Source organism: Thamnophis elegans, chromosome 2, assembly GCF_009769535.1.
Source record: "Thamnophis elegans isolate rThaEle1 chromosome 2, rThaEle1.pri, whole genome shotgun sequence".
Classification (NCBI taxonomy): domain Eukaryota; kingdom Metazoa; phylum Chordata; class Lepidosauria; order Squamata; family Colubridae; genus Thamnophis; species Thamnophis elegans.
Window position 1 is genome coordinate 154,684,086 of NC_045542.1, and position 71,618 is coordinate 154,755,703.

General features: G+C 42.4%; 4 protein-coding genes across 5 annotated transcripts; all 4 read right to left on the minus strand.

The window, feature by feature from the left end:
* Window positions 1–4,641: 4,641 nt before the first annotated feature.
* LOC116504254 (zinc finger protein 239-like) lies at window positions 4,642–12,013 on the minus strand. Its single transcript, XM_032211172.1, has 3 exons — window positions 11,960–12,013; window positions 8,991–9,075; window positions 4,642–5,564 (listed from the first exon to the last, which is right to left on the minus strand). Exons 2-3 carry the CDS (start codon window positions 9,022–9,024, stop codon window positions 4,771–4,773), a joined length of 828 nt encoding a protein of 275 aa, XP_032067063.1. The 5' UTR covers window positions 9,025–9,075; window positions 11,960–12,013; the 3' UTR covers window positions 4,642–4,770.
* Window positions 12,014–18,917: 6,904 nt separating this feature from the next.
* Window positions 18,918–19,337, minus strand: LOC116524097 (zinc finger protein 239-like). Its single transcript, XM_032239182.1, has one exon. The coding sequence runs from the start codon at window positions 19,335–19,337 to the stop codon at window positions 18,918–18,920; it is 420 nt and encodes a 139-aa protein (XP_032095073.1).
* Window positions 19,338–26,765: 7,428 nt separating this feature from the next.
* LOC116504250 (zinc finger and SCAN domain-containing protein 2-like) lies at window positions 26,766–37,624 on the minus strand. Of its 2 annotated transcripts, XM_032211165.1 has the most exons (3): window positions 37,548–37,624; window positions 34,173–35,673; window positions 26,766–28,430 (listed from the first exon to the last, which is right to left on the minus strand). In XM_032211165.1, the coding sequence occupies exons 2-3, from the start codon at window positions 35,190–35,192 to the stop codon at window positions 27,213–27,215; spliced, it is 2,238 nt and encodes a 745-aa protein (XP_032067056.1). In that variant the 5' UTR covers window positions 35,193–35,673; window positions 37,548–37,624; the 3' UTR covers window positions 26,766–27,212. The 2 variants fall into 2 exon arrangements, with proteins under 2 accessions (XP_032067056.1, XP_032067055.1); XM_032211164.1 differs by lacking the exons at window positions 34,173–35,673; window positions 37,548–37,624 and adding an exon at window positions 29,777–29,875 and having other exon boundaries at window positions 26,766–29,004.
* A 2,851-nt stretch (window positions 37,625–40,475) lies between these two features.
* LOC116504262 (zinc finger protein 850-like) lies at window positions 40,476–56,123 on the minus strand. Its single transcript, XM_032211191.1, has 3 exons — window positions 56,040–56,123; window positions 53,599–54,808; window positions 40,476–42,039 (listed from the first exon to the last, which is right to left on the minus strand). The coding sequence occupies exons 2-3, from the start codon at window positions 54,392–54,394 to the stop codon at window positions 40,700–40,702; spliced, it is 2,136 nt and encodes a 711-aa protein (XP_032067082.1). The 5' UTR covers window positions 54,395–54,808; window positions 56,040–56,123; the 3' UTR covers window positions 40,476–40,699.
* Between the last annotated feature and the right edge of the window lie 15,495 nt (window positions 56,124–71,618).

Below are 71,618 nucleotides of genomic sequence, written 5' to 3' on the forward strand. Positions count from 1 at the left end.
CAACCTGAGATTGAAGAAGACACATACCACCCACAGTGGTCCAGTACTCTTCGACATCTTCATCAATGATTTGGATGAGGGAATAAATGGGGAACTCATCAAATTTGCAGATGACACCAAGCTGGCAGGAATAGCCAACACTTCAGAAGATAGACTTAAGATACAGAAGGATCTTGACAAACTTGAATATTGGGCACTGTCTAATAAAATGAAATTCAATGGTGAAAAGAGTAAGGTTCTACATTTAGGCAAGAAAAACGAAATGCACAGGTATAGGTGGTACCTTCCTCAATAGTAGTAACTGTGAGAGGGATCTTGGAGTCCTAGTGGACAACCATTTAAATATGAGCCAGCAGTGTGCAGCAGCTGCCAAAAAAGCCAACACAGTTCTAGGCTACATAAACAGAGGGATAGAATAAAGATCATGTGAAGTGTTAATACCACTTTATAATGCCTTGGTAAGGCCACACTTGGAATACTGCATTCAGTTCTGGTCGCCACAATGTAGAAAAGATGCAGAGACTCTAGAAGGAGTGCAGAGAAGAGCAACAAAGATGATTAGGTGACTGGAGAAATTTCCTGACAGTTAGAACAATTAATCAGTGGAATAGCTTCCCTCCAAAAGCTGTGAATGCCCCAACACTGGAAGTCTTTAAGAAAATGTTGGATAGCCACTTGTCTGAAATGGTATAGGGTTTCCTGCCTAGGCAGGGGGTTGGACTAAAGGACCTCCAAGGTCCCTTCCAACTCTGCTATTGTATTATTGTATTTAAAAAACCAAGAAAGTCCAGTTGCCTTTTGGAAAAAGCACCTTTGGGGTTACAGAAAAGAAACGAAACATTATGGCAAAAAAAAGAACCACACATAACTTGCAGCTTGCATTCTTTTATTTTACATCCGGCCTCACACCCATCCTGCAAGGTAGACAGTTTCATACATGGGCAATCCAGGCTGCCTTGCATATTGCAAAGATACAGTGGGCATAACCTGAACCCAGAACCCCCATACCCCATGACAAGTCTCTATGCATTGGGACACCGGACATTAGAAAATTAAGGGCTATTGTCCCTGGCTTGATTATCTATTTTTGAAGGCCAAATCTGGCAGTCCTAAGAAAAGAGCAATAAAGTTACTCCAAAAACTGAGCTTTAGTCAAAAAATAAGGATCCCAAATTAGATAGGACCTCTTAAGAGTGATAGCAGAAAAGACTTAAGCAATTTGATTCTGAACATAACTATTTGGTGAGAATAGTTGGTTCATTTGCATTCTCTGAGACACAAATATAAGTTACATTGCCCTCAAATATATATGTAAACAAATACAAAAGATAGATCCAGCCTTGGGCCTTCGTTTCTCGTGGCTTATGAAGCAAATTTTAATCTATGAATCTTATAGGCATGTCAGGAAATGACCACTAGTGTTTTTGATCAAGGCAGCCAAGATGAGTAAGGACATAACCAACACTCCCTGCTGTAGCTTTTCATTTTAAAATTAACCTGCTCACCCGTAAGGATCAGGAATTCCTTCCAGGAAAACAAGTTGGGATGACTGAGGAAAGATGGGTCATCCCACCCTCCCTTTGTCACTTAACTTTTCATGCTAGCCACAAAGGGAATGCATTCTCTGTGATCAACATGGAAATACAATAGGCCAGCAAAACTTGGTAACCAGAGAAGGATGGCACGGCTGCTTTATACAGCAATAAATCAGATGCGGATATTTCTCAGCGCATGTTTCAAGGAGCTTCTCTTCTATGTGGCTGGAATGGAAATCCTAGTTCTATCAGGTTCAGTATTTTTTCTAATCACATTGATCCAACCTAGAACTAAGGAGGAATATGCTGACAGTTAGAAGCATTGATCGGTGGAACAACTTCCCTCCAGAAGTTGTGGATGCTCCATCATTGGAGTTTTTTAAGAAGAGACTGGTCAACCATTGGTCTGAAATGGTCTAGGGCAGGGCTGTCAAACCCACGGCCTGCAGGCTGGGTGCTTCACGCGCTGGCCACACCCGTGTCCGGTTTTGTGAAGGGGAGGGGGGGGAAGTCATGATATGTCACATGACACCGCCGTAATGATGCAAGTTTGACACCCCTGGTTAGTCTAGGAGACCTCCAAGGTACCATTCCAACTCTGTTATTCTGTTTCATGAATGTACGAGATATCTGCTCAAACTAATCCTAAAATGGAAAAAAGAAATATCCAGGATGGAGAATCTTTCCTTATCAATAGAAAATGCAAAGCTGCCAGAGATAAATGACAGAAAAAAGATTATTTTGTCCTCTCCAAAACTCCTCCCCACCCTTCCCTACCCCTGGCAAATTTCAGAATCGCAAGCAACCTGGCTGGCAATTGGATTTAAAGTCTAGCACCTTTAATAGGATGACATATTTCCACCCCCACAAGTGTCTAATTCAGGAAATACAGTATTGTATATGTCACCTTCCACTTAGTTCTCCAAAAGTCAGTATGGTACATCTGTAACACATGGAAAAAGGAAAGATCTGTTACCAAGGCGATACAGGTAGTCCCCAGTTCAAAGTCACAATGGCACTGAAAAAAGTGACTTATGATCATTTTTCACACTTACAACCACTGCATCATGGGCACATAATCAACATCCAGAGCAGTGGTGGGTTTCAAAAAAATTTCGAACCTACACTCTGGGTGTGGCCTCCTTTGTGGAAGTGGCTTGCCGGCCATGTGACCTGGTGGGAGTGGCTTGCCGGCCATGTGTTCTCTCTCTCTCTCTTTCCTTCCTTTTGTCTCTCTCTCCCTTTTTCCTTTTTTTTCTTTCATCTCTCTCTCACTTTTTCTTTCTTTTTTATTTATTTTATTTATTTATTTCTTCCTTTCTTTCTCTTTCTCGCTCTGTGTGAGTCTGTGTGTGTGTGTGTGTGTGTGTGTGTGTGTCAGTGGTGGGTTTCAAAAATTTTTGGAACCTCTTCTGTAGGTGTGGCCTGCTTTCCAGGTCCACTGGTGGAACCTCTTCTAACCGGTTCGGTAGATTTGACGAACCAGTTCTATCGAACCCACCTCTGATCCAGACACTTGGCAACTGACTCATATTTATGACGGTCACAATGTCCCGGGATCATGTGATCCCCTTTTGCGACCTTCTGACAAGCAGAAGACATAGGGGGGAGCCAGAGTTACTTAACCACTGGGTTAATAACTTAACAACTGAAAGATTATGGCAAGAAAGTGTGTAAAAAAAAGGGAGGGAGGCAAAATTCACTTAACAAATGCCTCATTTAACAACAGAAACATTGGGCTCGATTGTGGTCGTAAGGCGAGGACTACCTGTAAACAGCCCAAAGAAAGAAGTTTACAAAACTGTCTCAGACGGGCAACCCCCGCAAATTCTCAAGAAGACAAAGAGGAGATGGGGAAGTGCATTCATACATAATATAGTACATGTTATTACAGCTACTATTACACTACTAAGTAGTGTTAGGTATACATAGTGTCTGTTTCTTGGTCTGATCTACCTAGTAAGGCTGACAACATCCAACCTGAGTTTGCCATTTCCCATGAGGGTGGGGCAGGTTTATCGTTTCCTTCCCTATACAATGTGGCATTTTGATTACCGTGTTTCCCCAAAATTACGACATGTCCTGATAATAAGGCCATGCCATATTTTTCCTGTGGGCAAAAATATACGCCTTCCCCCAATAATAAGCCCCCCGGACAACCCCCCCTCCAACCAGGCAGAGCGCCACTCACCAACCTAGAGATATCCTGAAGGTGCAAAGCTGCAGGAGCCGGGGGAGGGGGGGCAAAGGCGCTCACATTGCTTGACGCCTCTGGGATACCGCTAGGTTGGTGGGTGGCGCTGTGCTCAGCTGGAGCGGGGGGTTGCCGGGCAGCTGCTCTCACGAGCAGCCACCCGGCAACGCCCCTTTCCAGCCGGGCAGAGCGCCACTCACCGACTCCGTAATATCCCAAAGGCACTAAGCCGCGTGGCGCTCTGCCCAGCTGGAAAGAGAGGTAGGGGCGTTGCCCGGCGGCTGCTCATGAGCATGGTCACCTCATGGCGGCTCTGTTGCACTGCTGTGACAGTGCAGCACAGCCGTTTGCCCCTGAGGCTATGCCCTGCTCTTCGGGCGCCCACTCATAAGAGAGCAGCCACCTGGCAACCCCAAACCAATACCCCCCCCCCCCGATAAGGCTCAAGCAAAATTTGGGGGATCAAAAGAAAATAAGACCCTGTCTTATTTTTGGGGAAACACAGTAATAATCAACTAAACCGTCTCTTCCAGATGTCTCTTTCCCCATGGACATTATTTCATGGATTATTTCAATGGTCAAACCCTGAAAACTCCATCACCACATCTCAAACACCTTCCACTTTCGGTTCTGTTCGCAAAGCCACAAGAAAAGAGTGTTTGGCCATATAGCTGAGACTATAGTCACAAATTCTACAGGGTTTTGTTTATCTATCTACCAATATTTCCCCTCTCTACTGTTCAAATACAGCTCTATTCTGTTTGAACCCCATCCTCTGTTATTAGTCGTGCAGTTGTGTCTGACCCATCGCGATCCCATGGACAATGTCCTCTACCATCCTCTGGAATCCATTTAAGCTCACGCCAAGTGCTTTGGTGACTCCATCCAGCCACCTCATTCTCTGTCGTCCCTTTCTTCTTTTGCCCTCCATCTTTCACAGCATTAGGCTCTTCTCCAGTGAGTCCTTCCAGTGAGTCCTCCTGGGAGTCCATCCTCAGTTACTTATGTCAAATAAAACTTGGCTTAGAAAATGCAAGCGATTTATAAGCTCTCTCCAACGTGGCCTCTCTCACGTACAGGCAGCTTGGAATCCGGATTCAAGCCGGGCTGAGAATAATTCAAGAAGCCGGGCCGTGTATGGATTCTCTCGTGCTTCAGAAGGCCTGAACTTTGCTTGAATTTTTTCCCACACTGGGAACATTTGTAGGGTTTCTGCCCCGTGTGGTTTCTCTTATGCCTCGTGAGGCTGGACTTGTTAGTGAAAGTGTTCCCACAGTCTGAACATCGGTAAGGTTTTTCCCCAGTGTGGATCCTCTCGTGTTTCACCAGATTTGAGCTCTGGGAAAAGCGTTTCCCACAGATGGAACAACTATACGGGGTCTCCCCCGTATGAGTCCTCCCGTGGACTAGAAGACTGGAGCTCTGCTTGAAGCTTTTGCCGCAGTCTGAGCATATGTAAGGCCTCAGGCCGGTGTGATTCCTCATGTGCCTGATTAAACTCGAGCTCTGGCTGAAACGCTTCCCGCAGTTTAAGCAACCGAAGGGCTTCTCTCCAGTGTGTTTCCTCTTGTGTCTGGTCAGGCTGGATTTGTTACTGAAGCTGTTCCCACATTCTGAGCATCTGTAGGGTTTTTCTCCCGTGTGAGTCCGGTCATGGGTGAGGAGAGCTGATCGTTTCTTGAAGCCCTTCCCGCAATCAGCACACTTGTATCGTTTCTCAGTTCCCTTGGGCCTCTCGTGATCAATGAGGCCCGACGCATCACCAAAACCTTTGCCGTACATCGGACGGTAATGGGGATCCTCTCCCGGGTAGATTCTTTCGTCCTCCTCACCTTCTGGAAGAGAGAATTGGGGTATCAGTCTTTATGTAGACCTGGAGTTAATTAGAGGTAGTCCTCGACTTACAACCATTTGTTTGGTGACAGTCCACAGTTACAATGGCACTTTAAAAAATGACATCTTGACTGTTTTTCACATTTACGACTGTTGCAGTATCCCCATGGTCACGTGATCAAAATTTGGACACTGAGCAATGGACTCATATTTGTATTTATGACTGTTGCAGTGTCCCAGGGTCATGAGTAGGATGGATAAAAATTGATTTTTTTAAAAATTGGATTTTTTTTAATTTAAATTGGATTTTTTAAATTTAAATTGGATTTTTTAAATTAAATTGGATTTTTTAATTAAATTGCATTTTTTATTTAAATTGGATTTTTTAAATTAAATTGATTTTTTTAATTTAAATTGGATTTTTTAAATTGGATTTTTTTATTTAAATTGGATTTTTAAATTTAAATTGGATTTTTTATTTAAATTGGGTTTTTTATTTAAATTAGATTTTTTTTATTTAAATTGGATTTTTTAAATTTAAATTGGATTTTTTAAATTTAAATTGGATTTTTTAAATTTAAATTGGATTTTTTAAATTTAAATTGGATTTTTAAATTTAAATTGGATTTCTTAACATTTAAATTGGATTTTTTAAAATTAAATTGGATTTTTTTAAAATCAAATTTATTTTAATACGATGCCTTTGGAGTAAAAATCTATCAAAAATAGTTTTCTATTTAAGATATATTAATAATTTAGTTTATTCAGCATGAATAGCAATAGCAATAGCAGTTAGACTTATATACAACTTCATAGGGCTTTCAGCCCTCTCTAAGCGGTTTACAGAGTCAGCATATTACCCCCAACAACAATCCGGGTCCTCATTTCACCCACCTCGGAAGGATGGAAGGCTGAGTCAACCCTGAGCCGGTGAGATTTGAACCACTGAACTGCAGATAGCAGTCAGCTGAAGTGGCCTGCAGTACTGCACTCTACCCACTGCGCCACCTCGGCTCTCAGGGAGAGAGATGACAGTTGCTCTTTCAAAATTATGATTAAAATCAAGTTGAATTAAATCAAGCCTTTTTTACTAGTGATTTAAATCGTGATTTAAATCCACTTGATTTAAATCAAATCCACCCTGGTCATGAGATTCCCTTTTGCAATCTTCTGACAAGCAAAGTCAACGGAGGAGCAGAATTCACTGTACAATTGTGTTACTAACTTAACAACTGCAGAGATTCACTTAACGACTCTGGCAAGAAAGGTCATAAAATGAGGCAAAACTCACTTAACAACTGTCTCGCTTAGCAATAGAAATTTTGGGCTTCATTGTGATCATAAAGTCGAGGAGGACTACCTGTACCAATAAAAGCTGCCGTCCCTAAAATGAAACTTTTCTTTTTAACAACAGTAAAGTAAGAGTTGTTAAAGAAGGACATGAAGGACGCCAGGAAAACTATCACAAAATTCGAAAACTGCCTATGCCTTTGGCTGAGAATAGTCAGCTTTTTTAAAATTGCCAAAATCTTGTGACATGACCATACTTCAAAAAGAGTTGACGAATACAGATCGTCCTCGACTTACAACAGTTCATTTAGTGACTGTTCAAAGTTTACAATGGCAATGGAAAAAGTGACATGATCATTTTTCACTTATGACTGTTGCAGCATCCCCATGGCCACACAATTAAGATTCAAATGCTTGGTAACTGGCTCATATTTAGGACCGTTGCACTGTTCTAGGGTCATGTGACACCCCCCCCCCCTTTTGCGACCTTCCGACAGGCAAAGTCAAAGGGGAAGCCAGATTCACTTAACAACAGTGTTACTAATTTAACAACTGCAGTGATTCACTTAACAAATGTGGCAAGAAAGGACATAAAATGGGGCAGGACTCCACAAATGTTTCACTTAGCAAGTAAAAATTTTGGGTTCAACTGCGGTCGCAAGTCGAGGACTACCTATACAATTTTACATCTCAAAAAACAGCTTGAATGTATGGTGTACAAGGACAACAATGAACATAAGCATACTTGATGGATGATTGTCAGGATTATGCATAATTGAAAGTAGTGATGTATAAACATAAACAGTTGGAAAATTCTTTTACACTGTAAAAATATTCCAAATGAGATAAGTGATTACATAAAGGTATATTGTTATTAAATAGACAATCAAGAATGCAAGAGAATTAGGTTTGTTGAAAAGAAAGAAATATTAATTGTAATTGAATATATGTTGAACAATGAAAGTGAAGTATCTAGTAATATTAGACGGAAAATCTGTGATTGTATATGTAATTGAAAATATGCATGCACAAACGCTTTTAACCAAATGACATGCTGTATGTAATGGATGAGATTTTTTTTATGTTGTCTTTTATGCTTAAAATTTTTTTAAAATCTTTTTTAAAAAACATCTTAAAAGCCAATCCCATCCCTCAAACAAAAAAAAACTTAAGGCACAGATCGTCCTTCATTTACAATCCAATGCAGCATATGCCCATCACAAACATAAGCCACGACAAGTTGTAAAAACGGGTTGGTCATGTGACCGACTTGGTGACTTGATGTAGCGGCTGTTTAAAAGCAAATCGTCGCAGCCATTAAATGAATCTGCAATCCCTAAGCAAACCAATGTGTTCGCTGAAAATCAGAAGTGCCAGTTTGAGACAAAAAGTCACAACACGCAGTCACGTGACCCTGGATGCAGCAAACCGATTGTAAATGTGTGCCTGTTGTCTAGTAGTTTAGTCACTTGGCCAAGGGGGCAACCATCGTTAACTTCGAATGTAGGTCGTAAGTATCCCCAAGGTAGGACCGTTATAACTTCAAACAATCGCAAAGCAAATCACCGTAGGTTGAGATCTATCTAATATACCCTAATTTACTATGATTGTCCATTTTTAGTATCTGAAACTACCCACAGCAAACCTCATTTCTTCACACACAAACACACCACACACACGCGCACACAAACGCACATACACACACACCATTCCCAGATTTGGCTAGCAAAGCAATCACTAGGGAAAACCGGTATGAAATGGAAACCCTGAGGGAGAGATAGATCTTTCTGGAAACACGGGGCCATTGGTGCCCCCAAAGGCTACCATTGTATCTCCAAGTAGCGCATGGAGCTGAAGGGAAGCAAAACAGCAACGGCATTCCTCAGCTAGCAAAGCACATTGGTCATGTATTCTGCACTGCTGCTCCATCTCTTTCATTTAAAGCATCAAGATACCTGCAGCCAACTGCTCCCCGGAAGTGACTACCTGGGTTTATTTTCGCACAATTTAGGGTAACCTCCAAGTGAGGCTGGAGAAATGCCTGTGAAATATTCCCAAATCAAGTCCTTCTGGGAGTCAAGGAAGAACCTGATTCACTTTGCATTGATTCACAAATCTTGAGGAGAAAGAGCCCTCACCTAGAACAATGATGCTGCCAGAATCTTCTTCCATAGCAACTCCAAATCCAACATTTGAGGTTAGGCCCCAGAAAGCCACTTGCTCCTGTCACGGGGGGATGAAAGAAGAGTCAAAATAAAAACATTTTTTAAAAGTTAATTTGGGGGAAGTACTGTATTTTTCAGACTATAAAACGCACCGGAGTATAAGACGCACCATGATTTTGAAGAGGTAATTTTTTTAAAAATGTTTTTGCACTCTGCAGGCTTCCCAAACCCTCTGCATGCCTCGTTTTTTGCAAAAAAAAAGGGGGGGGGAGGTGCAGAGCTTTGGGAGGCCAGTTTTCCATTCATTTTTGCCCTCCCCAGCCCCCAGGAGCACTTTGCAAGTCTCCCAAACCCTCTGCCTGTCCATTTTTGCAAAGGGGGCGGGGTTTCGGTAGCCCAAAAATGCTGAATTTAGTGTGTAAGATGCACCCAGATTTTCACCGTCTTTTTTGGGAGGGAAAGGTGCATCTTATATTCTGAAAAATACGGTAGTCCACCCTGATTTGAGCAGACAAGTATTTTTCCTGCCTACTCTATTCTCCAAGGCTAAAATTGCACAAGCTGGCTTTTTAGACCATACAATACCAACCTTCAGTACTTGCTAAATTTCAAATGGGTTTTCAAATTTGAAAGAGTTATAAGTGATCACTTATAACTGTTGGTGTCTAGGGAATTCTGGGAATTGAAGTCCACACAGCTTAAAATTGCCAAGGTTGAGAAAATTGCTGGATTTTTGTTCCAAAGTGTAGAGGCCACGACTGAGAAGGTGTGCTGCCTAAGTCCTGCTACATGGCAAAATTTAAAATTGCCAAGGTTGAGAAACATTGATCTGGAAAGTCATTTTGGGCACCAATATTTTCAAACTTAAGCCAACCTCTCCCAGCACCCCAAGCCAGGATAGTCAAAATACACACATTTAAGAAACCTGTTCATCTCTAATTCCTCCCTCTCCTTTTTAAAAAAGCAGGGTACTACCCTTGTTTTTCCTCTGGTTTCTCTGAAAAGACACAAGAATCCTTGGACTTGATCTCATATCTATATAGAATAGAATAGAATAGAATAGAAACAGAATTGGAAGGGACCTTGGAGGTCTTCTAGTCCACCCCCCTGCTTAGGCAGGAAATCCTACATCACTTCAGACAAATGGTTATCCAACTTCTTAAAAACTTCCAGTTCCAACTTCCAGCTTCTTTAAGATCCAGCAATGAACATGCGAAGAGACCTCACAAATTAGACTAAGCACCGTTCAGCCCAGCATTCCTCTGGGCTGCTCTGAAGCACATGGAGATAATACAATAATACAATAGCAGAGTTGGAAGGGACCTTGGAGGTCTTCTAGTCCAACCCCCTGCCTAGGCAGGAAACCCTATACCATTTCAGACAAATGGCTATCCAACACCTTCTTAAAGACTTCCAGTGTTGGGGCATTCACAACTTCTGGAGGCAACTTCTGTTCCACTGATTAATTGTTCTAACTGTCAGGAAATTTCTCCTCAGTTCTAAGTTGCTTCTCTCCTTGATTAGTTTCCACCCATTGCTTCTGGTCCTGCCGTTAGGTGCTTTGGAGAATAGTTTGACTCCCTCTTCTCTGTGGCAACCCCTGAGATATTGAAACACTGCTATCATGTCTCCCCTAGTCCTTCTTTTCATTAAAGTAGACATACCCACATCTAATAATGTACTGCATCATTTCTGGTCATTGATTGGCCTGTTGAAACCAATCTTTAAACAATAAGGCGGCGGGATAAAAATGGTGAACATTTAAAATGTATTTCAGTGCAATTAAAAGCAAACTGAAACTCTTTTACATATGATGGCTTAGTCTGACCTAAATTGTCCCCTGTCCTTTTACACAAGAGAGACCCACGTTGTCTGGACGCAGCCATATTTACTCAAAAGCCACCCTTGCTCAGATCAAGAGGATTTGCACCCAGAGACGTGATTGATGATATGTAACCTCAGTCAGTAGCTGCACAGTACTAATACAATTCATTCTGTGCAGATGTGGTTTCAAGATAACACTATAAAAAGAGAGGAGGCAGAATTTAAAGATTAAATTCAACAGGAAGGGAGGGGCGATGGGCGAGAACAGAGCATCAATGGGGTTATGGATAGCGTAGTCTCAAGACCCTGCCTCTAGTCCAGCAGGAAAGTACTGGCGGTGATGTGATAGCAGTATTCCAATATCTCAGGGGCTGCCACAAAGAAGAGGGAGTCAAACTATTCTCCAAAGCACCTGAGGGAAGGACAAGAAACAATGGGCGGAAACTAATCAAGCAGAGATCCAGAACATAGAACGAAGGAGAAATTCCCTGACAGTGAGGACAATTAAACAGTGGAACAATTTGCCTCCATAAATTGTGATTGCTCCAACACTGGAAGTTTTTAAGAAGGGATTGGACAACCATTTGTCTGAAGCGGTATAGTGTTTCCTGCCTAAGCAGGGGGTTGGACTAAACAGTAACAGAGTTGGAAGGGACCTTGGAGGTCATCTAGTCCAACCCCCTGTTCCCGCAGGAGACCTGGAAGACCTCCAAGGTCCCTTCCGACTCTGTTATTCTACTCTAAATTCTGGATGCTGCACTCTTCCTTCTCCCTCCCCATCTGCTTTACCTCTTGAGAAATTCACTCGTCGGCAGTTTCTTCTCTTTCCCCAGCCGAATGTAGTTTTTTCCCCCTCTCTTTTTCAACACCCCAACCACTTTTGGGGAGAAAACCAACTTTTATAAAGGAGTTAAGTTCCACCCATCCAAAAAACCAACTGCATCGGGGCAATCCCTAAAAAGGACATCTACTACTACCCATCAGAAAGAAAAGAAGTGGGTTTTAAAAAGCTGGGAGCACGTAGAGGCACTTGATGGGAAACAGCATTTTTAAGGGGCCGCTAATCCGGATTAAAGCACCCAACACACAAACATACACACAGAGGGATCCAAACAGACCTGGGGAAGAACCTCTCCTCCTCCTTTCTCTGTATTTTAAAGGCGGCTTTTTCCCTTGCTTTCCGCTTCCTACCATGTGACCGAAGCCCTACCAGGAGACTGGCAAGGGTAGACGCAACTAATCAGCGGTTGGAGCGGATGGATGAATGAAAGGTAGAGAGCCTGAGATATTCAAGGCTGCGTGTAAAGGACAGCAAAAGGATACAATACCAAATGCAAGTAGTCCTACGCGCTTACAACACTTCACTTAGTGACTGTTCAAAGGTACAACAGCACTGCAAATAGTGACATGATGACCGTTCTTCATGGCTCGGTCTGTATTGAATCGTCCCCTGTCCCTTTTCTACAAGGGACTCCCGCGTTGTCTGCATTTACTCAAAAGCCACCCTTGCTCAGATCAAGAGGATTTGCACCCAGACATGTGATTGATGATATGTACAATACAATACAATAGCAGAGTTGGAAGGGACCTTGGAGGTCTTCTAGTCCAACCCCCTGCCTAGGCAGGAAGCCCTACACCGTTTCCGACAAATGGCTATCCAACATCTTCTTAAAAATTTCCAGTGTTGGAGCATTCACAAATTCTGGAGGCAAGCTGTTCCACTGATTAATTGTCCTAACTATCAGGAAATTTATCCTCAGTTCCAAGTTGCTTCTCTCCTTGATTAGTTTCCACCCATTGCTTCTTGTTCTACCCTCAGGTGCCTTGGAGAATAGTTTGACTCCCTCTTCTTTGTGGCAAACCCTGAGATATTGGAACACTGCTATTATGTCTCCCCTAGTCCTTCTTTTCATTAAACTAGACATAGCCAGTCCCTTCATGTGTTTTAGTCTCCAGTCCCCTAATCCTCTTTGTTGCTCTTCTCTGCACTCTTTCTAGCATCTCTGCATCTTTTCTACATCGTGGCGACCAAAACTGAATGCAGTATTCCAAGTGTGCCCTTACCAAGGCATTAGAAAGTGGTATTAACACTTCACGTGATTCTTGTATTTATGACAGTCACCTTTCACCGGTCCTGTGATCACCTTTTTGCAACCTTCTGACAAGCAAACTCAATGGGGAAGCCAGATTCACTTAACAACCGTGTTACTAACTGAACAAATGCAATTTCACTTAACAACGGTGGCAAGAAAAGTCATAACACAGGGCAAGCTCACTCAGCAAATGTTTCACTTAGCCACATAAATGTTGGGCTCAATTGTGGTCATAACTCGAGGACTACCTGTACCATTAGTAGATGTAGTCCTCGACTTACAACAGTTCATTTAGTGACTGTTCAAAGTTACCACAGCACCCAAAAAAGTGACTTTTTTCACACTTACAACAGTTGCAGCATCCCCATGGCCACGATCAAAATTCAGCCGCTTGGCAACTGCTTCGTATTTATGATGGTTGCAATAGCCCATGGTCATGTGAACACCTTTTGTGAACAAGCACATTCAATGTGGAAGCCAGATTCATTTAACAAATTGGTTACTAATTTAACAACTGTTGGTGATTCACTTAACAACTGTGACAAGGTCGTAAAATGGGGCAAAAAGCTACAATCAAGATCAAGTGAGGTACTAATGCTACTCTATAAAGCCCTAGTAAGGCCACACCTAGAATATTGCATCCAGTTTTGGTCACCACACTATAAAAAGATGTTTAGACTCTAGAAAAAATGCAGAGGAGCAACCAGGATGATTAGGGGACTGGAGAATAAAACATATGAAGAACGGTTGCAGGAACTGGGCATGGCTGGTCTAGTGAAGAGAAGGACCAGGGGAGATATGATAGCAGTCTTCCAATATTTGAGGGGCTGCCACAGAGAGGAGGGGGTCAACCTGTTTTCCAAAGCACCTGAAGGCCAGACAAGGAATAATGGAGTGAAATTGACCAAGGAGAAATTCAATCTAGAAATAAGAAGGAACTTTCTGACAGAACAATTAACCAATGGAACAGCTTTGCCTTCGGAAGTTGTGGTAGCTTCATCACTTTAGACTTTCAAGAAGAGATTGGACTACCATTTGTCAGGGATGGTGTGGGTAGGGTCTCCTGCTCGAGGTTGGGAGGTTGGACTAGATCAGAGGTGGGTTCCTACCAGTTCGCACCTATTCGCTAGAACCGGTTCGTCAAATCTACCGAACCAGTTAGAAGAGGTTGCACCAGAGGACCCGGAAAGCAGGCCACACCTACAGAAGAGGTTCCAAATTTTTTTGAAACCCACCACTGGTCCTTGGATATAATTATTCTACACTATCATGCTCCTATTTATAAAACTCAGTGCCTCTGTGAAAGGTAAGGATGACTACTGCATTTGTGGTGCAATCAGAACATTGCGTGTGTTGAAGTTGTTTTAACGCAAACCAAAGTTGCCTTTTAAAAAACAAGTTTACATCATATTCTTATGCAGGCCAGTGCTGAGTGTGAGGTAATTTAAGGTGGTTCTGACAAGTGTCGGCGGCATCTTCATATCCGGTCACATGGGCGGCAAGCCACTCCCATCCGGTCACATGGGCGGCAAGCCACTCCCACAAAGGAAGCCACACCCACAGAGTAGGTTCGAACAATTTTTGAAACCCACCACTGGACTACATGACCTATAATGTCCCTTCCAACTCTGTTAATCTGTTAAAAAGACTATCGGTACAGTAGTTTGTGAAGTATACAGATCTTAAATGGAAGGCAAGTTGATTACAATTGTTTTTTTGCGGACTCTTAACTATCCATTGAAGTCTCTACCTGTCCTGTTTGCTTGCTGCACAAAACAGGACAGTTATAGAGGTACAAATGACAGACTCAATAATTCCTCAGTAGAAGGGCAGTCTGAGCTTTCTGAGTTGATGCAGGAAGAGCTTGTATAATATTACCTGATTTACGATGGGCAAAATGTACCAAATGTGGCCTTGAGCAGATAATAACTCAACACAGTCTTCCTTCAATTTTCCCAAAGGTTATACTGTAGAGCTTTAGCAGCGAATGTACTCTAGCAGAAGCTGTTTCTGCACACTCATCTGAGTTCCTGTGTGAACAAACATTCGATTGTGGTCTGAAGCTTTTCACACAAATCTTTGAAGTGGTTTCTTGATGGTAAGCTTTCTTTTATCTCTTATCAAGCCTAAAAATCACTGACGCTTTCTATCAGTACTTGTTCATCTCAACAGTTGCTTTTCGTGGTTGATGTTCTCCTTGCTATATAGAGATAATAATAGGATTTGAAATAGAGCCGTCAAACTATAAGATGACCAACCAGGCTTAAAATTTTGGGCTTGGACAATCTGGAACTCTGTCTCCTGTGGTCGGACCTAAGCACAGTACACAAAATTGTCTGCTACAACAGCCTACTTGTCAACGACTACTTCAGCTTCAACCACAATAGTATACGGGCAAACAATCGATACAAACTCAAGGTTAACCGCTCTAAACTCAATTACAGAAAATACGACTTCAGCAACAGAGTGGTCAACGCCTGGAATGCTCTACATGATTCCGTTGTTTCGTACTCTTAACCCCACAGCTTCAACTTCAACCGTGGACCTCACCCCATTCCTAAGAGGTCCGTAAAGCGGGCGTGAAGCGGGCGTGCATAAGCGCACCGGCGTGCCTACCACCCCTGTCCTACTGTCCCCATTTATCTGTATTCATTTCCTTTGTTCATGTCCATGTTCATACTTATACCTGCTGACTTGTACATGTTTGACAAACTAATAAATAAATAAATAAATAAATAAATGGCAGGCAATAGAATAACGAAGAATAACGAAGTTGGAAAGGACCTTGGAGATCTTCTAGTCCATTTTGCTCAAGCAAAAAAAAACAAAAATCCATACCATTTCAGGCAGAGGGTTGTCCAATATCTTAACAACTTCCAAAATACAGCTTCCCAGCCCCCAAAGCACCCTGAGATTGTACCAATAACATCCAATGATAAAGAATATATATGTAAACGTAGGGGTGCTAAGCCTCTGGGACCCAAAAGAACCAATTTCTGGTGTTTCAAATCCCAACCCCGCTTCCAAAACGCATTCAATTTTTAAGTGAAATTAAGGAGAAAGGACTATTAACCAGTGGAACAGCTTTGCCTTCAGAAGTTGTGGGTGCTTCATCACTGGAGGTTTTTAAGAAGCGATTGGACAGCCACTTGTCTGAAATGGTATCCTGCTTGAGTCGGGGGTTGGACTAGAAGATCTCCAAGGTCCCTTCCAGCTCTATTATGATTAAATCTGTGCCTTTTCTTGCCTGACCGATAGCAAAGTTAATATGCCTAGCCATAATTACATTAGCTGCTAAACCATCTTCTCCATAAACATGCCACAATTACTTCTTTTGTTAACCTTTGTTATGCCAATAAATGACCTTTGACCCAGAAACTATTACGATTCCATAAATCAAAACATTCTCAATGATGCTGATTATGCATATAATTTACAACTCTCCCCTCCAAAGTGAGATGAGTGCTCAAAACGTTAGAATAAATATGGTCAACTGGCATTTAGGCTTGTCAAAAGCTAAGGAAGTTGAATTACGAAGTGTTCTCTCACTGCAATAGGTAAGCTGAAATTTCTCTGTACCCATATATGTATCCTTCATCCATTGGAAAAAAAATATCTTTTGTCAAATATAACCTGTTAGGGGTATCTCTGTTGGGAGACAGAAAGTAGCGCAGCGGAATGTACAGCTGGAGAGAAGGAACGTTGCTAGTAGAAGAAACACACGAATAGAGTCACAGACGCTGCTAGTAAAAACAATAATAATAGCTTCACAAGCAGTGATAGTAGGTATTTGTCCAAACACAATTCAAAGAACAAACAATTGTTTACAGTCGCAGTTCACGTTCCAGTCATCAAGCGAGCAGGTAGTCATCAAGCATTTCCTGACTTCCTCTTATTGCAAAGTTAATTACAGCCGATTATAAAGTTAATTACACCTGATAAGTACATTCACCCATTTAAAGCAACAACCACCATTTGGTATTGTATATGAAGCTATATTGTCTACCCAACACTAGGAGTATACTCCCAACAACATGTACACTTGTCATTCTCTTCTTCCCACAACTACAATTTGATGAAATATGGTCTGGCATTTTTCATTCTTAAACGATCAGAAACCAGAGTCTCGCTGTTACTTTCCAGCTTTAATAAAAACTAATTAATCAAAATGTCAAAATGTTCTTAGCTGAATTTTCCCCCACATGGATTGAGGGTGACAACCCAATGGAAATGAGCATCTCTCCACAGGCTCAGCTGTCAACCCTGGCTTGGCTGAAGCCATCTTGGAGCTTCAGTACTGCCACACTAAAGCTGAGGGATGGGGGGGGGGGATTGGAGATAGCTGGGGTTGTGTAGTCAAAATAGAATACTTTCCCTTGGGAACCAAGGACGTTCTCACACCCGGTCAGATGAAGGAGGAGTAATGTCATCAAGCTACTAGACAGTGCCTGATTAAGCCATGTGACTGATTGTGGGTGAGAGAAAACCAATTAATTGGGTGAAAAGCCACAGGAGTCAGTTTTCCCCAGATATGTGCCAATATGATATTTCCAATACAGCTATTCTTTGAGGACGCTACTTGCCTTGGAGTGTTGCTTGATATGCATCTATTGCTTGCAACCCTGGCATCAGCATTAAATGGCTGAAATGTACGGTGGTTAATTATTATTATTTTTATCTCTTGCAAGGTAACACTTAGTTTTAGCACTTTTCTTCTGCAAAGGAAGGAGAGCTGATACTTCTAGTCAAGACACTTCAAAGGTGGTATAAGCAGCAATTATTTTTATTGCACACATTTAAAAAAACAGAAAATACTTTATTATGTATTGCTTATTTTTATTCTCCTGAAAGGCAGTATGGCGATGAGGGTGGAGGAAGACTTGCTCTCTTCTAGAAACAGCTGAGCATCACTTGGCAGAAAAAGGAAGATGATAAAAGTGGGTTTGCCAGCTCAAATTAACTGCATAAATGCAACAACCAGGCCCATATGCAAATAATTTCCTTTTGCTTAGTTAGGCCCACTTGCTTCCGATGAACTGGGAAAGCTGCTATATAGTATTGGCATTTCTCTTAGGTAGCCTTGCCTGTGGCAGGTTTTGAAGTGTTTAGCTAGCTTGGGTTTTTATTTTTTTGAATGAAGGTCTTCCCACAGTCCGCACATTTAAAACGGCTTTCCTTCTTCTTATTTTTAAAGAATGTTGGCCCTCTGCACAAAACTTTTCTTGCAATTTTAAAAAGGGAGTGGTTTCTCTCTCTCTCTCTCTCTCTCTCTCTCTCTCTCTCTCTCTCTCCCTCCCTCCCTCCCTCCCTCCCTCTCTTTCTCACTCTCTCTCTCTCTTTTTCTCTCTTGTGAATTTTCCTGTGTGATGTAAGAGCACTGCCGTCGAGAAAACTTTTCCCACAAGCCCAACACTAAAACGGTTTCTCTCTCTTGTGGATTTCCTCATGATGTTCCACTCTGGATTTTTCTGTGAAGCTTTTCCCACACACAAAGCATAGATATGGTCTTTCTCCTGTATGATTTCTCTGTGGCACGACATAACCACGGTAGACTAAAGCGCGCCGACAACACCGCGGTGCTAAAACCGCGATGTCAAAAGCGCGCCCACAACAGCGCGCCCACAACAGCGCGCCGACAGAAGCGCGATTTAACTTAAGTTAAGGTTTAGGGTTAGGTTTAGGGTAGGTTTAGGGTTAGGTTTAGGGTTATTTTTAGGGTTATGTTACAGTGCGCTTCTGTCGGCGCGCTGTTGTAGGCGCGCTGTTGTCGCGCGGTTTTGACGGTGCGGTTTTGTCACTGCGCTTTAGTCACACCGCTTTAGTCTACCGCGGTTTTGTGGTGGAACCGATTTCTCTGCTGAATCATCAGCAAAGATATACAATCAAAACTTTTTAAACAATGCAAGAATTCAAATGGCTCTTTCGCTAGTATGTATCCTTTTATGCAGCTGTAGGTTTGCAAGTTGGCGAAGCATTCTGGGCATTAATGTTTATGCCGTTTCATATGTTTATCAAGGAAGAATTTTTTCCTAAAACCTTTGCCACAATCTGGACATTGATAAGGTTTATATCCAGTGTGGATTTTCTTATGCATTGCAAGAACTGAACTGAAGGTAAAATTTTTATTGCAGAATGAACAGTGATAAGGTCTCTCGCCAGTATGGATCCTTCGGTGTTGTTGCAGGTATGAATTATTTCGGAATTTTTTTCCACAATCTGAACATGGATGTAATTTCCCTCCCACATGAGTTTTCTTGTGTCTGTGAAAATATTTTCTACAATTAAAACTCCTCCCACAGTCTGGGCATTTGTAGGGTTTCTCCCCCGTGTGACTCCCTGCGTGAAGGACAAGCTGCTCTTTGAATCTGAATCTATTTCCACATTTTGAGCACTTGAAAGGCATCTCGTCTCGGTGGATTCTTTCATGTCTGTTCACATGTGCTCAGGTCTTGAACGTCTTCCCACAGTAAGTACACATGTGGGGCTTCTCCTCGGTGTGGGTGAGTTGGTGCTTGCGAAGTTCTGCGTTCCATATAAAACATTTCCCACACTCTGAGCATCGGTAGGGCTTCTCCCTGGCATGGATGCGTTGGTGCTTCCGAAGGTTTGTGTTCTATATAAAACATTTCCCACACTCCGAGCATCGGTAGGGGCTCTCCCCGGTGTGGATTTTCCGATGGGAAGATAGGTTTGATGAGTAACTGAAACTCTTCCCGCACTCTGAGCATCTGTAAGGCTTCTCTCCTGTATGGCAGCGCATATGCATGGCAAGGTAAGTGTTACTGGAGAAGGTTTTGCCACAGATTGAACATTCATAGGATCTCTTGTTAGACATGTCGGAAGCAGATCTGTCCTTCAGACTCTTATTCCCGATATGCTTCCCTTGGATTTGACTTTTCTTGCTCGGAATGGCTTTTTCCTTTTGTTGCCTCCTGTCTCCTGGCCAAATCTCTGTGCTCTCCCCATCTTCCTTGCAAACCAAGGGAATCTTTTGAGATCCGGGCCATTTTGTTCGCTTCTGTTCCTCCAATGCCAAACTACCTGACTGAATGGATGTCTCTTCATTCTCACTCACTTGCTCAGGTCCTAAAGAAATAAAACAGAAGTGAGATACAGCAGCATAACCTCCTTTGCAGAAACTTCAGGAACAAGTTAATCATAATTAAGGGAGGGAAGTGTAAAAGCGTGTTCTAATTTACACCATGAGAAAGATCGGGCTAGATGAATCAGAAGTCGGAATTAAGATTGCCAGGAGAAATACAGTATCAACAACCTCAGATATGCAGATGATACCATTTTAATGGCAGAAAGTGAAGAGGAACTTAAGAGCCTCTTGATGTGGGTGAAGAAGGAGAGGGCAAAAGATGACTTGAAACCCCACCTTAAGAGAACTAGGATCATGGTATCCAGTCCTCTCAATTCCTGGCAATCAGATGGGGAAGAAATGGAGGTAGTGGCAGATTTTATTTTCTTGGACTCCAAGATCACCGCAGATGGGGACTGCAGCCAAGAAATTTCTTCCTGGGGAGGAAAGCTATGGCAAATCTAGACAGCATACTAAAAAGCAGAGACATCACCCTGACAACAAAAATGCGTATAGTCAAGGCTGTGGTTTTCCCAGTTGCAATGTATGGCTGTGAAAGTTGGACCATAAGGAAGGCTGAGCATCAAAGAATTGAGGCCTTTGAACTATGGTGCTGGAGAAGACTCCTGTGAGTCCCTTGAGCTACAAGGTCAGTCCTAGAGGAGATCAACCTGCTGGCTGTGTGTCCGTTGTTGTTTCGTGTTGTAACGGCTTGGGTGGTGGGTGGGGCTCGTTTGTTGACTAGGGCTGGTTTCCAGATGTCTGGTAGGTGGGAGGTATCGTCACGTTTATTCATGTTGTGGGGGTGTTTCTCTATTTCGACAGCTTCCATAATTATTCTCTTGTACTGAACACTTCAACAAGAGAATAATTATGGAAGCTATCGAAATAGAGAAAATAGAGAAACACCCCCACAACATCTTCGGACAGTGCTGGTCTTCAGCTTTGAAATTGAGATGAGCACCACCCCCTAGAGCCCGGAACAACTAGCACATATGTGCGAGGGGAACCTTTACCTTAATTTTATTGCAGAGGCTTTGCTAAAGTTTTTATGTGCTCATCAGTTTGTTGCCATTCCCTAAAAGCCAAAGAACATATCAATTGGGCAAAAAAAAAAGAAAAAACCTGTCAAACTACTGGATCAAATTGCCTCACATGTGCAGGATAGAAAAGGAATCTTTCTTTCTTGATCGGATTCCAATAGGATTTTCCCTTGCTGTAAACAGGAGATTAGATCTGGCTTTGAAGAAGAAAATCCTGTTTGAAGGAGGGAAGGACAGAGGAAGGCAAGAAACATGATGAAAAGGAACACATGGCTCCTATTTTTCTTTTGTATCCTTACAAGAAAAATATGGTACAGGTAGTCCTCAACTTACGACCACCATTGAGCCCAAAATTTATGTTGCTAAGTGAGAAATTTGTTAACTGAGTTTTGTCCCATTTTACAACTTTTCTCGTCACATTTGTTAAGTGACTCGTTACAGTTCTTATATTAGTATCATGGCTGTTAAGTGAATCTGGCTTCCCCATTTACTTTGTTTGTCAGACGGTCACTAAAGGGGATCACGTGACTCCGGGACACTGCAACTGTCCTAAATGTGACTCAGTTTCCAAGCATCTGAATGTAAATCACATAATCATGAGGATGTTGCAATTGTCATAAGTGTGAAAAATGGTCATCGGTCACTTTTTTCAGTGACCGATGATTTCAGATTTTGGATGGCTGGGATTTTGTAGCCAAAACAAAATACTTTCTCTTGGGAACCAAGGACATTTTCACACCTGGTCAGAGGAAGGCATAGTGATGTCACTAGGCAACCAGACAATGCCGTGATTGGACCATGTGACTGATTGTTTTGAGAAAGTGACAAACATTTACTTTTAATTAGGTGAAAACTGTGGGAACCTTCAGAGTCAGTTTTCACCAGATCTGTGCCACTATGATATGTCCTTAAAGTTATTATTTGAGGAATCTACCTGCCTCGGAGTTTTGCCTGCTATGGGTCTATTACTTGGAACCCTGACACAGAAGACCCTATACCACTCGAGACAAATGATTGTCCAATCTCTTCTATAAAAAAACCCCATTGTTGGAGCACTCACAACTTCTGAAGGCAAATTTTTCCCCTGATTAATTGTTCTCAGGAAATAATATAAATTGGCCACCATCAACACAATTGATGGAAGTGCATCATCCTGCATTGCTTCAAGCAATATTTCCTTTTACCAATCCAGAACCTCCCTGAATTAATCACAATGGTCAAGCCCTTTCCAGCAGTTGAGGGAGAAACAGAGACAGTGGTACTTACCCACGAAAGCCATATTCTCATAGGTCTTCAACATGATGTCCCTGTACATCTTTCTTGCTTTCAGGCCTAACAGAGCCCATTCTGTTTTGGTGAAATGGACAGCCACCTCCTCAAAGCTCACCATCTTCTGAATAAGGAAGAAAATTGCAGCTTGTGTTTTATCATTTCGAATTTTTTCACTACAGGCAGTCCTTGACTTACAATTATTTGTTTAGTGAACGTTTGGAGTTTCAACAGCAATGGAAAAAATGTCTTATGACCATTTTTCAACACTTGCCATCAGGATCCTCATGGACATGTGATCCAAAACCAGATCTTCAGCAATTGGCATACAGCAATAGCACTTAGACTTATCTACCACTTCACAGTGCTTTTACAGCCCTCTCTAAGCGGTTCCCTATTTCCCTCAACAATCTGGCTCCTCATTTTACCCACCTCGGAAGGATGGATGGCTGAGTTCAACCTTGAGCCTGGTGAGATTTGAACTGCCAAATTGCGGGCAGCTGGCAGTCAACAGAAGTAGCCTGCAGTACTGCACTCTAACCATTGCGCCACTGTGGCTCACGTATTTATGACCTTCTGACAAGCAAAGTCAGTAGGGAAGATAGATTCACTTAACCACTGTGTTACTAACTTAACAATTTTACTTAACAACTGTGGCAAGAAAGGTCATAAGGTGGGGAAAAATTCATTTAATAACTGTCTTGCTTAGTAACAGAAATTTGGGGGCTAAATTGTGGTCATAAATCACAGAACTATCTGTATGTAATCTAGTGCTTCTTATGGGAATAAAACAAACACGTGTAGCCCTCACCTGATAATGGCAATTGGGGACCGGCAAGTCTGTCACTAAGCGACACGGTCATAAAGCACAAATGTTACAAGACTAAACCAACTTACAACAGCAGCTGATGCTGTCTCAGTTGCCGTTGTTAGCCAAACCCTACGCAATGCAGCATCTGGGGAGGGGGTGTCACATGATCTCCCTTGTTACTTCCTGCTGGCTTTCCCATTGGCTTTGCTTTTTGCAAGCCAGCAGTGAAACATACAAATGGTGGATATTTGACTGTGGGACCCTGCAAAATCGTAATTGTGAACTGGATCGTAGTCATGTTACCAAGGGGAAACTACGATGATAGCCACAATTACAAGGAGCCATGGTAAATCCCTGTCATTCGCGGCTGTAATAACTTTGCTGAACAAGTGATAATTCAATCCACAGAAATTAAGAAAACTGAAATACCTTAAAACATAATATAAACGTTTTCCCCCTCAAAAACATGGGAATACAGCCACTGAAAAGGGTGGTATCAAATGCCTGTCTGAACTTGAGAAATTCTTCCAGTTTAAAGACCAACTAGGCAATCCGTTTACTTCTAAGTTGTCTTGAGAAAGAGATGATTCAGTCCAGTTCGCTTATCACCTTGCTCCATTTAGGAACAGGCTTTCTAATTAATAGGCCCATTTGTTTGGACTCCTCGGCACCCTTTCCTCTTTATATTCTGGGAAAGATGTAAATAAACCAGGTTAAGACATTCCAGCCTCTAAATTTAGCTCACCACGATAACATTAACCAATCCTGCTACCTGTGGAATTCTGGGAGTTGAAGTCCTCACTTCTTATAAAAGCTAAGGCTGTGAAACATTGGTTTAAACTCTGGTGTTTGAACATGCAACTTTTAAAGGGGGTTGCTGATACAGCTGCCAAGGCCTCCCCAGCAAATTTCTGACATTTCCTTTAGAATTTATTTTAATTAAAAATGGAAGGATTTGGCTGAGTGCTCATAGCTTCTTCAGGGTCTGTGAAGGCAAGGCTTGCAGTATGAAAAGCAGGTTGCTTTCTATGGCTGTTTGCAGGGAAGGAGTAAAAAATAAATAATCACAAGAGCAGCCACACCTGTGTGATCCAAAGCCCACCCTTTTATGTGTTGTGATGCATATAAATGGGGAGGAGTTTTAACCACAGTGTGGCTGTGGCCATCTTAACATTCCCACATTCTTTCTTCGTTATCAGTTTGTTTTAATTGCATAATAATATGACCCGCCCAATCTCTTGGGCAAATTGTAGGGGAAGATGAGTTCAATTGCAAATGCTGAGACATCTTCGGACAGGGCTGGCTCTTCGGCTTTGAAATGGAGATGAGCACTGCCCCCTAGTCGAAAATGACTAGCACATATGTGAAAGGGGAACCTCTACCTTTACCTTATGATTAGTAGGTTTTGTTGGGTCTAATTAATCTACTTTTTATTATATAGGAGCTACTTGCTAGTTATTCCATTATTCTCTTCATGTCAGGCTTCATGTCTCTTACTCTTGCAGAATGGAATTCAATTTCTGTTCCTTTATTTGTGCTGTGCAGTTAATTCTTAAACCATGCATTATTGTTCTTTGTTTATTTATTCGGGTTCTATGGCCGCCTGTTTCAGCCAATGGCTTTGGGCTTCTTATTGGCCCATTCACACCACTTGCCTTTCTTCCTGGCATTTTTGGTTGTCATGTATGAACTATCCACAGCAGGGGTGTCAAACTCAATTTCATTGAGGGCTGCATCAGGATTGTGTCTGACCTTGTGGGGGGGAGGTGTGCGAGAGTGTGGGGGTGGCCAGCTTGACGTCACTCCTGTCAGGGGTGCCTTTGGTGGGCCGAGCATTCTGCCAGCAAAAACAGACTCCCGAGCTCCGTTTCTGGCTGCAACGGCTTCCTGCAACTCTCTGCTAGCAAAAATGGAGCCCGGGAGCTCCACACACAGCTCTCACAAGCTCCATTTTCACCTGCGATGGCCTCCTGCAACCCACTGCCAGCCCTCCCGAGCTTTGTGTTCCCTGGCAGAAGCACCATGGGCAGATCCTGCACTGTTTGCAGGGTGTCCCTACGGGCCCGATCTAAGCACCCTGTGGGCCAGATCAGACCTTGAGTTTGACACCCCTGATTTATAGAAAAAAACTAACTAACAAACGTTCACAGAAAGGTAATCACAATGAACACTCTCTGTGCAATGAATTCCTGCAAGTCAGTCAGCCACAAACTCTTCCAACTTCTTCTCTTCTGTCCCCTCGGCGCCTATTTCCCCAGAGACAGTAGAATACCGTATACAATAGCAATAGCAATTAGACTTATATACCGCTTCATAGGGCTCTAAACCTCTCTAAGCGGTTTACAGAGTCAGCATATCGCCCCCACAGTCTGGGTCCTCATTTCATCCACCTCGGAAGGATGGAAGGCTGAGATTAGAACCGCTGAACTGCAGATAACAGTCAGCTGAAGTGGCCTGCAGTACTGCACCCTAACCACTGTGCCACCTCGGCTCTTATATTCTCTTATACAGAATACAGACATTAAGAGTCTGATTAATGCAATGATCTTTTTAAAAATCCAGAGTCTTTTAAACTATTTCAAGCATTTTCAGCTCCTAAGCATAAAAATGTACATCTTCATAATGGGTGCAACCAAAAAGTGGCACCAAGAAAGAGAAAGAAAAGGAGAATGAAATATAATTTGATCATTTTAAAGTTTTAAAACTGCCCATGTTTAAATTTGAAGCCACCTGGAGCTTGAGGCTCAGGACAAGCAAATCTCTTGGTTCCTCCACGCAACTGGCCTGCTCCTGGTTGCTGAATGTCATTCTGCAAAGGTATCATCTGAAATATGCCCTACTAGGAAAAGAACTGTTATATATGTAACATTATCAAAACTTTATTATGGTGAAAGACCAGCATAAGGTTCAAGGGGTACATTTAGGTTTTTTAAAAAAGAAAATAATTGAAGAATAATGATTATTAAAACAAGCTACAAGATATAAAAAAGGAAGTATACATAAAAACAGAAGTTTAAATAGCAATAGCACTTAGACTTATATACCGCTTCACAGTGCTTTACAGACGTCTCTAAGCGGTTTAGAGTCAGCCTATTGCCCCCAACAATCTGGGTCCTCAGCAGTGATGGGTTTCAAAAAATTTTGGAACCTCTTCTGTAGGTGTGGCCTGCTTTCCGGGTCCACTGGTGGAACCTCTTCTAACCGGTTCGGTAGATTTGACGAACTGGTTCTACCGAATTGGTGCAAACTGATAGGAACCCACCTCTGGTCCTCATTTTACTCACGTTGGAAGGATGGAAGGTTGAGTCAACCTTAAGCCTGGTGAGATTCGAACTGCCAAATTACAGGCAGCCGGCAGTCAACAGAAGTAGCCTGCAGTACTGCATTCTAACCACTGCACCACTGTGGCTCTTATGTATTGACCTTCTGACAAGCAAAGTCAGTAGGGAAGAGAAATCCACTTAACAACTGTGTTACCAACTCAACAATTTTACTTAACAACTGTGGCAAGAAAGGTCATAAGGTGGGGCAAAATTCATTTAATAACTAGGGGATAAATTTGGGGCTAAATTGTGGTCATAAATCACAGAACTACCTGTATGTAATCTAGTGCTTCTTATGGGAATAAAACAAACACATGTAGCCCACACCTAATAATGGTAATTGGGACTGGCAAGTCTTGTCGCTAAACGACACGGTCATAAAGCACAATGTTGCAAGACCAAGCCAACTTACAACAGTTGCCATCGTTAGGCAAACAGCAGATAGAAAGCTGAAATTCTTCCAGGGGCATCTCTATGATCTGTGATGATCAATATGCCAACACCCACAACCCCCGCCCGCAACAAGCCAGATATTTTGTGAGGCAATTGCAAAACTGCAAAATTCTGCAAAACTGATTATTCACTACAGTATGCTGTTAGTCAGATATAGGTAGTTAGCCTTCACCAAAGTAACTTTTCCATTTACCTCCCCTCCCTTATGCCAACACTGAATCGTGATTTACTAAAGAGAATAAGACCAAAAATTAAATTTTAATTTGCATTCCCAATGGGAAATCAGAAATGAAATTCAGGGCTTTTCTACACTCATCCCTGTCTGCCTTATGTGGATTTTCTTGTGTGCCTTAAGGGAGGAATAATGTGTGAAACACCGTCCACATTCTGGGCATCTGAAGGGTTTCTCCCCTGTATGTAAACCTAAATGATTTATAAGTTTAGATCTAGTACTGAAACCTTTTCCACATTCTGGACACTCATATGGTTTTTCTCCTGTGTGAGTTCTATGGTGTACTACCAGATGGGAATTCTGACTGAAACACTTCCCACAATCAGGACACTCATACGGTTTCTCCCCTGTGTGAGTCCGCTCGTGTATCACCAGCTCACAATTCCGACTAAAAGTTTTCCCACATTCGGGACACTCAAATGGTTTTTCTCCTGTGTGAGTCCTCTGGTGGATCACCAGGTGGGAACTACGATTGAAATTTTTCCCACAATCTGGACACTCAAAAGGTTTCTCCCCAGTATGAGTTCTCTGGTGTATCACCAGCCCAGAATTCCGACTGAAACTTTTTCCACAATCCAGACACTCATATGGTTTCTCTCCTGTGTGACTCCTCTGGTGTAGCACAAGGTGGGAATTCCGACTGAAACTTTTCCCACAATCCAGACAATCATAAGGTTTCTCCCCAGTATGAGTCCTTTGATGTGTCACAAGGTCGGAGTTCCGACTGAAACATTTCCCACAACCTGGACACTCATACGGTTTCTCCCCAGTATGAGTTCTTTGATGTAATACCAGCGCATAATTCCGACTAAAACCTTTCCCACAATCAGGACACTCATATGGTTTCTCCCCTGTGTGAGTCCTCTTATGTATCACTAGATCGGAATTCTGAATGAAACTTTTTCCACAATCTGGACACTCATATGGTCTTTCTCCTGTGTGTGTTCTCTGATGTATTACCAGGTCAGAATTCTGACTGAAGCTTTTCCCACAATCTGGACACTCATAAGGTTTCTGTCCTGTGTGCATCCTCTGGTGTATCACCAGATTGGAATTCTGACTGAAACGTTTGCCACAGTCTGGACACTCGTACGGTTTCTCTCCTGTGTGAGTCCTCTGATGTATTGTTAGGTTGGTATTCCGACTAAAACCTTTTCCACAATCAGGACATTCATATGGTTTCTCCCCTGTGTGAGTCCTTTGGTGTATCACCAGGTGGGAATTCCGACTGAAGGTTTTCCCACATTCTAGACACCCATATGGTTTCTCCCCCATTGAGTCCTCTTGTGTATCACATTTCCTAAAGCTATTTGCCACATTGAGAGCAGTGGGTGAGCTTTTCTTCAGTGTGTGTGCAGTCATGCATTATCAGCTGTGTTCTGCAATCTGTGCTTTTCCCTGCAATATGCATATTGTGGGGGGTTTCCACCAAGGATATTTTTTTGGATTCTCAAGATCAAAATTATTTTGGATCCCTTCTTGGCTGGTGCTTTCATTCAAGCTACTCTTACTTGCTTCACAGGGTGAAGCTTGAATGCCTGCCTATCCTATGTGACTATCAAATGACCACTTCCTCCTGCCCTGATTTCCAGATTACCTCTCCTTTTTTGAATTTGAAAATAATCCCCTTTGACCCTTTTCTGGAGTGTTTCCTTGAGTTCTTCATATTCATTTTTTTCCATCTCAAAACTCTCTTAATCTCTTTTGTCTGTTAACTTCCTGGAGAAGTAGAAGTCTTTTGCAGTTTTCTTGAGGCAGCAAAACACACTTTCATTGCTGGCTGGATTTGCTATTCCTTTTAATGCTGCTTGTGATTCTCACTTGTCTGGAATTCTCTTCCTAGCATCTTTTCGGTCTAAAAGATTGACATAAAAGGTTAGTTTAAAAGGTTAGATTAATATAAAAGATTTATAAAATGGCTGCAGAAGATGAGAAAACAGCAAGATAGAAAAATAACATGCATTATAATGGAAAAAGATATATTCCAAAATGCTGAATTAACTTCTAACCTTAATTATGATTCATTTGACATATAGAAGACTAGTGAGATCCAAGTTCAAATATCCACACAAACATTAAATTCTCTTCTGGACTTCGGTTAATTCAAAATTCTTCAATAACAAATTGGTTATTTTCATATACAGCTATACATGTAGAGACAAATAGAGATACGCTACTAATATATGTCTGTTAAAAGTCCATGTTTATTACAGCCTCACAAATATCTGAGAAGTGGGTCACTCAAACCTTTGGGTCTAATTTTAGGGGATGGGACACTTCAACAGATGAAGGGCTTCAATTAATTCATGGTCCCCAAAGCATCTGGAAGATATAATCCCCACTATTGTGCATGAAACGCCCCAGTTGCCAAAAAAAGAATATGTCCATAAAATCAAAGAGTCTACCTTAAACTGAAGGAGACTTTTTACAATCTCCCAACCTGCAGAACGTTTGCAGGCACCATTTTTAAAGCAACCAGCACCACTGGAACAAAAGTTGGGGAAGGAAGAAACATGCTGCAGTAGCTGACATGTTTCAGCCTGGATTCTTCTCTGCTTCTGCGCTATGGAGGAAACCAAGCAGCCCTCCTTGCTCCCGGCTTCTCCTCCGACCTTCCCTCCACTCACCTTCCAGCTGTTGAAGTCCTGAGAAGAGCAAGAGAGGCGCGCTCCACGCCACCGTCCTTCCACCGGGTCAGCCGGAAGAGGAGAATCCTCTCTGCTTCTCTCTTCCAAATCCTCTCTAGAAATCCAGTACTCTATTGTTTCAACACCTTTAGGCTCCCGTCGCTCCCCCTCTCGTTGGGTGTCTTTACTCAGCCACCATCGATGCCGCTCTACTGTATTGACCCGTTTTCTAGTCGCCGTGTGTTACTCATTTCATGGAGCGCGCGCCATCTAGCGACAAATGGCTGGATTACAGGCTCCCGTTCGTTTGCAAGATTTTTGCTTGATTAATATACGTGCCATCGATGTACTCATAGCTAGTGAAATTGAAGCAAGAAGTAAACCAAGGAAAACGTCCTTTGGGGGTGGGAAAGGAGAGTCGATGGAGTTGCTGTCCTAACTAGATTCAGAAGACCCCAGTTCAGCTGTTGGCTCTAATCTCTATTGAATGCAGGAATCTGAATGAAAACAACCCTAATTTATATTTCTTAATTATTTTTTCCTTTGGGAACTCAAGGTTGCATAGAAAGCCCTTCTTAGGTAGCATCCTGGACCAAGAAGGAGGTTCATTTCAATCTCCCCTACCCATCTGTCTCCCTTCAAGGACATGATTTTGGCATCTCAATTGGCATCCCAGAATTCCATAGCTCCTGGAAGCTACCTTCATGCCTGACCGTTATAACACTGAACTGGAACGTCTTTGCAGTTTTAATCCCGTTCTTCAACCTTATGTCCAATGTTTGTTTTAGGTGCCTTCAAGACAGATTTCACACCTGGCAATTGCCTGGATTGGTTTCTCTGCAGTTTCCTTGGCAAGGATTTTCCAAGTGGTCTTCCCCTTTCCTGCTTCGTGGACCTGAGAGAGGGACTGGCCAGGGATGCCCAGATGTTTCATGCCTATGGCAGGACTGGAAATGAGGACCTCCCCATCTGTAACTTGTAGGTTTCACCATTGCACCAAACTGACTCCTTATTCCCCACAAAATCTATCCACTATCTCTTTCGGTGGCTGCAGCCTTTCAAGATCTACTACAACATCTTTGCAGTTAAGTTCCCATTATTCTTCTGAAAATGAACCTTTTTTGTCTTAAATCTGAGCTTCAAACTTTTCTTCTGAGGAAATGGAGCGTCTCTCCAAATGGAATGTTGATTCTGGCCTACCCTGGGAACCAGCCCCTCTGGATTGCCCATTGCCAAATCTAATGTCATTTTATGATAGAGGATAGATGTACGTATATGGATAGATAGAAAGATAAGTAGGTAGGTAGGTAGGTCGATCGATAGATAGATAGAGGAAGGATGGACAGATGATAGACAGTGTTTGTAGGTTTTATGGGGGTTAATCAATCTATTTGTTCTGCTGTAGGGGAGATTTGTTGGGAATTCCACTATTTCCTTTGTATCAGTTTCATTGTGTCTATGTTGAATATTTTTCTAATCGGATTCAATTACTGTTGTTTTTTCTTCTCTACACTTAATTCTTAAGCATGGCATAAATTGTTATTCCTCTCCCCACCCTCACACCCATTGCTCTCCTTTCTTGCCACCTGTTATTTTGGTTGGACGTTTGGGTAGATGTTTGTTTGGTTGGATGTATTGCAAAAGAAAAAGAGATTGGATCCTCTACAGAATCAAAAGAAACACACTTTTCGCAAGGAATTCTTGCAGTAGCCAGTAAGCTACAAACTCTTCCAACTTCTTCGCCTCCATTGCCTCTGTGCTAATTTTGTTCCCAAAGACATCAGAATATTGTAGTTTGTATCATGGAATCATTCTCTCAAAGATCCAGAGGCTTTTGAGCTATTTCAAGCATTTTCAGAGCCTAAAGCATGATAAAATGTGAGAACAGATATGTCCAAAAGTGTTACTAAAGAGAGTGAGAATACACTGATGTGAATTAAATAGAATTTGATCATGTTAAGATTTAGAATGTTTATTACAAAGACCAGCATAATGAACGTGGGGTATATTCAGCTAAAAAGTACAGACATTGAAATATAATAATAGTAATTATATTAAAAAGCAAAGACAAGTGACGGTATTTATAAAAACAGGAGTCTAAATGAAACTCTTAAAAGTATTTAAATTTAGTAGCTGGGGGAGTCGGGTTGTGCAGTGAGACGGAATAGAGTTGTGGTTGATTGGTGGCTCCTATGTGAGGTGATCTGTGCTGTGATTGGTTGCTGTGGGGGTGGAGGGGGCGCTTCCCTGTTTTCCCGCCTTTTTCTTCTGTCGGCTTTGTATGCTGTTCTGTGATTTACCTCATGATGCTCCTGTTTGCTTGACTACCTAGTCTGCCGCATATAGAGTTGGAAAATATATTTATACATAGAACAACAAATTCATGTCAACGTCTCTGATTTCATTTGGACATCTACTGTACAGTCCCCAGACAGGAACTAAGAGGGCAGAAAGGCATAAGATGCCTAGAGGCTCCATGAAGTTTAGTATGTGGCAAACTAAATCTATCACTCTACAGAGCAAATTGTGGGGTGAGCTGGAGGTTCCTTAAGACAAGTCATCCATCAACTGACTTATCCTAAATACTCGTCTGCAGAAATGTGGCAACATTACACAGGCAATCCTCAGTTTACCTACAACAGTTTACTTAGTAACCATTCAAAGTTACAACCGCATTGAAAAAAGCAACTTATGACTGTTTTGCACAGTTATGACCATTGCAGCATCCCTTTGGTCATGTGATTGACATTCTGATGCTTGACAGCTGTCTCATATTTATGACAGTTGCAGTGTCCTGGGACCATGTGATCGCCTTTTGCAAATTTCTGAAAAGCAAAGTCAATGAGAAAGCAGGTTCACTTAACAACCAGGTCATTAATTTATTTTAGGATTTTTATTAATATTTGTAGGCCGCCCTTTTCCCTGAGGGGACTCAGGGTGGCTCACATAAAATCGGGGAGGGGGAATACAGACGTTAAGATAGAGACATATAATAAAATAGTCAACAACATACATTCATCATTCGGGAGGGGTAACTATCCTTGTCCCCAGGCCTGACGGGCGAGCCAGTTCTTAAGGGCTATGCGGAAGGCCTGGACGGTGGAGAGGGTGCGAATCTCTACGGGGAGCTCGTTCCAAAGGGTCGGGGCTACTACTGAGAAGGCCCTCCTCCTTGTAGTTGCCAGCCGACACTGGCTGGCCGATGGGATGCGGAGGAGGCCTAATCTATGTGATCTTATTGGTCGCAGGGATGTAATTGGCAGAAGGCGGTCTCTCAAGTATCCAGATCCACTGCCATGTAGGGCTTTATGGGTGACTAATAGCACCTTGAAGCGCATCCGGAGATCAACAGGTAGCCAGCGCAGCTCGCGGAGGATAGGTGTTATGCGGGTGAACCGAGGTGCACCCACAATCACTCGCGCGGCCGCGTTCTGTACTAGCTGAAGTCGCCGGATGCTCTTCAAGGGCAGCCCCATGTAGAGCACATTGCAGTATTCCAGCCTAGAGGTCACAAGGGCCCGGGTGACTGTTGTGAGAGCCTCCCGATTCAGGTAGGGTCGCAACTGGCGCACCAGGCGAACCTGGGCGAATGCCCCCCTGGTCACAGCCATTAAATGGTGATCAAACGATAGCTGTGGATCCAGGAGGACTCCTAAGTTGCGAGCCCTCTCTGAGGGGTATAGAATTTGACCCCCCAGCCTGAGTGATGGAATATTGGTCGAATCTTTGGGAGGGAAACACAACAGCCACTCGGTCTTTTCTGGGTTGAGTACAAGCTTGTTAACCCTGTTAAATTAATTTAACAACTGCAGTGATTCACTTAACAAATGTGGCTAGAAAAGTGGTAAAATGAGGCAAAATTCACAAAACTCAATTTCTCACTTAGCAACATAAATTTTTGGCTCGATTGTGGTCATACGTGGAGGACTACCTGCACAGTATGTAATAACAGGGTTACTATCGGAAAGCATCAGGGAACTGTAGAACAGTCCTGTATGCCCTGAGTATCTATGTAGTACTGGAAAGATAAGCCTGGTAGAACATCTGTTATACAGCCAATGGAGAAACGTGCTCTGCTGTTTCTGTGTGTACAGAGTCATGGAGACATTGTGTTATAACCAGAATTGAATTACTGAAATGAACAAACTTTAAATCCTTTGGTGTCTTCCAAACTCAGGAAAATATTTAGCATCTTGACAGTCCTACTTGACACGCAAGTAGTTAATCTTAATCAAGCTAACATCATCCATTTTCATTTCTCTTCTCTCACCCCTCATGCCTAATCCTGAGACATGTCTGTCTAAACAGAATCAGGCCAGAAATTAAATACTTCATTTCTCAGGTGAACTTGCAAAGACAGATCAGAAGAAATTCAAGCCTTCTCTTTACTCATCACCTTTTGGGTGATGTGGATTTTTTTATGTTTAACAAGGGAAGAGGTTTGAGAGAAGCATTTTCCACACTCTGGGCACTTGAAAGGTTTCTCACCTGTGTGTAAACCTACATGATTTATAAGGTTAGTCCTAGTACTGAAACCTTTCCCACAATCAGGACACTCGTGTGGCTTCTCCCCTGTGTGTGTCCTCTGGTGTATCACCAGGCCAGAATACCAAGTGAAACATTTTCCACAGTTCAGACACTTATATGGTCTCTCCCCTGTGTGAGTCCTCTGGTGTAGCATCAGGTTGGCATTTTGATTGAAACTTTTCCCACAATCTGGACACTCATAGGGTTTCTCCCCAGTATGAGTTCTCTGGTGTTTCACAAGGTTGGAATTATTACTGAAACTTTTCCCACAATCAGGACATTCATAGGGTTTCTTTCCTGTGTGAGCTTCCTGGTGTATCATCAGGTTGGAATTATGAAAGAAACATTCCCCACAATCTGGACACTCGTACCGTTTCTCTCGATTATGAGTCCTCAGGTGTTTAATAAGATTGGAATTCTGACTGAAACCTTTCCCACAGTCAAGACACTTATACGGTTTCTCTCCTGTGTGAGTCCTCTGGTGTATCATCAGGTTAGAATTATGACTGAAACCTTTCCCACAATCTGGACACTCATACGGTTTCTCCCCTCTGTGAGTCCTCTGGTGTTTCACAAGATTGGAATTATGACTGAAACCTTTCCCACAATCTGGACATTCATAGGGTTTTTCTCCTGTGTGCATCCTCTGATGTATAATTAGATTGGAATTCTGACTGAAACTTTTGCCACAGTCTGGACACTCGTACGGTTTCTCTCCCGTGTGAGTCCTCTGGTGTATTGTCAGGTTGCAATTCCGACTAAAACCTTTTCCACAATCCGGACACTCATATGGTTTCTCCCCCATTGAATCGTCTTGCGTATCACATTTCCTAAAACTATTTGCCACATCGTGGGTGAGTTTTTCTTCAGTGTGTGTCCTCTCATGCATTATCAGCTGTGCTCTTCAATCTGTATTTTTCCCTAAAATATACACGTTGTAGAGTTTTTCCACCAAGTATATTTTTGGATTCTCAAGACCAAAAATATTTTGGATCCCTTCTTGGTGCTTTCATTCAAGCTACTCTTACTTCCTTCACAGGGTGAAGCTTGAATGCCTGCCTATGCTATGTGACTATCAAATGACCACTTCCTCCTGCACGGATTCCAAATTACCTCTCCTTTTCCTGAATTTGAAAATAATCCCCTTTGATCTTTTTCTGGAGTGTTTGCTTGAATTCTACATATTAAGTTTTTTCCAACTCAAAACTCTCTTCATATTCTCTCTTTTGTCTGTCACCTGCTTGTCTGTCACCTTTTGTAGTTTTCTGGTGGAGGTGGAAAATACTTTCATTGCTGCTGGATTTGCTTTCCTTTTAATGCTGCTTGGGATTCTCACTTGTCTGGAATTCTCTTCCTAGGATCTTTTTGATCTACAAAATTAACATAAAGGGTTATTTTAAAAGGTTAGATTGACATAAAAGATTTATAAAATGGGTGCAGAAGCAAGAGGAAAAAAATATGCATTATAATGAAAAAGCAAACATGCCAAAATTAACTCTGATTCATTTGACATATAGAAGATTAGCGAAATCCAAGTTCAAATTTCCACACAAACATTAAATTCTCTTCTGGACTTCAGTAAATCAAAATTCTTCAATAACAAATTGATTATTTTCAAATATATGAAGAAATGTTGAGGCTAGATTATACAGCTACACACATAGAGACAAATAGAGATACGCCTACTAATATATGTCTGTTAAAAGTCCATGTGTATTTCAGTCCCACAAATGTACAAGAAGTGGGTACACTCAAATGTTTGGGTCTAATTTTAGGGGATGAGACAACTTCAACAAATCAGGGGTTTCAATTAATGCATGGTAACCAAAGCATCTGCAAGATATAATCCCCACCTTTGTGAATTAAAATCACAAAGACAGATTCAAAATAGCGTGTCAAAGTTGGAATCCAAAACTGATGAACTTGGAAAGGGAGTTCAGGGAAGAAATTAAAGATTTGAAAGGAGAGATGAAAGAGATGAAAGCCAGAGTAGACTGTGGAGCATGAATTGAAGAAGACTAATGCTGTGTGTGAGGCAGAGGTAGATGAAATGACAGACTTGAAAGTGCAGATTAAAAATTTTCAATTAAGATTTTGTGGAATACCTGAACAACCAGGAGAAGATACTGTATCAGAGCAAGGATGGCTCAATTCACTAATAAAGGGGAGGGAGAAATGAATCTTGACCTGGATAAGACATATAGAATAAACTCCAGATTCGCTGCCATGAGAAAGCTACCAAGGGATGTTCTAGTTCACTTTTCAAGAAAGAAACAAGGGATCAGGTTCTGGATGGCCATTTTAAGCATAGGTTGAAAATAGATAATATAGACATTACTGTCTTGTAGGAAATTTCTGTTAGAATTTTGAGAAAAGGAAAGCTTATACTTTTCTTACTGATATCTTGAAGCAGAGAAGAATCTTATTTTGCTGGGATAGACTAGAAGGGATGATACTTACTTACCATGAACAAAGACTTAGGCTGAACTCCATAGGGAAAGCTAAGGACTTTTTAATCAGAGATAAAACTAACCCGACACATGTGGAGAAACAGGTATAGAAAAGAAGTTGGTGGCTGACCAAGATAAAAAAACAAGCTGTTGTGCAAGACCCTAAAGTTGGCACTGAACAAGATGATTTGGCAGAGAAAAGAAGGAAGGGAGGGAGGGAGGGAAGAAGGGGTTAAGGTAAGTTATACAGGAATCTATTATAGTGCTCAAAGATGGAGATTAAATTTTTCACGTGTAACATTAATGGAGCAAATGCTCAATCAAAGCAAAAATATATATTTCACTATCTGAGGAAACTTAATTTGGAAACACTCTGTCTTCAAGAAACGCATATTAAGAAACAAAATAAACGATTAGGGAAGGAATTTATATCAGTTGGTGCAAAGATTAATGGAGTTGTTTTATATATAAAAACCCAGTTTAAACCTAAGCTACTTATAGCAGACGATCAGGGTAGATTTATAGTGGAAACAGAACTTAAGGGGTTAAAATCATAAGGGGATATATAGGCCAAATGATGACAGAAGCAAATTATATGGTTATTTAATGGATCAGTTATTGCCTTTCTCATATGGAAACTGGTTTATATTGGGGGATTGGAATGGGGTGATAGCACCAGCCTTATGAGATGACGGATAACTTAGTATATTTCAGCCTGGGTGCTTCTACGCTGTGGAGGAAACCAAGCAGCCCTCCTTGCTCCCAGCTTCTCCTCCGACCTTCCCTCCACTCACCTTCCAGCTGCTGGAGTCCTGGGAAGAGCAGGAGAAGCACCCTCCACGCCGCCTCCCACGGCTCAGCCGGAAGAGGCACTTCCCCTATTCTTCTGTTTTACTTCCCCTCTAGAAATCCAGTACTCTATTGTTTCAACCCCTTTAGGCTCCCGTCGCTTCCCCTCCCGTTGGATTTGTGTAGTCAGCTACCATCGATGCCGCTACTGTATTGACCCGCTTTCTAGTCGCCGGGTGTTTAATTACAGCGCTCGCCACCTAGCGACATAAGGCTGAATTACATGTTTGCAAGGTTGTTTTTTTTTAATTGCACGACGATGCACTCATAGCTACTTCAACTGAAGCAAGAACTAAACTAAGCGAAAGCATTACTTGTCGGGAGAGTGAGGGGTGGGGAGGGATACGATCATGGAGATGCTGGCCTAAGACTAAGTAGAGTCAGGAGATCCCAGTTCAGATGTTGACTCTTAATCTCTGTTGCATGGAGGAATCTGAATGAAAACAACCTCAACATTCATTGTCTTAATTCCTTTTTCTTTTGGGAACTCAAGGTGGCATAGAAAGGACTTCCTAGATAGCATACTGGGGAGAGAAAGAGGTTCATTTTAATCTCCACTAACGCCCTATCTCCATTCACAGACATATTTTTTCCCCTCTCAATTGGCATCCCGGTATTTCACAGCTCCTGGAAGTTAGTTTCATGCCTGACATGACACTGAACTGGAACTGCTTTGCAATTTTAATCCCCTGTCCTTAATTCTTACACCCAATGTTTGTTTTAGGCTCCTTCAAGACAGATTTCACACCTGGCAACTGCCTGGATTGGTTTCTCTGCAGTTTCCTTGGCAAGGATTTTCCAAGTGGCCTCCCCCTTTCCTGCTTCGTGGACCTGAGAGAGGGACTGGCCAGGGATGCCCAGATGTTTCATGCCTATGGCAGGACTGGAAATGAGGACCTCCCCAACTGTAACTTGCAGCTTTCACCACTGCACCAAGCTAGCTTTTCTTATTCCCAACAAAATCTATCCACTCACCTGTTCCCGTGGCTGCAGCCTTTCAAAATCTAGTCCACCTTTGCAATTAAGTTCCTGTTATTCTCCAGAAAACGGACCTTGTCTCAAATCTGAGTTTCAGACTTTTATTCTGAGGAAATGGAGTGTCTCCAAATGGAATGGTAGCTTCTGGCCTGGCCCTCCTTTGGATTGCCCATTGCCGAATTTTATTTTGTTTTATGGTACATAGAGGGTGGGTGGGTGGGTGGGTGGGTGGGTGGGTGGGTGGTTGGGTGGATGGATGGATGGATGGATGGATAGAGATAGATAGATAGATAGATAGATAGATAGATAGATAGATAGATAGATAGATAGATAGATAGATAAGAGTAGGGATGGACAGATGATATTGTTTGTAGGTTTTATGGGGTTTAATGGATCTATTTGTTCTGCTGTAAAGGAGCTATTTGTTGGAAATTCCACTATTTCTTTCCATCAGTTTCACTGTGTGAGAATTAAATACACTCTGACATGATTTTAATAGAATTTGATTATTTTAAGGTTTAACATCTTTATTACAGTCAAAGACCAGCATAATGAATGTGATGTGTACTCACATCACTGAAAAAAGTGACTTATGACCATTGTTCAATTATGACCATTGTATCATCTCTATGGTCATGTGATTTACATTCTGATGCAACTGTCTCACATTTATAACGGCTGTATTCCCCTGGGGTCATGTGATCTCCTTTTGCAACCCTCTGACAAGCAGTCAATGGAGAAAGCAGATTCACTTAACAACCGGGCCACCAATTTAACAATTGCAGTGATTCACTTAACAAATATGGCAAGAAGTCATAAGATGGGGCAAGCCTCACTCAACAAATTTCTGCCTTAGCAACATAAATTTTGGGCTCGATTGTGGTTGTGAGGACAACCTGAACAGTATGGGGTAAAGAGGGGTATTATTTGAAAGAGCCGAGGTGGCGCAGTGGTTAGAGTGCAATACTGCAGGCCACTTCAGCTGACTGCTATCTGCAGTTTGGTGGTTCAAATCTCACCGGCTCAAGGTTGACTCAGCCTTCCATCCTTCCGAGGTGGGTGAAATGAGGACCCAGACTGTGGGGGCAATATGCTGACTCTGTAAATCGCTTAGAGAGGGCTGAAAGCCCTATGAAGCGGTATATAAGTCTAACTGCTATTGCTATTGCTATTGAAAGCAGCAAGGAAGTGTAGAAGTGTCCTGTGTGCCCTGTATATCCATGCAATACTGGAGAGATAAGCCTGGTGCAAATATCTCTGTAATACAGCCATTAGAGAAAAATGTGCTCTGTTGTTATTGTGTGTCCAGAGTCATGGGGACATTGTGTTATAACCTGAATTGAATTACTGAAATGAGCAAACTTTAAATTCTTTGTGTCTTCCAAACTCAGCAAAATGTTTAGCGTCTTGACAGTGCTATCCCCCATCAGCCTTCAAAAGCTAACAAGAGACATGTCCAAGCAAAGGAGATCACAGCAGGAGTGGCTCATATACTTGAAGATCCTACACCCAAAAACCACCACCCTTCTTTTACAATAATATTCCAACAGTATTTGCATATTGAGGTTGTTGCATAACAACCTTTATGTGTGAACTTTTTGTGCTCTTCTCATTGCCCCAAACATCCATTAAATTTTCTCCATCCTGTGCTTCACTGTGCACAATCTGAACAAGGATTCTTCTTGCCCTGAATTTATGAAAATGGTAGGAAAGGTAAACTCTGGATCCTCTTTACTTCTCTTCTGTCACTTCATATTTGAGGAGCTACAATTGGTAAATAAATCAGAGTGCTCCTATCTCCTACTATATTTTATTTCAGGATCTGAAGCAGATTTCTAAAAGTGTTTTGCTTTTCTATTATCTCTGTTCAATATGCAACACACATTCCAAAAAGCCTTTTGGCAGCAATTATTTTATTTTTGCAAAAGGGAATATCCACTACATTTTCCTGATAGCCACATACAAGTTGTTAATCTTGACCAAGGTAACGTTTTCCAGTCCCATCTTTTCTCTCCTCCCTCATGTCTAATACTGAAACATATTTGGCTAAACAGAATCAGGCCAGAAATTAAATACTTAATTCTCAGGTAAAGTTGCAAAAGCAGATCAGAAAAGAAATTCAAGCCTTCTCTTTACTAATCAACTTCTGGGTGATGTGGATTTTCTTATGTTTAATAAGGGAGGAAGCTTGCGAGAAGCATTTTCCACACTCTGGGCACTTAAAAGGTTTCTCACCTGTGTGTACACTTACATGATTTACAAGACTAGACTTCGTACTGAAATCTTTCCCACAATCAGGACACTCATATGGCTTTTCCCCTGTGTGTGTCCTCAGGTGTATCACCAGGCCAGAATACCAACTGAAAGATTTTCCACAGTCCAGGCACTCATACGGTTTCTCCCCTGTGTGAGTCCTCTGGTGTAGCATCAGGTTGGAATTCTGATTGAAACTTTTCCCACAATCTGGACATTCATAGGGTTTCTCTCTTGTGTGAGTCTTCTGGTGTTTCACAAGGTTGGAATTATTACTGAAACTTTTCCCACAATCAGGACATCCATAGGGGTTTTCTCCTCTATGAATCCTCTGATGTATTGCAAGGGCGGAATTCTGACTGAAACCTTTCCCACAATCTGGACACTCATACTGTTTCTTCCGATTATGGGTCCTTAGGTGTTTAACAAGGTTGGAATGCTGACTGAAACCTTTCCCACAATCGGAACATTCATACGGTTTTTCTCCTGTGTGAGTCTTCTGGTGTATCATCAGGTTGGAATTATGACTGAAACCTTTCCCACAATCTGGACACTCATATGGTTTCTCCCCACTATGAGTCCTTTCATGTTTCACAAGATTGGAATTATGACTAAAACCTTTCCCACAATCTGCACATTCATAGGGTTTTTCTCCTGTGTGAATCCTCTGGTGTATTGCAAGGGCGGAATTCTGACTGAAACTTTTCCCACAATCTGGACACTCATACGGTTTATCCCCTGTGTGAGTTCTCTGATGTATTGTCAGAATGGAATTATGACTGAAACCTTTCCCACAGTCTGAACATTCATACACTTTCTCCCCTGTGCAAGTCCTCTGGTGTATCATCAGGATGGAATTATGATTGAAATTTTTTCCACAGTCTGAACATTCATAAACTTTCTCTCCTATGTGAGTCCTCAAGTGATTCACAAGGTTGGTATTACGACTGAAACGTTTCCCACAATTGGGGCACTCATATGGTTTCTCTCCTGTATGAGTCCTCCGATGTATTATCAAATTGGAATTGTGACTGAAACCTTTCCCACATTCTGGACAGTCATACACTTTCTGCCTTGTGTGAGTCTTCTGGTGTATCACCAGGTGGGAATTCCGACTGAAACTTTTCCCACAATCCCAACACTCATATGGTTTCTCCCCTGTATGAATCCTTTGGTGTGTCAGCAAGTGGGAATTCTGACTGAAGCCTTTCCCACAATCTGAACACTCAAAGGGTTTCTCTCCTGTGTGTGTCCTCTGGTGTGTCACCAGGTGAGAATTCCGACTGAAAGTTTTCCCACAATCAGAACAACCAAATGACTTCTCTCCCATTTCAGGCCTTTTTTGTATCACTAGGGTAGCATGTTTCCTAAAGCTTGTGCCACATTGAGGACAGAGGGTGGGCTTTTATTCAGTGCAGTTCCTCTCGTGTATAATCAGGTGTGATCTGCTCTCTGTGCATTTCCCACAGATTGATATTTTTGGATTCTCAAGGTCAAAAATATCTTGGATGTTGCTTTCATTCAAGCTATTCTTTCTTCACAGGGCAAGGCTTGTATGACTACATGTCCAATGTGATTATACAAGTGACCCCTTCCTCCCCATTGATTTCCAGATTATTTCCATTTTTCTGAATTTACAAATTATCCTATTTCACCTTTTTCTGCAATGTGTCATTGAGTTCCACATACACAGTTTTTTCCAGCTCAAAATTCCCTTCTTGTTATTCTCTCTTTTGTCAGTCACCTTCCTGAGGAAGACTTTTGTGCTTTTCTGGAGAAGGCTGAAAAGACTTTCATTGCTGGCTTCATTTGCTTTCTTTTTTAATGCTGATTTGGATTCTCGCTTGTGTGGAATTCCCTTCCTGGCATCCTCTTTGTCTATAAAATGGACATAAACCCTCAGTTTAATGGTTGTTTATAAAGTTGCTACAGAACATGTGAAAACAGCAAGAGAGAAAATCATGCATTATAATGAAAAAGCAAACATGCCAAAGTGCTAGTTTAACCTCCATCATTAACTATGATTCTTTTGACCCATAGAACACTAGCGAGATCCAAGTTCAAATATTCACACTAACATTAAATTCCCTTCTGGACTTCGGTAAATCACAAACTTTTAACATTGCAAACTGTTATTTTCAAATATATGAGAATATGCTGAGGACAGATTGTACAGATTAGCCATTACTAAATATTTCTCTGTCAGTCATTTCTGACTCTAGTACACAATGCTCATCTACTTTGTCTTAGGTGTATAATACAGACCACCCAACCAAAAGAACTAGATGAACATTTTGTTCACAGTTAACAAATGTATGTTGGAAACACATCACAATAGAAATGGAGGAGTTTAACTAGTTTGACATCAATTGGGCAACAAACTGTGAATCATGTGGGAGATTGAACAAGTTCCTAACCACCCAAGCTGACAAGTTTGTCATTCAAAAGCTAGAGGAGGGGACTACAGAGTCAGCTGTACTGGACCTAATTCTTACTAACACAGAATAAGTGATAGAGGGAGTTGAATTTGCCGCAACTTTGGAGAAGAGTGACCATGTGATATTGGAATTTAATATAATTCAAACACAAACAATAGAAGGTATCAAACTAATGTCTTAAATTTCTATGAAACTTTTAAGAAATTTCTAAATTTCTTAAATTTCTAATTTTAACAAACTTCGAGAGCTTGGGAAAGATTCCATGGATGAAAATCTTAAAAGGGAAAACAACTCAACCAGGTTGCAAAACTTTGAAAAATATGGTTATAAAAGCTTAGTCTATCTCAATACTACTGAAAAAGAAAAAATCCAAGAAGAAACCAGCATGGTTATACAACAAACATTCTGATAAAGTGAAAGACAAAAGGAATAAGTGCAAAAAATGGAAAGAGGGACATAATTAAGGCAGAATACAAACAAATAGTTGGAACTTGCAAAACTGAAGTCAGAAAAAAGCTAAGGTTCAGAATGAAATAAGCTTTGCAGCAAATGAAAAAAATTATTTAAAAAAATTCTTTCAACATATACAAAAAATAAGAAAAAATCAAGAAAACAATTGATCCACTATTAAGTGAAGATGGTAAGGAAGCAGCAGGCAGTAGAGAGAAAGCAGAGGTACACAATTCATTTTTACATCTGTCTTCACAGAAAAAGATAATACAGACCAACCTATCAAAAACATAACCATAAAAGACAGACTAGGAATACAAATTAAAATAAGCAATAGATGGGGGTGGGGCCAGTCACAGGTGGTATTTACCAGTTTTCCGAACTACTCGGGTCCCCAGAACAGTCAGAACCTGCTGAATACCACCTCTGACCTGTGGATATATATCTGTTAAACGTGTATTTCAGCCTCAAAAATGTCCGAGAAGTGGGTACACTTAACCATTTGGGTCTAATTTTAGGGGATGGGACGATTTCAACAGATTAAGGCCTTCAATTGATGAATAGCGCCCAAAGCATCTGCAAGATATAATCCCCACTTTTGTGCATGAAACTCCCCAGTTTCCAAGAAAACAACACATCCATAAAATCAAAGAGTCCACTTTAAATCAGGATGGATTTGATTTAAATCAAGTCAATTTAAATCATGATTTAAATCACTAGCAAAAAGGATTGATTTAAATCAACTTGATTTAAATCATAATTTTTAAAGAGCAACTGTCATCTCTGTCCCGCAGCATCTCATCTTCTGACCTGCTGTTGACTCACGGACAGTCCCAATATTGCAGAATATACAGCCTCATAACTAAGCTCCATTTCATGCTGAATAAACTAGATTATTAATGTATCTTAAATAGAAAACTATCCTTGGATAGATTTTTACTCCAGAAGCATTTTATTAAAATAAATTTGATAAAAATAAAAATCCTATTTTTTATTTTTAAAAAACAAATCATCAATTTTTATCTACCTTGCTTTAAACTGAAGGCCACTTTTTAAAATCCCTCATCCAGTAGAAAATAGTTGGCACCACTTTTATAATGACCAGCATCACTGGAACAAATTTTGGGAAGGGAAGGATCATGCAGCAGCAGCTCCTGACATGTTTCAACCTGGTTTCTTCTCTGCTTCTGCAGCGTGGAGAAAACCAAGCAGCCCTCCTCGCTCCCGGCTTCTCCTCCGACCTTCCCTCCACTCACCTTCCAGCTGTTGAAGTCCTGGGAAGAGCAGGAGAGGCGCCCTCCACGCCTCCGTCCTCCCACGGGTCAGCCGGAAGAGGCACATCCTCTCTAGAAACCCAGTACTCTATTGTTTCAACACCTTTGTGCTTCGTCGCTCCCCCTCCCGTTGGATTTAAGTACTCAGCTACCATCGATGCCGCTACTGTATTGACCCGCTTTCTAGTCGCCGGGTATTTAATACAGCGCTCGCCATCTAGCGACATAAGGCTGAATTACAAGCTTCTGTCGTTGCCAAGATTTTTTATTGCTTGCGCGACCATGCGCTCATAGCTACTTCAACTGACATAATTTTGGCCTCTCAATTGGCATCCCAGAATTCCATAGCTCCTGGAAGCTACCTTCATGCCTGACCTAACACTGAACTGGAACGTCTTTGCAGTTTTAATCCCGTTCTTCAACCTTATGTCCAATAATAGTTTTAGGTGTCTTCAAGACAGATTTCACACCTGGCAACTACCTGGACTGGTTTCTCTGCAGTTTCCCCGCAAAATATACAAGTGAAACTCGAAAAATTAGAATATCGTGCAAAAGTTCGTTTATTTTAATAATGCAACTTAAAAGGTGAAACTAATATATGAGATAGACTCATTACATGCAAAACAAGATAGTTCAAGCCGTGATTTGTTATAATTGTGATGATTATGGCTTACAGCTCATGCAAACCCCAAATCCACAATCTCAGAAAATTAGAATATTACATGCAATCAATAAAACAAGGATTGTACATAGAACAATATCGGATCCCTGAAAAGTATAAGCATGGTTGGTTTGAGCTCCTTTTGCAACAATTACTGCCTCAATGCGGCTTGGCATGGAAGCTATCAGCCTGTGGCACTGCTATGTTATGGAAGACCAGGATGCTTCAATAGTGGCCTTCAGCTCTTCTGCATTGTTCGGTCTCATGTCTCTCATCTTTCTCTTGGCAATGCTCCATAGATTCTCTATGGGGTTCAGGTCAGGCGAGTTTGCTGGCCAATCAAGCACAGTAATCCCACAGTCATTGAACCAGGTTTTGGTGCTTTTGGCAGGGTGGGCAGTTGCCAAGTCCTGCTGGAAAATGAAGTCAGCATCCCTATAAAGCTAGTCTGCGAAAGGAAGCATGAAGTGCTCCAAAATCTCCTGGTAGACGGCTGCATTGACCCTGGACTTAATGAAGCACAGTGGACCAACACCAGCAGATGACATGGCTTCTGAAATCAAGACAGACTGTGGAAACTTCACACTGGACTTCAAGCATCTTGCAGTGCCTCTCCATTCTTCCTCCACACTCTGGGTCCTTGGTTTCCAAATGAGATGCAAAAATTGCTCTCATCAGAAAAGAGGGCTTTGGACCACTGAGCAACAGTCCAGGTCTGTTTTTCTTTAGCCCAGGTAAGACACTTCTGACGTCATTTGTTGTTCAGGAGCGGCTTGGCAAGAGGAATACAACATTTGAAGCCCATGTCCAGGATCTGTGTGTGGTGGCTCTTGATGCACTGACTCCAGCCTCAGTCCATGCCTTGTGAAAGTCCCCAACACTTTTGAATGGCCTTTTCCTGACAATCCTCTCCAGGCTGCGGTCATCCCTGCTGCTCGTGCACCTTTTTCTTCCACACTTTTCCCTTCCACATGACTTTCTATTAATGTGCTTTGATACAGCACTTTGGGAACATCCAACTTCTTTTGCAATTACCTTTTGAGGCTTTCCCTCCTCATGGAGGGTGTCAATGATGGTTTTCTGCACAACTGTCAGGTCAGCAGTCTTTCCCATGATTGTGATTCCTACTGAAGCAGACTGAGAGACCATTTAAAGGCTCAGGAACCCTTTGCAGGTGTTATGGCTTAATTAGCTGATTAGGGTGAGACACTTTGAGCCTAGAATATTGCACCTTTTCACAATATTCTAATTTTCTGAGATTGTGGATTTGGGGTTTTCATGAGCTGTAAGCCATAATCATCACAATTATGACAAATCAAGGCTTGAACTATCTCGCTTTGCATGTAATGAATCTATCTCATATATTAGTTTCACCTTTTAAGTTGCATTACTGAAATAAATGAACTTTTGCACGAGTTTCACCTGTACTCACACATCTGTTTCTGTGGCTCCAGCCTTTCAATATCTTATCCAACATCTTTGCAAAAGGAGATTCCTCTATTCTTCTCCTCTCTAGAAATCCAGTACTCGATTGTTTCAACGCCTTTCGGCTCTGCCGCTCCCCCTCCCGTTGGATGTCAGTATTCATCAACCATCGATGCCGCTCTACTGTATCGATGTCGTTCTAGTTACTGGGTTTTGCTCATTACATGGAGCGCCCTCTACCGACATAAGGCTCAAAATCGGTCGTTGTTTGCAAGATTTTTGATCGATTACTGAATGCGCCACTGAGTGGTTTTCAACGCCACCGATCACATAGATAGCTTCCCTTTGGGTCGATCGATTGATAACCTGTTCTTTAGGGATGCACTCATAGCTACTATAACTGACCCAGCGGCTTTGTTTTCATGAAGTGGGGTAATTGGGTGTGGGAAACAATGTGCACACAAACAGCAACAAGTACATGTTGTGTGTGGATCGGTGAATTATCTTCCAACCAGTTATTAGTCTGGGCTGGGGGGAGCAAAGATAACTCCTCAAAACCTGCTTTTGCAAACTGAAGGGAGCGTGAAGAGTGAAGGTTGAGTCTACTTAGCTTTGAAAGATTCAGCCGGTTGCTGGGCCCTAAAAGGTCACGAAATACTTGAGACCTAAATGATTACCTTAGCATTGCCGATCTGGGAAGTTCTCTTTATCGTTGTTAACTGGTAGTCAGGCAAGGAAACTTCCCGCCAGCTTCTCACAAGAAAAGTCACTGGGAAAACCGGCAGGAAGCTGCAAGTCATATGGCAGGGAGGATGTGTCTCCTGTTGGGCGAGGGAGTGACAGAAGTGCGAGGGGATGGATGGGAAAATTTGGAAAGGCATGTGAGAAAGGATGTGCCTGAAAGGCACCATGTGGGTCGGAAAAGGTGTGCGGGCTCACCAAGAGTCTCTGAGTGAATTGTGGAGGGTACACAGGGTGCAAGATAGAATAAAACGGTGATGATTAAGAGGTACCACACAGTCAGTGGGGAGTGCACAGGAGTGCTTTAGGTTCAAGAAGGCCCCTCTACCCTTTGTAAAAAAAAAAAAAAAAGCACCCATTACTGCCATTTTTTGATGTAGAAGTAATGTGGTAGGGATGGAGATGGTAGCTCAACTAGACATTAGAATAATCTAGTTCAGCTGTTTGCTGTAATATCTGTGGCATGGAGGAATCTGAATGAAAACAACACCAACATACTGTATATTATCTTTTCTTTTGGGAACTCAAAGGATAGAAAGCACTTCCTAGGGAGCACCCTGGGCCAGGAAAGAGGTTCATTTTAATCACTTCTCCTATCCACCTATCTCCCTTTATGGAGAAACTTTTTGCCTTTCAATTGGCATCGTAGTATTCCATCCATAGCTCCTTCATGCCTGACTTGACGCTGAAATGGAACTTCTTTGCACTTTTAATCCCCTGTCTTTGACCTTTATACCCAATGTTTCTTTAGGTGCCTTCAAGTCAGACGTGACACACGGGGACTGGCTGGACTGCTTTCTCTGCAGTTTCCTTGGCAAGGATTTTCAGAAGTGCTTTCCGTTTTCCTGCTTCCTAGGCCTGAGAGGGACTGGCCAAGGATGCCCAGATGGCTCTGTGCCTAATGTGGGACTTGAACTGAGCACCTCCCGGTGTGTAACCTGGAACTTTAACTACTAAGCCAAACTGGATCTTTGCAATCTTTGTAACTGGCTCCCCATTATTTGCCAGATCTTTTCTTGTCTTTAAATCTGAGCTTCAATCTTTTCTTCTGAGTTAATGGATTCTTTCTCCGACTGAGGACCAGCAACTCTGGCTATGACATTATCTGTTGCTACATTTTGCTTGATTTTATGAGTTACAGTTATATAGCGTTGGCAGCTAATCATTCTACTGTAAGGGTTACTTGTTGGAAATTGCACAATTTCCTTCGTATCTCTTTCAGTTTTCTCTACTTAGCGTCTTTGCATAATGACATCCAATGACTATTTTCTCAGAATGATAATAAAAAGAAACCTACTGTTTGCAATAAATTTTTATAGTAGCCAGTCAGCCATGAAACTCCTCCAACTTTTCCCCTTCCATTCTCTCTGTGCTAATGTCCCATTTTGTTCTGCAAAAACCTCCAAATGTTGTAACTATTGACAGGAAATGGTCCTCACAAAGATGCAGAAGCTTTTGAGCTATTTTAAACATTTTTAGCACCTAAACCATAAAAATGGGACAACAGATGTGCCCAAAAATAGCAATAAAGACAGAATTAAATGTGACAAAAATTAAATATAATTGGGAGGCGGAGCTGACGTTGCAACAATACGACATGCGATCTTGGAGCTCCAAGATCGCCATCGATATCTCTGCCGCTGGACGGTCCTTTTGGACCTAAACCGTCCGTAGAGACGGTGATAGAGAAAGGCACATCCTGCTGATCTCAGGGACATCTCAAAGTCCCTGAAGCTCTTTTTTCCAGCGACAGAGAAGCAGCCATTGAAGCTGCTGAAGTTGGGACAGCTCCAGAATGGAAGGAAAGCGGGAGAAAAAGTGTGTCGAATTGGTGAGATAAATTTTATTATTACAAAAGAGATCACCCAAAAACCCCAAAGTTAAATTAAAATTGAAGACAGAAGAGAGTAAGCAGCGAGATTAAGCCAGAATTAAACTTAGTGTGTTATCTTTTTTTTTCTTTTTATGGATGGAATTTTTACAAATATTTCCTACTTTTTAAATTGGATTGGTTAATTCTTCTTCTATTTTTCATTCTTTTTTTCATACTTATGGATTAAGAATTTCTTTTTTTTTTTTACAACGCTCGATCAGACTGTTTTTCTTTTAAGAATTTTTCTCCTTAAGTTTGGAATACAAAGAGGGATATAAAAGCAGAGGAAAAAAAAGTAACACTGCCACTTAGAGGCTAGAGGTTTGGAAACATTGTTTTTCTCTTTTCTCTTTGAACATTTGACTTATATCTCAAGGCATCTGAGTTTGTTTATTGAAAGTGATAATGGGAAGAGCACAGGTTGTTTATACAGGTGCTCTTCTGGAGTACTATCAGTAGCTGGACTGGAGTGAAGAGAAAGGCTTGACTTGAAAGATTATAACGAACTTGCTTGAAATTTAACAAAAAAGCTTTGGATGTTATAGTGGCAGTGTTTATAAGTTAGAAGAATGGCGTAATATGAAAAAGAAACATTACTATTGCAAATGATTATGCTAGAAATTCAAAAAAGATTAGTAACAACAGAGAATATTGAGAAGAGAATGGAGAATATAGAACAAGGACAGGAAAAATAGATGGAAAAAATGTGGATACTTATCAAACCATGATGAAAGTTGAGAACAGAGTTCTAAAAATTGAAGAAGATAAAAAAAGAAATAAGAAAATTGTTGATATTGACAGTAAACTGAGCATGGTTGGAAATGGCCAGAGTGGAATACGGAAAGGGGAGATTGACGGATTGGAACTCTATCTCAGACCTCAAAATATAAAGAAGAAAACGGATAAAATTTGACAGAAGTAATGAGAGAAATTTTGACAGAAGCATCGATAATAACCAAAGGCAAGCTGATGGAAGGAACAGATGGAGGGTTTCGAGTTTTTACAAGATACGCAACAAGCAACAAGTTGCTAAGAGAAGTCCACACTAGACTTACCAAGAAAGCAATTAGAACACTAATACTACAAATGGCAAGAGATATAAGATTGCACTACTACTGGAAGGATACAGGATGATGTAATGAAAAGTCATAAAATTAAGTTACATTTAGTTAAATTTAGAGTATTATGTATAAAATGGAGTGATAATATAGTCAAATAAATGAGTAACAATGATAATAATGCATAGATATATATACACCAGATTGATAATATAAAACTATACAAATTATAAATGAGGACTATGGAGAGGATGTTTAAAAGCCTTGTTATTAAATATAAACAGTTTTTATATAGAATATGGTATAAAGATGTAATATTGGATGATTTTAGGAGAATGTAATGAAATGCCATAATATAGATTTACTTTAAATTTAGACTATTTTATATAAAAGGATAAAATAAAAATTATAGTCAAATGAAAGTTTAATAATCATAATTATATAATATTGGATTGATGATATGAGAATTTGTGTAAATTGCAAGCAAGGACTAGTGTGAGGAAGTACAAAGCTTTGTAACCAATCGACATACTGTATGTAACAGGAGGATGATTTTTACGTATTGTGTGTATCATGTCTGTTTGTTTTGTGTTTAATTTTTTTTAAAAAAAATATAATTGGATTACTCTAAAGTTTAAAAAGTTTATTACAGTGAAAGGCCAGCATAATAAATGTGGGGTGTATTCAATTAAAAAGTAGAGAAATTAATCACAGGGTAAAAATAGTAATTATGCAAAAATACAAGAGAGACATAAATGAGAGAGTATATATAAAAATAGAGGCCTGAATGGAACTAAGAGCACAGCGAGGAGCATAATATTTCTGTAGGGTGCATAAGGTTTAGCATGGGGCAGATTAAATCTTATCACTTCACAGTGCAAACAGTATGATGAGCTGGATGCTCCTTGAGACTACTTTATAGCACAGATTATCTGGCCAATTTTAAGTGCTGCTCTGCAGAACCTGGCAACATGATACTGTATTTTATACCAGAGCGACTCTCTCAAAGCAGCAGGGAGATGTATGTAGAATTGTCCTGTGCAGCCTGAGTATTTATGCAGTATTGGAAAGATGAGCCCGACACTAATGTCTGTCTAATAGAGCCGCTGGAGAAGCATGTGCTTCGTTCTTTCTGTTTGTTCAGGTTCACAGGCACATTGTATTATAACCTGAGCTGTAATACTGACACGGAGAACCCTTGAATTCTTTGGTGTCTTCTAAATTCAGGAAACATTTTTAGCAACTTCCACTGCTATCACCCACCAGCATTCAAAGGATAACAAGAGGCACCTCCGAGCAAAGATCACAACAGGAGTTGGTAGAAAACCTGAAGATCCTACATTCAAAAACAATAATTGTTTTTCTCTATATTCCAAAAGCATGACCCGACAAAAGGGCGAATGACAAAACCGCGCCGACTAAACTGCATCGCTAAAACCGCGACGTCATCAACGCGTCGACAACAGCGCGTAGACAGAAGGGCGATTTCAGTCGACGGGCAATTTAAGTTAAGGTAAGGGTTAGGTTTAGGGTTAGGTTTAGGGTTAGATTTAGGGTTAGGCTTACGTTTAGGGTTAGGTTTAGGGTTAGGGTTAGCGTTACGTTTAGGGTTAGGTTTAGGTTTAGTTTTAGGTTTAGTTTTACAGCGCGCTTCTGTCACCGCGCTGTTGTCGGAGCGATTCAGCGCTCATTCGTCGGAGTGCTTTAGAACACGTGGTTTTGTCACCGCGGTTTAGTCGGGCGCGGTTTTGTCGTTCGCCCTTTTGTCGGTGAACCTTCCAAAAGCATTTGCATACCATGGTCAACAACCTTTACATGTCAATTTTTTGTGCTCTTGTCACTGTCCCAAACCTTCCTCATACATTCTCCATTCTATGCATTATTGTTCTTGCTTGACTCTTCATAATCTGAACAGGGATTCATCTTGCTCTGAATTTCTGAAAATATTAGGAAAATATGAACTCTCTGCTTGCATCTTCTTATATTTGGGAAGCTGGAATCACTAAGCAAATGAGTATGCATCTGTCTGTCTATCTGAAGATATATTAAGAGCCATGATGGCACAGTGGTTAGAGTGCAGTACTGCAGGCTACTTCTGCTATCTGCAGGCTGCAAGCAGTTTGACAGTTCAAATCTCACCAGGCTCAAGGTTGATTCAGCTTTCCATCCTTCCGAGGTAGGTAAAATGAGGAGCCAGACTGTTGAGGGCAATATGCTGACTCTGTAAACCACTTAGAGGGCTATAAAAGCACTGTGAAGCGGGATGTAGTTCTAAGTGCTATTGCTATATGTTTAAGCATATGCAGGTTTCTTAAAATCTGTATGTTGCTTTTCAATGACCTCACTTGTTCAATATGCAAAAAACATTCTGAAAAGCCTTTTGGCAGCAATTATGCTATTTTTGCAAAAGGGAATATCCACTACCTTTTCCTGATAGCCACACACAAGCAGTTAACCTTTATCAAGCTAACCTTTTTCATTTCATTTCTTTTCTCTCCTCCCTCATGTCTAATACTGAGACGTGGCTGGCTAATCAGGCCAGAAATTAAATACTTAATTTCCCAGCCATACTTCTAAAGGCAACTCAGAAATGAAATTCAAGGCTTCCCTACAGTCATCACCTTGTGCTTCGTATGGATTTTTTTGTGCGCAGTAAGAGAGGAATAATGTGTGAAGCATCGTCCACACTCTGGGCACTTGAAAGGTTTCTCACCTGTGTGTAAAGCTACATGATTTATAAGGTTAGTTCTAGTACTGAAACCTTTTCCACAGTCAGGACATTCAAAGGGTTTTTCTCCTGTGTGTGTCCTCTGGTGTATCACCAGGCCAGAATACCAACTGAAACATTTTCCACAGTCCAGACACTTATACGGTTTCTCCCCTGTGTGGGTCCTCTGGTGTTTCACAAGCTTGGAATTCTGACTGAAACTTTTCCCACAATCAGGACATTCAAAGGGTTTCTCTCCTCTGTGAGTCTTCAAGTGTTTCACAAAGTCGCAATTATGACTGAAACTTTTCACGCAATCTGGACACTTGTACCGTTTCTCCCGAGTGTGAATCCTCAGATGTTTAACAAGACTGGAATTCTGACTGAAAGCTTTCCCACAATCTGTACACTCATATGGCTTCTCCCCTGTGTGAGTCCTCTGGTGCATCATCAGGTTGGAATTACAGGAGAAACATTTCCCACAATCTGGACACTTGTACCTTTTCTCCCGAGTGTGAGTCTTCAGGTGTTTAACAAGATGGGAATTCTGGCTGAAACATTTCCCACAATCTGGACACTCATACGGTTTCTCCCCTGTGTGAGTCCTCTGGTGTTTCACAAGGTTGGAATTATGACTGAAAGCTTTCCCACAATATGGACACTCATAGGGTTTCTCTCCTGTATGAGTCCTCTGGTGAATCACCAGGTTGGAATTGTGACTGAAATCTTTTCCACAATCTGGACACTCATACACTTTCTCCCTTGTGTGTGTCCTCCGGTGTGTCACCAAGTGGGAATTCTGACTGAAGCCTTTCCCACAATCTGAACACTCAAAGGGTTTCTCTCCTGTGTGTGTCCTCTGGTGTGTCACCAGATGAGAATTCCGACTGAAAGTTTTCCCACAATCAGAACAACCAAATGACTTCCCCCCCATCTCAAAGCTTATGCCACATTGAAGGCAGAGGGTGGGCTTTTCTTCAGTGCGGTTCCTCTCGTGTATAATCAGGTGTGATCTGCAATCTGTACATTTCCCACAGATTGATATTTTTGGATTCTCAAGGTCCTCCCCATTGATTTCCAGATTATTTCCATTTTTCTAAATTAACAAATTATCCCATTTGACCTTTTTCTGCAGTGTTTACCTTGAGTTCCACATAGACAGTTTTTTCCAGCTCAAAATTCTCTTCCTGTTATTCTGTCTTTTGTCTGTCACCTTCCGGAGGAAGAATTTTGTGCTTTTCTGAAGGTGGCTGAAAAGACTTTCATTGCTGGCTTCATTTGCTTTCTTTTTTTAATGCTGATTTGGATTCTCACTTGTCTGGAATTCTCTTCCTGGCATCCTCTTTGTCTATAAAATGGACATAAACCCTCAATTTAATGGTTGTTTATAAAGTTGCTACAGAACATGTGAAAACAGCAAGAGAGAAAAGCATGCATTATAATGAAAAAGCTAACATGCCAAAGTGCTAGTTTAACTTCTAAAAATAACTATGATTCCTTTGACACATATAAGACTAGCTAGATCCAAGTTCAAATATCCACACAAACATTAAATTCCCTTCTGGGCTTAGGTAGATCACAAACTCTTAGCACTGCAAACTGTTATTTTCAAATGTATGAGAAAATGCTGAGAACAGATTATATAGATTTGCCACAGACACTTTTCAGAGGGACAATTGAGACTGTTTTAACAAACTGCATCCCTGTTTGGTTTGGTGGCAGCAGCACTTCAGATAGAAAGTCCATACAGAGAGTGGTAAGGACAGCCGAGAAGATTATAGAAAGCTCACATTCTGTCATTGAGGATACTGCTTCTAAGCGCTCTATGCTTAGAGCTCAAAGCATTGTTAGGGACCCCACATACCCACTTCACAGTCTGTTTCTGTTGCTCCCCTCTGGGACAAAGTCTCGAAGTATTTCTAGCAGGAATACCTCATTCTGTAACAGCTTTGCTCCCTACACCATCCACCTGGTAAACTCCCAGGATTCAATTTTCGCGCCAAATACATGTATACCTCCAAACTAGACTGTGTCATTTCATTGTGTCATATAATATACGTGAGTATATGTGTAGTTTTGTATGTAATTATTTTGTGATGCTTCTGTAGTGCATATTAGAGGTGATGACCCTTTGAGAAGTATATGCAATGAAATTTCATTATAAATGTATGCCGATTAACGTACCTTCAAAGTGATAATAAAGTTAGTCTAAGTCTAAAGATTTCCCTGTCACTCCTTTTTGACTGTACTCATCTCCACTATAATAGGTGTATACTACAGGCAACCCATCCAAGCAGGAGAACCCAACAAGCAGCACTGGAGCAGAATTTGGAGAGGGAAGGAATATGCTACAACAGCTGATATGTTTCAGCCTGTTTCTTCTCTATACACTGTGAAAGAAACCTGTTAAGTATTGGTTAATTATTCTTGCTGTCAGTAACACCCTCTGGCTCTCTGATTGGCTGAGAGCTCCAGAGGGTGTTGCCGACGTAATGTTATTGTTGATTGGCCGAGGGACTGACGTCAGCTGTTGCTGTCTCGTCCCTGGCCGGTGATTGGTTTAAAAATAGTATAAATACCTTGGCGCGAGTTTTCGTTCTTTGAATCGCCTGCACTGAATAAAGAGTTCTGTTAAGTTGAAACCCTGGCTTCGTGTCGTCCCTCCGTCAATACTTAAAACTGGCGACGAAGGTGGGATCCGGCGATTCCACGCAAGCCTAGGTTAAGAACAGAGAAATTATTTCAGCTAGCTGCTGTAAGTCGCTGTCCGCGCCAGCACCGAACGCTGAGGAAAAAATTTCCTGTCACGATCTCAGTCACTCCGCTCCTCACAAGTGAGCTTAATCAATATGAATCCATTACCGCCTTTCGCTCCTTTCGGCTCCGCCGGTGAATCCTGGGAAGGATTCATGGAGCGCTTTGAAACTTATTTAATCGCCACCAAAAATCAGGCTCAAACGGATGAGGAGAAGTGCAGCTTCTTTTTATCATGCTGCGAACCCTCAATGTTTGCCTCAGCCCGAGCTATGGCTGCTCCCAGACCCGCATACAAATTGGGCTGGGACAACTTGATGGCGAAATTGAAGGGGCACTATGCCCCAACACCGTCCAAAATTGCCCGCAGCTTCGCGTTCAGGAGACGAGTACAGAAGCCGGGGGAGACTATCAGTCAATTTTTGGAAGCGCTGCGCACTGTGGCGGCCCAGTGCGATTTTTCGAACCTAGAAGAAAATCTAGTCGAACAGTTTGTGTGCGGAGTGCGGGATGTACACTTAAGAAGCCGAATGTTCCGCCATCACGACATTACACTTCTCCAGGCAGTCGAGATCGCCAGAGCAGCTGAGCTCTCTGAGCAATCAACAGCAGACTTGGAGAGGCTACAGCTGTCAACTAACCCGGCACCGGCCTCACAAGTGCATGACATTGACTATGATGATTTTACACCTTGTGAGGTCCGGGAGCAAGACAACATCGACCAAGTCCGTGCCCAACCACGGCGGAAGCCACCTGCTCTATCTACAGCCGCACCGCAAAACGCCAGGGTGCCTTGCCTTAGCTGCGGAGGCCGCCACGACCGCCAAACTTGCCAATTCAAAAACGCAATCTGCCGCCGTTGTCAGAGGCAGGGGCACCTCGCCCAAGTGTGCCGAGCCTCTTTGCCGGCCCCTGCCTTCTTCCAAGCTACTGAGAGAACCAAGCAGCAACAGCGCCGCCAGCAGCCCACGAAACCAGCTCGCAGAGGAGATGACTGCCACACTGTTTCCGAACCGCAGGAAGTGGAGACTTCCATCAATCAGGCCTCTTCAGGCAACCGCAAAATTACAGCCAATGTCCACCTGGCAGGTCAGCCTTGCCAGATGGAGGTGGACTCTGGCTCCTCCCGATCGTTATTGTCATGGGACATGTTCTCCTATCTCTGCCCTACAGTTTCCCAAAATAAGTTAGCCCCCTCCCGGGTACTCTTAAGGGATTACCAAGGAAAGTTGATCCCTGTTCTGGGATCCTTTCCTATTCCCGTTAGGTATGGCAAGTTTGAGGGAGAGCTGCCAATCATCATTGTTAAAAATGATTTGCCGGCTCTTCTTGGCCTTGACTGGTTTGAGGCACTGGGACTGTCCATTGGGGGGGTACACCAAGTAAAAACTTCAACAATTGAGGACGTCCTACAGGAGTTCTCTGATGTGTTTGATGGACAGCTTGGGTGTTATAAGGGAACCCCCATCTCCCTTAGCTTAGATCCTCAGATTGCTCCTATTAGGCTGAAAGCCCGCAGGGTGCCTTTTGCCTTAAGGGCCAAGGTTGACGCCGAACTTGACAAATTGTTGGCGCAGGGTGTCATCGAGCCAGTCGATCATGCTCCATGGGAGACACCCATAGTTCTTCCGGTCAAGCCGGATGGCTCGGTGAGAATCTGCGCCGACTACAAGTCGACGATCAACTTGGCCCTTCAGGCAAACCCCTATCCAGTCCCTGTAGTGCAACACCTGCTCCATTCCCTGGGGCAGGGTTGCATATTTGCCAAACTGGATATGGCGCAAGCCTATCAACAGCTCCCGGTGGATGACGATGCGGCGGCTGCCCAGACCATCGTCACCCATCGTGGGGCTTTTCGTTGTCGCCGCCTACAATTCGGCGTATCCGTGGCCCCGGGGATCTTCCAAAGTCTCATGGAGCGCCTGCTCCATGGACTTCCGGGGGTAGTTCCATATTTCGATGACGTTCTGATCGCTGCTACGAGCCGCTCAGAACTCATCGAAGTATTAAGGAAGGTCCTCTGTCGTTTCAGGGGCGCGGGATTAAAATTAAAAAGCAGCAAATGCTCATTTGCTGTCCCTAGGGTAGAATTCTTGGGCTTCTTAATAGATGCCCAAGGCATTCACCCTACACCCTCTAAAATTGCCGCCATTAAGAACGCCCCTGCTCCCACCTCCAGGGCGGAGCTACAGGCGTTCCTAGGGCTGCTAAATTTTTACGCCCCCTTCGTTCCTCACAAGGCGTCACTAGCCGAGCCGCTGCATCGGTTGCTCGACCGATCCGCGGCCTGGCGCTGGGGAAGCCGCGAAGCGCATGCGTTCGCGGCTGTCAAAGAGACACTGACGTCATCGGCAGTCCTCATTCAATATCATGAGGGGATGCCTCTGACGTTGGCGTGTGACGCCTCCCCATTCGGAGTAGGGGCTGTCCTGAGCCATATCCTCCCTAATGGCTCAGAAGCCCCTGTGGCCTTTTATTCCCGGACACTCTCCTCGGCGGAGCGCAATTACAGTCAGATCGACAAGGAGGCTCTGGCTGCAGTGTCCGGGATTAAGAGGTTCCACGACTACCTCTACGGTCGGCACTTTACCCTTGTCACCGACCATAAGCCACTCCTTGGGCTTTTGGCGGGGGACAAGCCGACCCCCTCCATCCTATCTCCCCGCATGACTCGCTGGACGGAGTTCCTCGCAGCGTATTCTTATACGCTGCTGTACCGTCCGGGCAAACAGTTAGGGCACGCAGATGCCCTCAGCCGTTGCCCACTTCCGGAGACGGACACCGCCCCCGTTCCCTCTCTCTCTGTCCTATCCATTGCCGACTCCGGGTTCCCACTCTCTGCCGCGGACGTAGCGGCCCACACAAAGGCCGATCCGATCTTGTCCCAGGTCTCTTCCTGGGTTCTAAGAGGATGGCCAACGGACAAAGTGGCAGAGGGCTTCCAGCCCTTTAAACATCGCCAGGCGGAGATCTCCCTCCACGGGGGATGTCTCATCTGGGGGGATCGGGTGCTGATCCCCACCGCACTCCGGCCACTAGTTCTGGATCTGCTCCACAAGGACCACCCGGGCATAGCACGGATGAAGGCATTGGCCCGTAGCTATGTCTGGTGGCCCTTGCTGGACACAGAGATAGCGGCCCATGTAGGCCGCTGCACGACCTGTCAATTATCCAGGCCCAACCCCCCAGCCGGGCCTGCTCGTGAGTGGGAGGCTCCGAGAGGCCCATGGTCTCGCCTCCACATCGATTTCGCCGGTCCTTTCCACGGCCAGAATTTCCTGGTAGTGGTGGATGCCTACTCTCGGTGGGTGGAGCTAGTCCTCATGGGCTCTACCACAGCCGAGAGTACGGTCAGGGCCCTGCGGAAAATGTTCGCAACCCATGGGTTGCCGGACGTGGTGGTCTCGGACAATGGGCCCCAGTTCACATCCACCACTTTCCAGGAGTTCTTGGCCGAGCAAGGGATCCGGCATGCGCCCATAGCCCCGTATCACCCGGCCAGCAATGGCCGGGCAGAACGGGCGGTCCGCTCAGCTAAGGAGGCACTGAGCCGCATGGACCGGGGCGACTGGCAGGCAAGGGTGGCGGCTTACCTGCTAAGCCAACATTCCACCCCCTGCCCAACTACCAACAAAAGCCCCGCGGAGCTGTTGATGGGCAGGCGTCTGCGGACTCCCCTGGATAGGCTTCATCCGCTCTATTCAGGGGATCTGCCGAGCAATCTGGGGGTCCTCCCTCCCCGGTCCTTTAAGCTAGGGGATCTAGTGTGGGCTCGGTCTTTTACGGGGGAACCAAAATGGGTGCCTGGTGCTATCGTTGCCCTGACTGGCCCCTGTTCTTTCAGGGTCCAATTGGCTGATGGATCCCAATGGAGACGCCACCTGGATCAATTGAGGAGGCGTCTCCCGTCGCAGGCTAGTGGCCGCGAACCCCTGAGCGACAACACTGCAGCACCGGGGTTGCAATGTGAAGCCTTCGCCACTCCAGGCCTCAATCTGCACCAAGCACAAAGCCCTCAATCCGAGAGACCACAGCCATGGGCCTTTGCCACACCAGGCCCCCTCCTGCTTCAACAACAACAGCGTTCTCAAACCGGCGGTCCGCAAACGAGGGCCTTCGCCACACCAGGCCCTGCTTACCCAAGCGCCACCCAAAGGGACGCCAGCCCAACAGCTCAATCCGAGGAAGTTGCCCAGAGGATTCCCCCCACGACAAGTGACGCGCCCCCACGGCTACACCTACCGTTGCAGTTGAGCCCGCCTTCTGGGCCTTTCCGAAAGGGCGTGCCTCGGAGCTACACTCCCTTCGGGGAGGAGCTACCATGAGGAGGTCCTCCTCCGCCGACGACTTCCCCTGCAATGAGAAGATCTGGGCGGGTCCGGCGCCGCCCAGCGTACCTTAAGGACTACGCATGCTCCGTTTCGGGCATGCGCAGAACTGGGGGGAAGGGGTGTTAAGTATTGGTTAATTATTCTTGCTGTCAGTAACACCCTCTGGCTCTCTGATTGGCTGAGAGCTCCAGAGGGTGTTGCCGACGTAATGTTATTGTTGATTGGCCGAGGGACTGACGTCAGCTGTTGCTGTCTCGTCCCTGGCCGGTGATTGGTTTAAAAATAGTATAAATACCTTGGCGCGAGTTTTCGTTCTTTGAATCGCCTGCACTGAATAAAGAGTTCTGTTAAGTTGAAACCCTGGCTTCGTGTCGTCCCTCCGTCAATACTTAAAAAAACCAATCAGCCCTCCTTGCTCCTGGCCTCTCCTCCGACCTGCCCTCCGCTCACCTTCCAATTGCTGAAGTCCTGGGAAGAGCCGGAGAGGCGCCCTCCATGCCTCCGTCCTCCCACGGGTCAGCCGGAAGAGGCATTTCCTCTATTCTTCTCTGTTTCACTTCCTCTCTAGAAATCCAGCACTCTATTGTTTCAACACCTTTAGGCTCCGTCGCTCCCTCTCCCGTTGGATGTCGGAACTCAGCAACCATCGATGCGGCTCTAATGTAATGACCCGCTTCCTACCGGTAGTCGCCGGGTGTTATTAATTGCATAAAGCGCCCTCTAGCGGCATAGGGCTGAAAAACACTCTGGTTTGCAAGATTTTTGATCGATTACTATATGCGCCGATAAATGGTTTTCAACAGCGCCGATCACATCGATAGATTCACTTTGGATTATTAATCCCTAACCTGTACTTTCGTGTCTCTCAAGGATGTATTCATAGCTACTACAACTGACGCAGCGGGCTCTGTTGGTTTGTGAAACCAACATTCGCGGAGGCGGGGGACGGATAAGGTGACCAGATTTTCAGATTGGTAAAGAGGGACACCTTTGACCGGGGGGGGGGGGGGGGGGCGCCTTGATTAAAAATTTTATACGGAGCAACAAAAAATTTCATACAACGCAAAAATATTATTGTAATATTTTTCTTTATTTCAACATAACTATAATTTACAAATATAAATTGTAACTGTTGCCAAACATCAAAATTTTGATCACGTGACCATGAGGATGCTGCAACGGTCGCTAAGTGTGAAAATGGTCGCTGTGTGGATTCTTTTTTTAAATTAGACTTAGACTATTTTAAAAAATTCTATCCAAAATACAAAATACCAGCTGCAGTTATTCACTTAAGAACTGTGGCAAGAAAGGTGGTATAGTGACCAAAGTTACAATGGCATTGAAAAAAGTGACTGATGACCATTTTTCACACTTAGCGACCATTTTCACACTTAGCGACCGTTGCAGCATCCTCATGGTCACGTGATCAAAATTTTGATGTTTGGCAACAGTTACAATTTATATTTGTAAATTGTAGTTATGTTGAAATAAAAAAAAAATTACAATATTATTTTTGTGTTGTATGAAAATTTTTGTTGCTCCGTATAAAATTTTTAATCAAGCCCCCACCCCCGGTCAAAGTTGTCCCTCTTTACCAATCTGAAAATCTGGTCACCTTATCCGTCCCCCACCTCCGCGAATGTTGGTTTCACAAACCAACAGAGCCCGCTGCGTCAGTTGTAGTAGCTATGAATACATCCTTGAGAGACACGAAAGTACAGGTTAGTACAGGTAAATTGTAGTTATGTTGAAATAAAAAAAATTACAATACTATTTTTGTGTTGTATGAACATTTTTGTTGCTCCGTATAAATTTTTTAATCAAGCCCCCACCGCAAGTCAAAGGTGTCCCTCTTTGCTGAAAATCTGGTCACCTTGTTTTTTAGGATTCTGTCTAGATTTGCCATAGCTTTCCTCCCCAGGAGCAAGCGTCTTTTAATTCCTTGGAATTGGGTATGTCTAGTTTAATGAAAAGAAGGACCGAGGTATTGTATTGTGGTTGCTGCAATTAATATACTTAATAACTCCATTTTTATTCTTTATTTTTTAATAATAATTTTCATAACAGTTGCTCCTGTTTTTGTAATTACTGTTTTATATTATTATTTTAGTGGATTTTTGTCACCCCTGAGAGTCATTTCTATTGAGATGTACACATTTGAACAATAAATGTATTTATTTTCATATTTAAGGAAAGGCATCATCTATAAACATGTGAAATTTTTGTGTTCCTCTTACTGTCCAAAACCTGCCTTGTTTTTCATTCTGTGCATCACTGTTCTGTCCTTCACTGTTCTCGTACTGAATTTCTGAAAACGTTAGAAAAAGATAACCTAAAGATAAACTAAACTAAACCTCTGAACCCTCTTTACCTCTCCTACAGAGGTAAAGAGGGTTCAGAGGTATCTTTTTTTATATTTGATATTTGAGGAGACTCAATTATGTCCAGCTCAAAACTCTTTCCCCCTTATTCTCTCTTTTGTCTGATACTTGCTGGGATAATGGAGGACTTTTGTGGTTTTTCTGGGAGAAGTGAAAAATACTTTAATTGCTGGCTGGATTTGCTTTTCTTTTTAATGCTGCTTGTGCTTCTCACTTTGCATGACAGTCTTCTGGGCATTCTTTATGTCTATAAAATTCACATACAATTGTTAGTTTAATTTTTGTATATAAATAGATGCATAAGATGTGAAAACAGCAGGGGGGGGAAATAAAAAATTAGAATAAAACAGCAAACATGCCATAATACTCGAGTTATTGTTTATATTAGCACAAAACCAGAAATTGCTGGGAGAGCAAGGAGTTGCTCACCATGAGCTGCAGAGAACTGGGACTTCCTCCAGTTGATCAAGCTAGCGTTCCACATCCCTATCAGCCCATGAATCTTACAACTAAAAACCAAAAGCAGGAAATCAACAAGAGACTATCTAATTGTATCTGGGCAAAAATTGAAGAGCCCTGGAGGAAGAGGCTAGCCCTGTGATGACCTGCAAAGTGTCAGATCCCTAAAAGTGATACTGCCATTCAATTGGGAGGAGGGGAGCCTCAGAGTTAAATCATTAGCTATGTCTGAAACAACTGAGTTTTACAACTTTACAACTGGTTTCCTGTCACCGGGAGACTGAAGGTCCCAACATCTCTGGAGGGATGTTTATGGTAGCCATGTGGGATATATAACTTTGATGTCTAACTAGAGATAGCCATGGGAACGTGTGCTTTATTGACCGCCAGGGCAGAAGAGTTAAGGAAGCATCTTCACACTTGTGTATTGGTCAGAATCTGCATTTGGACAAAGGGGAGGGGTCATTATCAGCTTAATCCCATTTGCATAGCCTAAAGGTTTTCAGATGCTGCTTTGCTTCTAATGGCTTCCATCCTGCTTGATTAAAGGTTCTGTTTGAAATAATCCATTTCAAGAGTCTTTACTTTCTCAAGTTAGGAGAGGAGCCATTAAACAAAGTATGTGCTATATTTGTATTCCTTCCTGTGGAATTATGAGGGGTCCTTGTTGCTTTCTGAGGTTGGTTGTTTTCTTGAAGATGTTTCATTACCCAAATTAGACAACATCATCAATGCTAGTAAGGAGTGGGATTTGCTTTCAGTTCATATTCTAGTGCCATGATGCCAAACCTATGACACACAGGGGGCATGCGCCGAGGTGGTGCAGTGGGTAGAGTGAAGTACTGCAGGCCACTTCAGCTGACTGCTAGTTCAGCAGTTCAGCGGTTCAAATCTCACCGGCTCAGGGTTGACTCAGCCTTCCATCCTTCCGAGGTGGGTAAAATGAGGGCCCAGATTGTTGGGGGCAATATGCTGACTCTGTAAACCGCTTAGAGAGGGCTGAAAGCCCTATGAAGCGGTATATAAGTCTAACTGCTATTGCTATTGCTATGCGGAGCCATTTCTGAGGGCACGTGAGGCGTTGCCCTGTCAGCCCTAGCGAGCATGCATGTACTGGCCAGCTGATTTTCGGCCTTGATTTTCGGCCGTTTTTCCTCCTCCAGAGGCTTCCCTGAAGCCTCGGGAGGGTGAAAAACCGCCTAATGTGCAAACCGGAAGTCCGTTCCCGAACTCTGGTCAAGTTTAGGATTTTTTTTTTCACATTTACTTAATTGTCTCTTACAGCAGAAACGTTACAAAGCATCAAAAGGATCTCATTGTTGGAAAGTATCAGCCAGGAGAAGGGTACAAAACAATTTCCACGGCATTGGATATACCATGGAATACCTTGAAAACAGCCATCAAGAAGTGGGAAAAAATATGGCTCAACAGTGACATTATGACGAACTGGATGTCCCTCCAAAATTGAGGGGGAAAGAACAAGAAAACTGGTCTGAGATGCTGCCAAGAGGCCTACAACATTAAAGGAGATGCAGGAATTTCTGGCATATACTGGCTGTGTGCTACATGTGAAAGCACTACATGTGAAAACAATCTCCTGTATTCTTCACATGTTGGGGCTGTGCAGTAGGGTGGCAAAACAGGAGCATTTTTTCTTACAAAGGAAAACTTCTGAGCTTGGCTACATCTGGCAAAAACCTACATCAAGTCTGGCTAAAGCATGTGGGGAAATGGGTTATAGTCATGTTGTGGCCCACCAGCGGCCAGCAGAGCTGGCAGCAGATTCGGACAGTGAGGATGTTGGGGAGGAACATGGGCCAGTCCTGGAGTCTGGGGAAGGCTCTGATGAGGGCTCCATGTCGGAGGCAGAGAGGGGGCCAGGGCCGTATGCCAGTTATCAGCTGCCTTCAGAGTCAGACATCATTGAGGCAGACGAACAGCTGGAGCCTGTTCCCAGTGTGCTCATGCGCAGAGTTGCCAGACGAAAGGAACAGCTAAGGAACAAGGGTTGACTGGGAAGTAAGGCCACAGGTGGACGATGAATGGCCCCTCCCAGGGGAAATAAAAGAGGAGCGAAAGGGGAGTGGAGTTTGCAGGAGACAATTAGTTTGCTTAATTGGTTCCTGACTCTCTGAGACTCCTTGCCAAGTTTTGCAGATATCGGCCTGTCAGCTCTCCAAGCCAGATAAGGTGTATGACCGTAAATCCTACTTTGAAAGACTTTGCCATCTGTGAAGGAGCAGAATTCACTGTAAATTAATAAAAGGGTTTTTTTGCCCGGACAAGGAGTTTGTTTCATGCGCTTGGGAAGCCTTGGTCAGAACAGGTCGGTTGAGACCGAGGTTGAACTTTTTGGCTAATTACAAAAAGTATGGTTGATGCAAAAACAACACTGCGCATAACCAAAAATACACTATATCTACAGTGATGCATGGTGGTGGCAGCATTATGCTTTGGGGCTGCTTTTCTTCAGCTGATACTGGGCTTTATTCAAGGTAGAGGGAATTATGAACAGTTCCAAATGTCAGTCAGTTTTATCACAGAACCTTCTGATCTCTGCTAAAATGCTAAAGAGGACGAGGAATTTCACCCCTCCACATGACAATAACTCAGTGGTGGGTTTCAAAAAATTTTAGAACCTCTTCTGTAGGTGTGGCCTGCTTTGTGGGAGTGGCTTGCCGGCCATGTGACCGGGTGGGAGTGGGCAACTTTTAAAATGTGGTGAAACTCACTTAACAACGCTCTTGCTTAGCAACCAAAATGTTGGCTCAGAAACTCCAGCATTTGAAGCACGCAAGTCTTAAAGCTGTCAAGTTACAAGACCCTTCCACCACTAACCATTTAGAACCGGTTCCAGTTCCCGCCCTCAGCCCATCATCAAGATGAAGAGCAAGAAGAGGAATTCTGAGAGTTGAAGTCCACAAGTCTTAAAGCTGTCAAGTTTGAACACCCCTGGTTTTTTTTTTCTAAACGGCACTGTAGATTTGTGGAACCTCTTCTGTAGAAGAGGTTAGAACTGGCAGGAACCCACCCATGCAACAACCCAAAGCATACCTCTAAAACAATGAAAAAATGGCTTCACCAGAAGAAGATATTTTTTTTAATGGCCCTGCCAGAGCTTGGACCTTAATCCAACTGAAAAGCTGCTGGGTGACCTGAAGAAGACTGTGCACAAAAGATTCCCTCACAATCTTACAGTTTGGAACATTTGTGCAAGGAAGAGTGAGCAAGATGTGCTCTGCTGATAGGCTCCTACACAAAATGCTGAATGCTGTCGTAAAATCAAAAGGTGATTCAACAAAATATTACTTTAACACATTTATGATATGTAAGTTTTTTACTTCTTTCCCCCTCGCCCCCCAAAAGATCTGTTTTTCAATTGAATTGTACAGATTATATATTACATTAAAGGTGGGGGAAATTGTTCCACTGATGAATTGTTCTAACTGTCAGGAAATTTCTCCTCAGTTCTAAGTTGCTTCTCTCCTTGATTAGTTTCCACCCATTGCTTCTTGTTCTGCCCTCTGGTGCCCTGGAGAATAGCTTGACTGCCTCTTCTTTGTGGCAACCCCTGAGATATTGGAACATATCATGTCTCCCATAGTCCTTCTTTTAATTAAACTAGACATACCCAGTTCCCACAAACGTTCTTCATATGTTTTAGTCTCCAGTCCCCTAATCTTTCTTGCTCTTCTCTGCACTCTTTCTAGAGTCTCCGCATCTTTTTTACATCATGGCAACCAAAACTGAATACAGTATTCCAAGATGTCCTAGAGTACCATCACTTTAGTAACCACATCGAGGCAAGCTTGAAATAATTCTTTTAAATATTTTATTTGGTGATTATGTCATTTTTAAACTTTGGTTGTTGTTCCCTTTTAGTTTTTCTTTGTTGTTGTTGTTGTAATTTTGTATTTTAACGTTTTTATCTTTTCAAGTGTAACAAAATCTTTAAAAAAAAAAACAAGCAGGCCAAAATGCTAGAATAATCTTTAAAATTAAAATTAATGGTTCATTTGACACATGGAAGACTAACAAGATCCAGGGTAAATCACAAATTGTAAATCATTATCAAATATATCTGGAAATACCGAGGACATAAGATTATACAGATACATGGACAAAAATACACAGACAAATGAGACACACATGTTGAAAATCCATTATGTATTTCAGCCTGAAAAATTACAGTGTCTTAAAAGTGGATATGCTCAAACTTTTAAATCCAATTTTAGAGCGGTGGAGAGGGGATCCTCTACTGATGAAATGCTTGCCCTCGGAAGTTGTGGGACCTTCATCACTTGAGACTTTCAAGAAGAGATTGGACTGCCATTTGTCAGAAATGGTGTAGGGACTCCGGCTTGAGCAAGGGGGGTGGGGGGTTGGACTAGATGACCTAAGGTCCCTTCCAGCTCTGTTCATCTGTTAAATGGTGCCCAGAGCCTCTGCCAGATTTAAAGCACTTGTTTTGCCCATGAAACTCTTCACTGGCCAAGAAAACAACACCCTCATTTAAAAAACAAAAATCTCACAACTCTTAACATGAAGGAAACATTTAAATCTCCTAACCAGAAGAAAATTGGTGAGACCGATTTTAAATCAGGCAGCACCACTGGAATAAAATTTGGGGTGGGAAGAAATATGCAGCAGCTGAATATGTGTCAGCCTAGTAGTTCCTTCCCCTGCATCTACGCCCGTGGAGGAAACCAAACAGCCCGACTTGCTCTCCGCTTCTCTTCCGACTTGTCTTCAACTCACCTTCCAACTGCTGCTGCTTCGGACCTGGGAAGAGCACGAGACCGGCTCTCTCCAGGCTCCCATCCTCCCGTGGGTGAGCCAGAAGAGCAAGTTCCTCTAGGCTTCTCCTCTCCTCCTCCGACGTCCTCTCTAGCAACCCAACACTCAAATGCTCTACTTCACAAGCCGCTACAGTTTTCTAGGGGCGGTGGTTGCTGATCTTTAGAGCGCCATCAGGCTGGACAAAGACGCTTGCCCTGAGGCGTTTGTAAGATTTATTATTAGAGCTGATTGGAGAAATCCTGGGATTAGTCCTCGGCAGGCCGAAAAAAAGAGGTTATTAATGATCTGGACGAAGCCTATAGAGTCAATACAGGCTTCGCGAGACGCCACCGGCTTCCGAGGGAGATCCATGTGAGGGTGTTGAGAAGACAGCTGAGAGAGGACATTCTAAGTACAATAAGAGGGGACTCTCTAACATACAAAGGTAAAGAAATTCTCATCTTAAAACAGACTCCACGGAGAGTCAGAGAGAAGAGAAGGAAATACAACTTCCTCTCCACACGTTTAAACAGAGACAGAATCCAGTTCAGATGGCTCCTTCCAGAAGGAATGCTGATAACATGGAGGGAAAAGAAATACCGAATAGACACCTTGGCGAAAGCTCAAGAATTCCAGGAACTTTTACTAGCAGACGATGAGAGATTTAATAAAGAAGGACTTTTAAGACAGGAGGACACTATAATTGACACTCAACCAGAGGGGCGGGGGCCAGGAGAGGCCAGAGAACGAGAGAGATATGGCAGAGAAGATCCGAGAGCAAGGTCACCCATCGAGACTCGATCCAAAGGCGCCCTCAAAGCGAATAACGTGTAAGGGAATTGAAGAATGGGAAACGAATGTACTATCAGCAAATGTAAATGGTCTTAACATAACTTCCAAAAGAAAACGTGTACTGTTGGATCTAGTGAAACAAAAGTTAGATGTAATCTGTCTGCAGGAAACCCACATTAAAGAAAAATACAATAACCTGTTGGTCTGTCCAAAACTAGGTAAAACATTCTGCTCGTCAGCACAAACCAGAAAAAGAGGAATTGTAATGTATATAAAAGAATGGTTGAACCCCAAATTAATATATGCAGACAAAGACGGTAGGGTATTAATGGTGGAGATAATTAATGGTGGGAAAAAATTTTTACTAGTTGGAATCTATGCCCCAAATCAAAAACAAGAGAGATTTTATATTAATCTATATAAGAGGATAAATGAAATAGAGTGGCAAAATATATGTATTCTAGGGGATTTCAACGCTATTGCAGACGGTAAGATGGACTATAAGGGTACTCACAAGAAAAGCACAAGAAGGAAACTACCGTCTGCCTATGTAAATATGGTGAAGGATTTAGATCTTTATGATGTCTGGCGAGCAATGAATGACAAGATGCAACAGTACACGTTTTACTCCCATCCACATAATTCATGGTCCCGTATCGACATGGTTTGGTCAAACTCGGAGCTACTCATGGATACTGTAAATATTGAAATAATAACCAACAAGTGGGCCGATCATCACCCAGTCTTATGGCAATGGAAAGGGAAGGCAAGGATAAAAGCCAGGTGGACATTAAACCAGAACATACTACAAGAGAAACAATTTGTACAACAAATAGAAAAGGAATTGGGCTACTTCTTTAAAGAAAACGGTAAAGAGCAGACCTCAATACAAAATGTTTGGGACACGATGAAGGCAGTTGTGAGGGGAATATCCATAGCCTATACAATAAGAAGAAACAAAATACACAGGGAAAAACTTAATACACTGAACAAAGAATTAAGAGAGACGGAACTGCTGACACAGAAAGAGCCAGAAAATAGTAGACACAGGGAAAAAGGAGAGTTAATTAAACACCAAATAAATTTGATCTCTCAAGAGGAAATAGCACAAAACATTAAGAGAATGAAGCAGAATTATTTTGAACATGCAAATAAAACTGGGAGATGGTTGGCCCACAAAATAAGAAAGGAGAAGGTCAAAAGAATTATTAAACAACTGTATGACGAGGAGGGGAATTTGAAACAAGAAATAGGAGAAAAGAAAAAGATAGTACAGAACTATTATAGGAAACTATATAAACAAGACGAAATTAATGAACAAGACATTAGAAAATACCTTATAAAGCAGAAGCTTCCAGTCTTGTCGGAGGAGATGAGAGAGATGCTCGATAAAGAAATCACACAAGAAGAACTGAAAAAGGCCATTCAAAAACAAAAAAACAATAAAACACCTGGGCCGGATGGGCTTCCGTCGGAAATATATAAAAAACTTCAAAATACCATAGAAGATAAACTATTAGAACTATGTAATGAGGCATTACAAAATGGTAGGGTCCCAAAATCATGGGGGGAAACTTACATCACCCTAATACCAAAGGAAGAGGCGGACAGTAGCAAGGTCCAAAATTATAGACCCATATCCCTGTTAAATGCAGATTACAAAATCTTTGTATCAATATTGGCGGAAAGACTAAAAATAATATTAAATCAGAGTATACATTCGGATCAAAACGGCTTTCTCCCAAAAAGACATATTAGAAACAATACAAGAATAATAATTGATACCCTGGAATTCTATCAAACAAGATCCGAGAAACAACTCGCATTAATCTTTGTCGACGCTCAGAAAGCCTTTGATAACCTAGATTGGAACTTTCTAACCACTCAACTAAAAATGATGAAATTTGGCGATAAATTTATTAGGATTATAGAATCTGTATATTCACGGCAATCTGCAAATATTATAGTCAATGGGGAACTAACGGAGAGGATACAAATTGGAAAGGGTGTTAGACAAGGGTGCCCGCTCTCCCCACTACTATTTATTACGTCACTAGAGGTCCTTTTAAATCGGATAAGATCAAATCAGGAAATTAGGGGCTTGACCATAAAAAGAGAACAATATAAAGTACAGGCCTTCGCGGATGACATGGTCTTTATCATAGAAGACCCCTTACTTTCAGGACCGAATTTGATGAAGGACATTGAGAACTTTGGGTGTGTGGCCGGTTTAAAAATAAACAAGGAAAAAACAAAAATGATTATAAAAAACTTCCCCAAAAACCAGATTGGAGAACTAGAGGAAACAATGGAATTAAAGGTAACTAAAAAAATTAAGTATTTAGGGATCTGGCTGTCTGCGAAATGCTCTTCCATAAAAGAAGACAACTATGATAAGTTGTTACAGAATACCCAAAAGGACTTAAAAAACTGGTCAAAACTACAACTATCACTGATGGGAAGAGTCGCAGTAATTAAAATGAATGTTCTGCCAAAAATCCTCTACCTATTTCAAACGGCACCGGTCAAGCTAGGGGAAAAATTTTATAATGATTTGGACAAAATGATTCGAAACTTTATATGGAATGGTAAAAAGCCCAGAATAAAATATATGCACCTGCAGGATAAAAGAACTCAAGGGGGAATGGGATTACCGGAATGG

Excerpts from the sequence above, each read along its gene's own strand:
- LOC116524097 (XM_032239182.1), bottom strand. The coding sequence starts at position 19,337 with ATGCCTTTCAAGTGCTCAAAATGTGGAAATAGATTCAGATTCAAAGAG.
- LOC116504262 (XM_032211191.1), bottom strand. The coding sequence starts at position 54,394 with ATGGGGGGGAAGTCATTTGGTTGTTCTGATTGTGGGAAAACTTTCAGT. Across the intron at positions 42,040-53,598 it reads GTGTCTGGACTGTGGAAAAT|GCTTCAGTCAGAATTCCCAC; the intron begins GTTTCAGTTGGT and ends ATTGTGGGAAAG.
- LOC116504254 (XM_032211172.1), bottom strand. The coding sequence starts at position 9,024 with ATGGAAGAAGATTCTGGCAGCATCATTGTTCTAG. Across the intron at positions 5,565-8,990 it reads TGGCAGCATCATTGTTCTAG|AAGGTGAGGAGGACGAAAGA; the intron begins GTGAGGGCTCTT and ends TCTCTCTTCCAG.
- LOC116504250 (XM_032211165.1), bottom strand. The coding sequence starts at position 35,192 with ATGCATGAGAGGACACACACTGAAGAAAAACTCACCCACGATGTGGCA. Across the intron at positions 28,431-34,172 it reads AAATCCACATCACCCAAAAG|GACTCAATGGGGGAGAAACC; the intron begins GTGATGAGTAAA and ends GATACACAAGAG.